Source organism: Hevea brasiliensis, chromosome 16 (assembly GCF_030052815.1).
Source record: "Hevea brasiliensis isolate MT/VB/25A 57/8 chromosome 16, ASM3005281v1, whole genome shotgun sequence".
NCBI classification, from domain to species: Eukaryota; Viridiplantae; Streptophyta; class Magnoliopsida; order Malpighiales; family Euphorbiaceae; genus Hevea; species Hevea brasiliensis.
The window spans coordinates 39,622,623-39,683,570 of NC_079508.1; the positions used below are offsets into that span (position 1 = coordinate 39,622,623).

At 32.6% G+C, this 60,948-nt stretch overlaps 4 protein-coding genes and 1 long non-coding RNA gene across 6 annotated transcripts in view; 3 read left to right on the forward strand and 2 right to left on the reverse strand.

The window, feature by feature from the left end:
* LOC110634243 (disease resistance protein RPV1-like) overlaps window positions 1-2,544 on the forward strand; it is an 8,228-nt gene extending 5,684 nt beyond the window's left edge. Inside the window, exons 4-6 of the mRNA XM_058137905.1 lie at window positions 1-113; window positions 214-1,629; window positions 1,745-2,544. The exon at window positions 1-113 is cut by the window's left edge and continues 163 nt beyond it. Of these exons, the coding sequence (XP_057993888.1) occupies window positions 1-113; window positions 214-1,629; window positions 1,745-2,260 (2,045 nt within the window). The 3' untranslated portion in view covers window positions 2,261-2,544. The remainder of the gene's footprint in view (window positions 114-213; window positions 1,630-1,744) is intronic.
* A 21,248-nt stretch (window positions 2,545-23,792) lies between these two features.
* LOC110657189 (SCY1-like protein 2 B) lies at window positions 23,793-39,813 on the forward strand. Its single transcript, XM_021814300.2, has 14 exons — window positions 23,793-24,556; window positions 26,074-26,178; window positions 27,199-27,309; window positions 28,410-28,592; window positions 31,445-31,571; window positions 31,674-31,735; window positions 31,883-31,969; window positions 32,827-32,913; window positions 33,492-33,605; window positions 35,503-35,631; window positions 37,586-37,648; window positions 37,854-38,015; window positions 38,109-38,227; window positions 38,432-39,813. Exons 1-14 carry the CDS (start codon window positions 24,062-24,064, stop codon window positions 39,372-39,374), a joined length of 2,787 nt encoding a protein of 928 aa, XP_021669992.2. The 5' UTR covers window positions 23,793-24,061; the 3' UTR covers window positions 39,375-39,813.
* Window positions 39,814-43,413: 3,600 nt separating this feature from the next.
* On the reverse strand, window positions 43,414-49,822 carry LOC131174734 (serine/threonine-protein phosphatase 7 long form homolog). Of its 2 annotated transcripts, none has more exons than XM_058138585.1 (4): window positions 45,133-49,822; window positions 44,955-45,042; window positions 44,443-44,840; window positions 43,414-44,329 (listed from the first exon to the last, which is right to left on the reverse strand). In XM_058138585.1, the coding sequence occupies exon 1, from the start codon at window positions 48,865-48,867 to the stop codon at window positions 47,914-47,916; it is 954 nt and encodes a 317-aa protein (XP_057994568.1). In that variant the 5' UTR covers window positions 48,868-49,822; the 3' UTR covers window positions 43,414-44,329; window positions 44,443-44,840; window positions 44,955-45,042; window positions 45,133-47,913. Both variants share the same exon structure in this region, with proteins under 2 accessions (XP_057994568.1, XP_057994570.1).
* Window positions 49,823-50,804: 982 nt separating this feature from the next.
* LOC131174735 (uncharacterized) lies at window positions 50,805-52,256 on the reverse strand. Its single transcript, XR_009144966.1, has 4 exons — window positions 52,025-52,256; window positions 51,757-51,938; window positions 51,620-51,679; window positions 50,805-51,525 (listed from the first exon to the last, which is right to left on the reverse strand). It is a non-coding gene; the product is annotated as an uncharacterized LOC131174735 (long non-coding RNA).
* A 28-nt stretch (window positions 52,257-52,284) lies between these two features.
* LOC131174612 (probable mannitol dehydrogenase) lies at window positions 52,285-54,570 on the forward strand. Its single transcript, XM_058138366.1, has 5 exons — window positions 52,285-52,290; window positions 52,832-53,049; window positions 53,189-53,302; window positions 53,415-53,928; window positions 54,018-54,570. The coding sequence occupies exons 1-5, from the start codon at window positions 52,285-52,287 to the stop codon at window positions 54,228-54,230; spliced, it is 1,065 nt and encodes a 354-aa protein (XP_057994349.1). The 3' UTR covers window positions 54,231-54,570.
* Window positions 54,571-60,948: the final 6,378 nt, after the last annotated feature.

Genomic DNA, 60,948 nt, shown 5'->3' on the forward strand with positions numbered 1-60,948 from the left:
TTGAATGGCATGGGTATCCTTTGGAATCTCTGCCATTATGCTTCAAACCAGAAAAACTTGTTGAGCTGCACATGCCTTATAGCTGCATCAAACAACTGTGGAATGGAACCATAGTAAGATAATCTCGTGATTAAAAATTACTGATAATTTTGTATTTTCATCTTGGAATATGGTGGAAATCTAACTTTTTTTTTTTTCTGTTGTTTTCAACAGGCTCTGTATGAGTTAAAATTTGTCAATCTCAGCCATTCACAAGCCGTGATAAGAACCCCTGATCTCACTGGGGCCCCAAACCTTGAGAAACTAGTTCTGAATGGTTGTACCAGCTTAGTAGAAGTTCACCCATCAATTGGGCTTCTCAAACGGCTCATCATCTTAAGTATGGTAAATTGCAGATGCCTTCAGACGCTTCCAATCAGCATTGAAATGCAATCTTTACAAGTTCTTAATCTCTCTGGCTGCTCTGAATTGAAGAAGTTCCCAGAAATTAAAGGAAATATGGAAAACTTATCAAGGCTGTATTTAGATGGGACTGCTATTGAAGAACTACCATTGTCGATTGAACATCTCACTGGCCTTGTCCTGTTGGATCTGAAATATTGCAAAAACCTTATCAGTCTTCCAAGCAGCATTTGTCATCTCATTTCTCTTAAAAAACTCACTCTCTGTTGCTGCTTTAAATTGAAGAAGTTCCCAGAAATTAAAGGAAATATGGAACACTTAAAAAGCCTGTATTTAGATGGGACTGCTATTGAAGAACTACCATTGTCAATTGACCATCTCACTGGCATTGTTTGGTTGAGTCTGGGACATTGCAGAAACCTTATCAGTCTTCCAAGCAGCATTTGTCATCTCAATTCTCTTGAAGCTCTCATTCTTTCTGGTTGCCTTAAATTGAAGAAGTTCCCAGAAATTAAAGGAAATATGGAACGCTTATTCCTCCTGTATTTAGATGGGACTGCTATTGAAGAACTACCATTGTCAATTGGCCATCTCACTGGCCTTGACCTATTGAATCTGGAAAACTGCAAAGAACTTATCATTCTTCCAAGCAGCATTTGTGACCTCAAATATCTTCGAACCCTCACTCTTTCTGGCTGCTCAAAACTTAAGTTGTCAGAGAAGTTTGGAAATGAGATGCTAGCCCTCCCACATCAACATGGGGGTGCACGGATGATTCGGAGTATTTTCGAACGAGACAAAATGAGGGAATTAAGCAGTTTTAGACTGAACATATTATCAAATTTCAAATCCTTGAGATCACTAAATCTAAGCAATTGCAATTTGACAGAAGGAACAGTTCCAAGTGGTCTTGGTTGCTTATCGTCGTTAAGGAGATTGGATTTAAGTGATAATGAATTTGTTATTCTACCTGTGAGCCTCAGCCAACTTTCAAGTCTTACACATCTTTACTTGGATGGTTGCAAAAGGCTTCGATCACTGCCAGGACTTCCAGCAAATGTAGAATTTGTGGGGGCAAATCATTGCATTGAACTGGAAACTTTCCCAAATCTTCTAGGGCCAGGCACTAAAAGGTTTTCAAGATTCGATCTTTTCAATTGCCATAGATTGGACGATTATCACAATTGCAATAGTTGGGCATGGACATCGCTGAAAAGATGTTTTAAGGTCTCTCTCTCCCCTAGCTCCTCTCCTCTCCTCTCTCTCTTTCTCTCTCTCTCACGCTCGCGTGCGCGCACCCAAAAAAACATTCATATTAAGTATCTTAGCCTTTGTGGTACAGGGAACCTACTATATCGATTTTTGTCTTCCTGGAAGTGAAATTCCAGAATGGTTCAGAAAGCAGAGCATGGAATCTTCAGCAAGTATAGATCTACTCCCACATTGCAATGATATTAATCCGATGGGATTTGCTGTCTGCGCTATTTTTAGACTTCGACGTCTGAATTATCCAGATAAATATAGAAGATATGACAATCATTGCCCAGAAAAGTCCATAAGAGCTGATTTCCGTTTTAATGATGTTGTCTTCTTCGGCATCGACCGCACTATCTGTAGTAAGCCAGTGAGAAATTCTGCTCAAATTGGGTCAGATCATCTTTGGCTAATGTATACACGCGAATGCCCAAATTGGGATTCAGGGAATGAGCTTGATCGCATTACAGTTTCATTTAGGGGCAACACAGAATCTGATTGGGACTTGGAAATTAGAAAGTGTGCAGTCGGCCTTATATGTGCACCAAAAAATAATCAAAGAAAAGGAAGGGATCATAACTGGGCAAAACTTTTTTTACTTTGATGGAGCAGACACTGGTGGAAGTAGCAGCCCTACTGAAGAACCACAACCTAAAAGCTTCAAAAAGATTTGAGTTTTGTTCTGGTGGAAGCAGAAACTTTCGTTCATTTCAAGCTCGTGTATTTGAGCAACCTTTTGAGAGGCGCTCGAACAATTATTGTGCAATATATTAAGCTTGAAAGCTTGTGGTATTATGATAAATTAAATAACGTCAATTGTCACCATTGAATTGTCATTACGAACGGAGATTGAACTCTTTAGAAGGCAAACTTTGTTTATTTTGTGCATGTCATGGCATTCTCGAAATCTTTTGTGCATGTTTATTTTGAAGAAAAAGTTTCAACCGAATGTTTTCTAAAAGTGTATTATGTAGTTACTTAATTCCATGAATCATTTTGTTAAAAAAATAAGGTTATTTAATAAAAATTTACATTTAATTTTATTTGACTTTTATAAAATAATTTTTCTTTCTGTAAAATAGTTAATTATGAAAAATTTTATCAATTTAATGAAAAAAATTAAATAAAAAAGTACATTTAATATTTTTTAAAAAAATCTAGTAGGTAATATTTAATAAACTCTAAAGGTATTTCTGTAATTTTTTAATAAAATTTATCACATATAATTTATTTAGGATTTTGAAAAAATATTATATGTTTTTTTTAATGAAGAAGCTTTACTTTTTTTGTTAAATTAATAAATTTTTTATAATTAATTATTTTACGAAAAACAATATCAATTTAAAATTTTGTTATCTTGTTTTCAGTAACAAAGTAATTTTATTTTCTAAGTTAATCTCCACAAGAGATTATTTTGAAGATTTTGCTCATTTTATTTAAATCTTACAAAACAAAAAAACAAGTAGATACAATTGTATTAGAACGATATCAAACTGAATGGGTTAAACAAAATAAACATTTTAACACATATTAGGTTGACATCAAACTAAATAGATTGAAATAATTTTCACACACTCATATATATACACCTTAAAAGTTTGGGAAAGAGAAGGTTCTCCTAGTGTAGAGAACACACAACTTAATAAAAGCGTTGAATAAGTCTTACTAAATAAACCAATCTTCATTGGCTTCTATATGATAAATTTTAATATTAATTAAATCAAAGAAGCAAAATAATATCTATACAATAAAATAAAGCGGAATTTCAATTATTTACCCAATTCTCAATTACAAAATAATTTTAAATTAAAATCAACATAATTAGAATAATTCTTTTTGCTGCTCAATTTTTTATGAAAAACTCAACAAACCTTAGTGGAGCTGTATTGAATTTTTGATAATGAAATGACAAGAACTAAATAGAAATTGGGGAGATTTAAAGAAAGGAATAAAAGAAAAAAGTGGTAGAGCAGTGGACAGAAGAGAGAGAGAGATGTAATAAGTTAGACTACTTATTTATTGGATATGGGTTTATTATTGAACATGTAATAAGTTAGGCTTGCTATAGGATTTAGGAATATTATCGATCTAACTCCTATATAGCATTAAGTGGTAAGTTGAAACATATGAAACTTGTCTCATTTATTAAATGAACCTAAAATTTAAGTTAAAACTCGATTTATTAAGCAAATGAGCCAAACTGAATTAAATTTTTATCAAGCTGAGTTTTGAACAGCTTAACACGTTTATACTCCTAAGATGCTACTAAATTTTCGGTAAAATTTTATAGACTTTTACATAACATATTAGGATTTGAAATTTAATCTTTAAATTAAGCTAAGTTAAAGTTTAAAACTAATTTGGCATATGTAAAAGTATTCTTATTTATTTTATTTTTGAAGTTATGCATATATCATCCTCATTAAAAAGGTGTCTAATAGTTATTTCAGGTATGCACAATACTCTAAATATGTTTATAGCAATTCATTGTCATAACAAAAAGAGGAGGCAGAGAGCAAAAGTTTGATAAATGGTCAATTGCATACACATTAATATATAAATTATATTTTACTTAGTGCAATGCTTCCATTTGCCACCCTTTACAATTTAGGCAGCTTAGCTGACAGTGAGGATTTTAACTTGGTCTATATTTCATTAATTTATGTTATTATTAAGAGTATGAGATTATTTTAGAAAGAATCCAAATTTCATGAATTGAATGTGTTCATTAGACGGTAATTAATATGGAATTTTCAGAAAGTTTTTTTTTTTTTCATAAGTTTTCATGTACCTATTCCACTAGAAGAGTGATGGATGTGACACTCTTAAAGCCATTTATGAAAAGACGGAGTTTATTTATCTATTGGGGTATGGTATCCATTTGTTTTGCAAAAAATATTGTCCTATGAAATTTTTTTTTGTATTTTTTAGCATTTAGAGTATTTTAAAAAAATTATATTTTTTAGCATTTAGAGCATTTAAAAAATAGGTCATTGGTAAATATTTTATTAGTCATTATAGGCATTAATTTTTTAATTTACTTTTAGTAAAATTTAATTTAATTAAGTAAAAAATAAAGTGTTAATTATTAATTAAATTGTCTATTTCTCTAAAATTTCTCTCTTTACAAAAATTCTTTCAACTCATAATCAGATCTGAAAGGGGGTGGCTTCTTATTAGTGACATCCCTCTCTCCCTCGTTCCTCATTTAGGATTGATTTAATTTTGAAAGTAAAGCGAGTTTCAGATGCAGATAGGTTTAACATTATATTAGAATCAATCTAATCAAATTTAATATCAAAATCAATTAATTATTTACGAGCTCTACTCAAACTAGAATTACCTAAGTAGGTTGCAATCTCTTTCTTGAACCTTGAATTAGATTTAATCGAAGTCAATAATTTGATTCAATTTGAATTGTGATTTTTTTTACGTAAAGAAAAAAAAATATATTTTTTGTTTGATTGCTTCAATTCAATGAAATCAAACTAAACCAAAACCAGAAATAGAATCAAAATCGCTCTTAAATTGAAGCTATAAGAAATCGACCTTCTTAATCTAATGCAAGTTCCTGTCAACTACAAATAAAATTGCCGGTTCAGATGGCCATGCCTATTTGGACAGGTTAACGTATTGATAAACAAAGTTAAATTTGCAAGGGTGCAAACATTAGATGGTAAATTACATAATTGATACCTCTAGCGATTAGCTTGCTTTGAACGAAAAATCCAAGCAATGAAAGGTTATGGCAGTGGAAGAAGAGAGCTTGGATAATCATGGGGTCGCATTGGCAGGGGAGGGTTTGCGTCTGTTTATCTCACCTATTTGAAGAAACCTAAATCAAGAAACTCGATTTGTAACATCCCTAATTTTCAAATAATTATTTCATATGTAAATATTTTATTCTAACCCTGGCATTGTGGGCTTCACGTAGGTACTTTCGTTTCGTGAAAATTCGATCGTCGTTCGGATCTGTAATTTTAGGCCAAGCAGATAAGCTGCTGGAATCATTTTGGAATCGAATCAAATTTATAGGCTACCCCACCATTTACAGATGCCCTAAATGCATTTCAAGCGTTAGAATTAGCATAGATAAACCTGAACCCAAAGTTTCTTCAGTTATTTAGTACCGGGTTTAGAATAAAAATCCATAAAATATTCGAGAGTTATTAGAAAATTATAATTCCTTTTGCAATAGCTTAGTAAAAATGATAAGGACCGTGGGACAAAATTCTAGAATTTTTACAGCTCATTTGGGTAGTTTTTGCAAAAAGGGTTAGTTATAGGGACTAAATTATAATTTTCCAAAATTATGGTTGTTGACTATTTGGATGGGCCCAGGAGGGTGCCATGTGATGTGATTGAGATATGGTTGTGTGACTCATTGATATAAAAGTGTATTTTTGAGCCTTTTTGCAGATTGGGTAGGTCGTAAGTATAGGGGAAACTCTACCGAATTGCGGCACAACTTAGGATGTCTTTGGTTTTTTTTAAGCTTGTATTGAGTCAATTATATTAAATAATTATAATATAATTATTAGATAAGCCGGGACAGCCTTCCTCCTTTGCCTAGCCACCACAGTGACTTCTATTTATGTCTGTGAGTAAAATATTGATTTTAATTATAATTTCAATTTTATATATATTTAAGGCATACTCATGCATCACTTATAAATATATATTTACGTAGTTAAATACTAGGCAAGCTTTATATTACATTTTTAATTGATGAAATGAATATGAATGTTGTTTTATAGTAATTTGGAGCTGTGTGCGTGTGTAGTGTGTGTGTGTGGTGATATTGGATATAGGCAGGACGGGTAGACGCGGCTAGAGCTTGACTCGCTGGGACCTGATCCCATTGTGGTTAAGATGGGATAGGCACGACTCAAGTTGATCTCGTTGGCCCTCGCATTTGGACTATTAAGAGAAAGTCCGGATTGAGATGTACTCGCTGGCAAAAGTTGGATTTAAGAGAGTTGTTTAGGGGATCAGTTCCTATATATATATATATTTTTCGAACATTATATGGGTGTGTAAGTGCTCCAAATTATCTTCTTATTGTCTGTGATGTGACTTGTATGAAATCTTTGAAGGTGTTGCATTCCATCCCTTAAGATGCACTAACCTTAGATAGCTATAAAAATTGTACTTAAAATCAATATTTTACTCTCTGAGACGAGCGCTCACTCCTATTCACCTTATTTTTTTAGGATACAGGAGATTTCTTGTTGAGTTTTAACCTGCCTCTTTCCTTCACTGGTCGTTGAGTAATATCTGTTATGCTTTGTGTAACTTTACTAAATTCTAGAACTTCGAATGTGTTAGAAGTATTTTATTTGATTTGGATTTGTAATATAATGCCATGTTAGACCTGTAAATCTATTAAATGCATGAATGATTGGATTGGATGAGGGAGTTGAGCTCCCATTTAATTTTATGACATGATGAGTATGTGAAGGGTGAGCTGAGCTCCCCAAATTGATATATATTGTGGTTACAGGTCAGGTGAGTCAAAAACTCCTCGTTGGGTGATCCATGTTATGGCCGGATTCTGTTCGGTTGATTTCTTAAAATTAGACTCAATATGGGCCTTAGAATTAGGTTAAGAAATAGTTAGGCTTATTATGGACCTCGGGGGCTTTAGACTGGCCCAGGTCCTAGTGTCGGTCTGGCCCATAAGTCGGGTCGTGACAAGAGTGATATCAGAGCTTAGGCTCTAGATTCATGGGAAGTACATGTCTAAGGCTTAAAAATAGTCTGGTTAGGGGTTCACAAGCGAAGTATAGGATCCTATTTTATCTTCTTCTGTGACTCCTTGTTTTTAGCTTCTGCGTTATACCTCAGGTAATATAAGAGTGCTTCAGTTAGTGTCTTGATTTTCGTGGAGTGCATAGAGATATGAAATAGAGTTAGCAGACATATTGAGGTCTGCCATGGGGATACGTACTCCAAGAAATGCTATGTTTCTGTCAATATGGGTTTAAGTGGCGTGCCTATTTGATGCAAGGCATGAGGACATAAAGTGATTTTTAGCAATATAGCTACCCTAAGTAGGAGTGAGGATACCACTGCTAGCAATCATCGATGGATAGCCTAGTCATAGTAAGTTCATGCTATAAGTGGATTTAAGAGAGATAAGAGATTAAGAGATCTAGTATGTCAGGACGTATCATAGTAATTATACAATATTCTCGATGTTTATACGGTAACCTGCAAATTACAGTACCAATATGGGATTATTGTGTAGAGCTACATGCTTCCCCGTGGTGCACCATGATCAGGGTGTTTGTAAAAAACCTCTATTTTGGTACAATTATGTCAAGACAGAGTTTTATTTCTGCAGAGGAGTTAGGAAAACTCCTAGTTAGGGTTTAAGACCTTAGAGATAGAATATCAAAGATCGTAGTTGGGTGATAACTAAAGTCAGTGACTCAGCTATCTTAACTTGAGCATAGAGTTATAGCATAAGTGGCACGAGACTAGAGGTTTTTACTATGGTTGTAGTGTAATGATAACACTTAGTGGGATCATCTGGCCTCCGATATGGGGTCTTGGACAGTCTTACCATGATAAGAGACATTTTGCCTAAATCTTAGTAAGAATAATATATCCCTCGTGTGTCAGTAAGATGCAAAGTACAACCTTACTACCTAAAGAATATCGGATGTTAGGAATAAAGTTTATAGCCTGTGAAATGATAATTTAAAAAGTTATGGTATGATAAGAGAGTAAATGATCTGACATGGTTTTGAGCAAAGTAGCAGATGCAGTGCCCCTGTTATAGTCAGTTATGATATAGGGTATGTTCTTATACTTTCAAGAAAGACAGGAGATTACTACTAGTGATGGTGACCTAAAGAAGTGCTCCAGATGGGACTGTAGAGTGTGGTAGAGAGTAATTGGCTCAAGTATCCTGAAGAGGGTATAAGTTTCACTATAAGGACCATACTTAATTAGATCATGATGGATGAAGAGCCAGTGAATTGAATGATGGGTTTGGATACCTAGTACTTTAAGTTTTGGCTAATTAAATGGATATGGGAAATTAGAACTATTATAGATCCCCTCCATGAGGTAGTAAGGGGTAGTATGTAGTCCAAAGGGGTAGGACCAAAGATCAAGTAGGGAATGTATGACTGCTATTCCCGGAGTTCGTTCTTAGCTTCTTATTGCTCAAGACTAAAGTATACTTCAAATAAAGGCAAAGAAAATGATAGAAGTTCGCATCGATAAATCATAAAATATGTATATATATATATATATAAGAGGTGTAGAAGGAAAAGATTAAATAGTTGGTTCAAATGCAACAGAAGAGATAACCTAAATGCCATTAGAAGTATTAGCTAAAATGATTAAAGGACCAAATCTGAGTAACATCAAAGTGTAGATGACGTGATAGGAACAGTGAAAAAGGTATAAATTTCTGGCAGGACAGTCAGGTCAAAAAAAAGAGTAGAGCTAAAGAATAAAATAGTCAAAGTTTAGATTCGAGTAAGATAAAAGGAGTTAGTTAAAGAACAAACTGAAAAGCCCAGATTAGGATAAGAATGGGAAGAATAGAGCCAAGATATTAAGGAGACAAATGTGGTTCTAGGGAAGATAAACAAGATAAACAAAAAGGTAAGGATAGAGGGTTTAGAAATGGATGACATTAGAGATAATGTTTATTAAGGTATAGAACCTAGAAGTGCCGAACTCAAAGCAGGTTGTAGTTGGTACAGTGTTAAGGGCCTGAACCTAGAGCTTAGAGTTATAGGATCTAGATTAGACCTTATCTATTTTCTGTCTCCAAGTTAGAATAAGGAAGCGATGACATAAGAACCCTTTTGGTTGTTAATAGAGAGAAGTTAGGCGAGATGTGCAACCAAAGTAAGTACTAGCTATAGAGTGTGTTGTGGTAACTTGAATTGTCTTATAAAACAAATAAGCAAAGTCAGTAGGAGTAAGCTAAATAAAAGTCAACATAAGGGATTTAAATATGCAAGATGAGGAAAAAGAATGAGGGATAATATTATAGAGGTTTGATGTTAAAATTCAGAATGGTGAGGCCTAGAGTTTATAATTGGAGTTGGACAGATATTTTCAGTGTAACCGATAGGATAATTATGTTAAAAAAATGATAGTATGATAATATGTAACAGAACACTAGTAAAAGTCAGAATAGGACAAGGTAGGTATAGATGTAATTATAAGTTATTAAGAAGCATATGGATTAGAAGAATGATTGTTAGTAAGATTGGAGTATATCTGAAAGAATTTATCTATTAGTGCTTTATCTTCCAGAACATAACCAGGTATAATGTGCATTAGACAAATAATAATAAGTATAGAGGACAAATGGAGAATAAAAGAGATTATAAATTCCAAGATGGTATGTTGGATGGGGTAACAGTATAACATGGATAGGTAAAGCTGATATCTTATGATAAAACACAACAACTGCAAAGAAATAATGAAACTAAAAAGGAAGACTAAGGGTTATGAGCTAAACCTTTTGGTGGAATGGCCTAGAGAGTTGAAAGAACTCTAGGGTTAAGCATGCTCGCTTGAGAGAAATCCTAGAATGGGTGACCTCCTGAGAAGTTCTCTATTCCACCTATGGGATAAAACCGTGGGGCTTACGGCCAAAGCGGACAGTTCCTCTAGTGGTTGGAGCCTGCCTATTACAATTGGTATCAAAGCCAAACACTCTCTCAGTACAGTGTGAGAGCGAGGACGCTCGAAGCTTAAGGGAGTAAGGAGCCCAGCTTAGGCTGGATGTGGCATAAAGCTCCTTTGAAAGACAAGGAAACATGTCCCACATGGCAATGAGAGGACAAGGTAATGATATATAAAATGGGGGAACTAATCACTAGAAGCGCCTTTTGGTGGAATGGCCTAGAGAGTTGAAAGAACTCCAGGGTTAAGCGTGCTCACTTGAGAGAAATCCTAGGATGGGTGACCTCCTAGGAAGTTCTCCATTCCACCTATGGGACAAAACCGTGAGGCTTACGACCAAAGCGGACAATTCCTCTAGTGGTTGGAGCCTGACCGTTACAAAATAAGATCCTATACACTGCATGTGATAACTCTAGGTACACACTTTCCCATGAATCTAAAACCTAAGCTCTGATACCAACTTTTGTCACGACCCAACCTATGGGCCAGACCGGCACTAGGACTTGGGCCAGCCTAAAGCCCCCAAGGCTAGTAGTAAACCTAACTATTCCTTAATCTAATCCTAAGGCCCATATTGAGCCCAATTTCAAGAAATCAACCGGACAGAATCTGGCCATAACATGGACCATCCAACGGGGAGTTTTTGACTCACCCGACCTGTAAGCACAATATATATAACAATTTGGAGGGCTCAGCTCACCCTCCACATACTCATAACAATACTAATTCAAATGGGAGCTCAACTCCCTCATTCAACCCAATGATCATCCATGCATACTCATATATCATGCTTACAATTCTAGCTAATACATACATAACATATCCAAATGAATACATCACTAATAATAATACATGCGGAGGTTCTAGAACTCAATTATATATAGTAGACCTGTGAAGAAGAGAGCGGGTTAAACTCAATAAAGGCCCTCCTGTATCCTGGAAAAATAGGTGAACAGGGGTGAGCATTCATCTCAGAGAGTAAAATACCAATTTTAAGTACAATTTCTATAGCTATCTAAAGCTAATGCATCCTAAATAGTAGAATGCAACACCTTCATAGTTTTCATACAAATCACATCATAAGCAACAAAAAGGTAATTTGGAGCACTCACACACCCATATAATATTCAAACAGTATATATATATATATATAAGAGTTGATCCGCTATACAGCTCTCTTAATCTAACCTCTGCCAGCGAGTACATCTCAAGCCGGACTTTCTCTTAATAGACCAAATGCGGGGGCCAGTGAGATCATCTCGAGCCGTGCCTATCCGGACTTATTCATAAAAGGATCGAGTCCCAACAAGCTCCAGCTGCGTCTATCCGTCCTATCCATATCCAATATCACACACCACACACACGCCAACACACGCACATTGCTCCAAATTATCATAAAATAACATCTATAATATTTCATCAAATAAAGATACAATATAAAATATGCCTAATATTTAACTACATAAATATATATTTATAAGTGATGTATGGACATGCTTGAACATATAATAATATTAAAATTATAATTAAAATTAATATTTTACTCACAGACGTAAATCGAGGTCACTGTGGTGGCTGGGCAAAGGAGGAAGGCTGTCCCGGCTCACCTGACAATTACATTATAATTATTTAATATAATTGACTCAATACAAACTTAAAAAGAATCAAAGATACCCTAAGTTGTGCCGAAAATCTAACAAAGTTTTCCCTATACCTAAGACCTACCAAACCTGCAAGAGGGCTCAAAAATATATTTCTATATCCACAAGTCACACAACCATATCTCAATCACATCACATGGCTCCTCCTGGGCCCATCCAAATAGTTAACAACCATAATTTTAAAAAATTACAATTTAGTCCCTATATTAACCCCTTTTTGCAAAAACTACACAAATGAGCTCTAAAAATTTCAAAATTTTGCCCTGCGGTCCTTAGTAATATTACTAAGCTAATAAAAAAGGAATTATAATTTTCTAACTACCCACGAATATTTTATAGATTTTCAATCTAAATCCGAAACTAAATAATTAAGGAAACTTAGGGTTCGGGCTTACCTGCGCCAATTCTGATACTGAAAATGTGTCTGGGACGTCTGAAAATGATGGGATAGCTTATAATCTTGACCCGGTTCCAAAATGGTTTTAGTAGTATATCTGCTCAGCCCGAAATTACAGATCCGGGCGATGGTCTAATTTTCACAAAACGAAAGTACCTGCGTAAAGCCCACAATACTAGGGTTAGAAATAAAATATTTACATATAAAATAATTATTTAAAAATTAGGGGTCTTAGAGAATACTACTACTGTCATGAGAAGGGTCACATTCAATATCATTGTATGAAGAAGAAAGAAGATCTTGTAGAGTTCAAATAATTCAAAAAGAGTTGTGGAAAAGAAAAAGAAGGAACTGTTATAATTGTAATGGATGATAATGTTGATGGTGAATGTTTGAATGTGGATAATGATAAGGAGAAGGCAAAAGATCCATTATAAGATGAGTGGTTAATGGATTCTGATTCCCTATTCCATATTTGCTCAGAAAAAGAGTGGTTTAATGTGATTGAAGAAAATGAAGGAGAAAAGTGAAGTTAGGCAATGGGAACAAGATAGAAGTTGAAGGTGTTGGAAGAGTGAAGATCAAGTTACATGATGATCGAGTAAAAGTGTTTCATGAAGTGAGGTATATTCCTAAATTTGAAAGGAACTTAATTTCCTTGGGTAAGTTTGATTCTTTGGGTTATAGGTGTTCGATTCATGGTGGAGTCATGAGAGTTAGTCGAGGTACTCTTGTAATCATGAATGGTGAGAAGATTGGTATAAAGAATCTCTACAAATTTGAAGGAAGCACATTGATTGGAAGAATGCAAGTGGAAGCAAGAGGCAACTTCAACAATCAAGAGTGCAAGGAAGTATCTAAGAAAAAATTAACTTTTGCATAAATTGTGAAGAGTAATTTCATTTGACTTGGAGGTGGAGATTGTTAGAGTCTAAGTCCAATTGGAATTAGAAAGTATAATTAGTTTAAAAAGTATAATTAATTTATGAAGTTTAGTAAAATTTAAATTACAAAGTTCAACAATTAGAGTCCTAAAAGGACTAGATTTTAGTGGCCTATATATATGAATAGTTGGTTGACCATTATATAAAATGCATTGTAGAGAGCTCATGAAGTGGAAAGGCATGTTGAATTCGGTGAGTTTTGTTTAAGCGATTTTGAGGATAAGAAAAATAATTAGTAGTTGTAATTATTTTTTCTTTGATAGTGGATTTGTTTGGTGAAGTAGGCCTACGCTGAACCATGTTAAATTTCGTATTCTTTATTTTGTGTGAGTGTGATTTTCATAACACTTTGTGATTTGAACAATTTGGTAGAGTGGAGTTCTATATCTTAAGAAGATTCTTCCATCTCTTGTTCATCAGATGATGTGGAAGAGAGAAATGGTGGAGTGTTTTGTTGTATCCATGAATCCACAAAATCAGCAGTCAATGGAAGTAGTACTCCAATATCTATCATCACTGACAAAGATGTTCTTCATTTGATTCACAAGCACAAGGCTGAGGACATATCTAGACGTGATCATAAACAAGGCTGAGGACTCAAAGCCAAGTCAGATTTGAAATGATAGGTCACAAGTGAAGTATGTTGCTGCATAAGTGATGAAGATGTTGATTCTGCTATGTATATCAGGCAAAGCTATTCTCAATTGAATAATTCAAATAATGTATATATAAAAAAAGAAAATAAATAAAGATAAAAGAATTTTGAAGGAAAACCATTAATAGATACACACACATAGAAGTATGTAAAAGTATGTAGTATAAGAATATATATTTTGTAGTGTAAATCTCTATAAGCATGCAAAATTTTTCAGTAGATCTTGTGAACCTCATTTTTAAGAGAGGGAAGAAACACTCAAATCAGTTAAATAAGAACTTGCACATATGTCGCTCTTGATGAACTAGACAAGAATGCTTGTGTAACAGTTAGTGTCACACCTTACCCCTCTGTAAGGCATAACATGATCCCGTAAAATACCTAATGAACTACCGCACTTCACCTACCGATAACTCATTAGGTACCCTAAAAGGGATTTTAAAACAATTTTCTTATTTTTTGATAAGTGGTGAACATTTTTAATAAGTATTTAAAACATGTAATTAAGTTGAAAGCTAGTTGGAAATTTTGGCCTATTTTATTTTTCCGCAAACTTTATAAAAATTTTGACAGAGTTTCCTCTGTATTTTAAGAAAACAGTTCTTCAAATGCCTGTAAAAAGCACTTCTAAAAATTTTTCTCAACAACTGCTTCAATTTCATACTCAATCTCAATCAATTTCTCAACACATTTATCAACTTTCAAATTTCAAATTCACTATCCAATGATCATCAAAATATTAGCAATCCATTTCATTCAAATTAAATAAAATAGTTCCATTCATATTTCATTAGAGACAAAACCATTTAGATATATCATTACAAAATTTACATTAAGAGAATTTCAAACTACAATATATATTACAACTTTATACAAATTTTATACAAACTGCTCAAGACCCATTTTTACATGTCCATACATTTATGTGCAATATATACATCAAAAGAAATATTTACAGTTAGGGTATAATTTATACCCGATGACTTCAAGCTGATAGCTCCTCACACCTCAGCAGCTCAGTCTGCTGCTCCTCTAGTCTCTGTATCTGCGACAGCAATAAAAGCTATCGCTAAGTACTAGGACTCAGTGGTGCACAACATACTAAAATAATCTTTATGCAAAACTTAAATCACATTTATTCAAAAAATTTGACTAAACATGAGCACTAAACACAAAACATGAATTATGAGATTTTAATGCAAACCAAGTTCATTTCAAAGTATCAAAACACATTTCATAAAACCCACAGTTAGATCATGCCATTCGAAACAAATAGAATCTCAATAGCCAGAGGCTAAAGAGAAATCACATCACAAGGCTAGCTAGCTCAAATATATGGATATCCATTCACATCCTCTTCTACTGGCACACCTCAACACTTCTCCAGAGAAGGAATCAAAATTCGAAACTAATTACCTCCACTAGTCGTGCTAGTGAGGTGTTCAAATATATGGTCATGACACTGTGGTTTCAAAACTTATCTTAACAATTTGCTAAACATTGTCATTTCAATATACATAATAACTTTCAACAATTTAAATCAAAACATCATAAGAATGCCATAATTCAATATTTCACATTATTCAAAACAGTATGCAAAAGATAATTATAAAAAGTATACGTTGTGCACAAACCTCAAACGAGTCGCCTGTTGGCCTTGACTCGACTCCTCGGGTTCTGTCCCGGTATTCTTTTCCACTGAAACACACAATTTCACAGTGTTTCAGTACCATAACTTAGCATAAATCCAATAATAAATTTAACTTCACTTTTACCTAGGTCTAACGTGCTAAATTCGACGTTCTTGAAATTTTGTGTTTCGGGTTACTATTCACTGCACTATTCAAGTCAAATTATTGACTTTTTAAGGCTTAATAGGTATGGGAATTCCAACTTTACCCACATACCACATTTTGGTCACCAAACTTGTTGGTTTTGGTCATTTTTTCAAAACTTAGGCCTTTTAGGCAAAATTGTCAAATTTTCAATTTTGGTGTCCCTAATTGTACTGTTTCATTGGTCAGTTTACTGTTGGAATTTGGCAAAACTTTCTTCATAGAAAATGTTTCTTATTGTCTTAAGTTTATTCTCCTTTTTGAATCACCCCAATTGGAGTTTTGTAGCTCAAGTTATAGCCAAAATACAGTTACTGTTCACGTGCACTGTTCATGCTATAGATTTTGGTTCTGGCAGATTTTTGATCCAACTTCGTTCAGTAATTTGATCAAGTTAAGTCCATAATTTGGTCTAATTTGCTTCATACGAAATGTTCTACTATGTCTTAGGTTTCTATCGGTTCAAGAATCACCTAAATCGGAGTTTTCTAGAGAGAGTTATAGCCATTGAAACTTTACTGTTCATATGGCAATCTGATTCTAGATTCAGTCACCAAATTTGCTCAGTATTTTGATTGGGTTAATGGCATAATTTGGGTTGGTGTTCTTCATAAAACTTTTAGATCTATATCTTATCTAATTACTGGTAAAATTTCAGGTCATTTTGACCTGCCTAGCTCGAGTTATGTCCAAATGAACAAACACTATTCATTTGGTCAGTTTGTGCAGAGGCAGCCTGCGATTTTCCAACTTCGGCCACTTTGTTCACTAGGTTTTAGTCACTTTTTGGGCAGGCTTCCTAGATAAAAATTGTGTCATTTAGTGCCTATTTTCATCCCCAATTGGTCCCATATCAATTGGACTTGTAAAATTCCATTTTTGGTCCCTCAAAGTTGACTTTTGGTCATGGTGCATACCCAATCCGAATTTGACTTTGATTCAAACACTTCTAACACACTTAATTAGGTCACAAATGACAATTTCTTCCTTAAACTATGTCAAAGACATCATTTAGCACTTCTTCACATTTTTGGTCTCTAAACCCTAAGTATCCAAACCCTAATTCACACTAATTTTTGCATTTACTTGAATTCTAATTGTATATGTGATACTCATCTATTCATTTACACTTAACAACTTCATTGTTTGCATCAAAACATCCATTTCAAACATAACCCTAGCTGTCCAATTTCATACATAGTTCCTCAACAATTGTTTTTCTTTTCATATTTTCCATGCAATTCACACTTATTCAACCTCATATCCATTCATAATACTTAATTTAAAAGAGAAAATGGACTTACCTAAATTTGTGAATTTCCACTTCTTCAATCCTTCAATTTTCCTTATCTTTTTTTTTTCAATCTTCAAATCAAAGCTCAAGGGAAATTTTTTTCTTAAGGGAGTTGTGAAATTAATGGAGGTTTTTAGGGTTGTGAGAGCTTAACACTAGCTTTCATGGTGGAGGAAGAAAATGAGAGAGATGAGAGAAAGAGATGAATCGGCAATAAGGAGAAAGAAAGAAGCAAAATGAATTTCTTTTTGTTTTTTTATGTTATTTATCTCTTAAATTAGCCATTTGACTTGGTCAATTATTGGGCAAAATTAATTTTTATTTTGACATCATTTGTGATGTCATCAAGATGATGAAATAAAGCTTTTTTTTTTTCTTTTTCATTAATTTTTCTATTAGTTCTTTAATTTAATTCTCGATTCCGAAATTTTCTTTTCTCCGATTTTATTTGACAGTTAGGTCAGGAGTCAGCTCTCGGGGTCAATTGACAAAATTGCCCCTCGCCGGTTCATCCCGGTTTGCAAATAATTCCATATTTCTTCTAGCTCCCTGACCTAATTATTTGACTGGCTTAACAGTTCTTTTTCGTGATTTTCTCTTTTTCACTGTGTTTATAAGGGTCCTAAGGACCGCAGCGTTACTTTTTACAGTTCGAAATTTGAGTTTAAAACAACTTCACAGTCATTCCCGAGAAGGTCACCCATCGCTGTGACTCTCGGCTCGTTTAACTTCTTATGTTTTGTTTTTCTTACTTATACTTAACTAATTGGCAATTACTAATTATTTGTATTTATGGCTTCTCTAGTTGTCTTAAGTGTGGCTCTAATCCCCTTAATTGTCCGGACCGACTCCGATCACCGGAACAGTGAAATATACCAGGCTATGCAAACGGGGGTGTTACAATTAGAGTACTAGTCCTATAGAAAATGACTACAGCCACATTCCTACATCTAAAAGTTCATGCCAGTTAAGAATTAAAAAAAAAAACAATGTTTCCAAGACACTGCAAAAATCTATTGAGACACGATTTGCGCTTGCTTCTCACCAAATTAGTGTTACTTCTAAATTTTCAATCATCATTAGTCTAAAAACAAGGTTGGTAAATAGCTTCTGGACACATTTTTAATGGTATGATTGTGTTTTTGAAACAACAAAACATCGTAAACTTTCCTACACTCGGTTCATAAATTTAAGCGGCAAAATTCAAAGCTAGATATATGATAATGTTCATTTTACATGTAGATGTTACATATTTTTATTTTATAGCAAGAAAAATATAAGTTACAAAATGTTATAATTAAAACATATTATAAATTAATTAATTATTAATTAAATCATGTAAAATAAATAAGACAACCTATTTACCATTGATTACTAGATTCTTGATTGAGTGTGTCCCAGGCCTCCGGCCCCAAGTTTTTATAAGTATTCAATTCCAAAATTAATGCTATCTATGCGCCTATCGAAAAGGGCATGGGCTGAGCTCATCTCGTCGCTAACTCCATGTCTGGTCCCCATGTGGGACATCATCAATTTACGTAACAAAAATATTTCTCTAATAAAGTAAAACACAAATTAATAAAAAAAACATAGTTATTAAATTTGGATTATATTGACCGGTTAAAATGGTAAATTAGTTCTTAAATTGATCTAAATTTATAATTAAATCAGATCAAAAAGTGATGCAATATGACCCGGTTGACTAGGCAATTAAACCAGTAAACTGATGTGATCTAGTTAATTCGACCAGTTCAATTAGTCAATAAAATCAAATTTTATTTTTTTTTTCTAATACTGGCATGAGAGTTGAATTAAAAATTTTATAAAAAGTTTTTAAAATCAAAACCAATTGAATTAGCTTAGTAATAATGTGTTTTTTATATCAATATATTTATTTTTTTACATATAATTAATATTTTATAAATATTAAAAAATAATTATACATTTATTGAAATTTATTAAGTATTATATTACTCGGATACTCTTATATAAAATTTAAATTTATATATCTATATAATATATAAATGTGTGAAGAGAAGGGAATATTAGTTTTGTCCAAATTATCTTTTATTATTTATGGTATTTATAATAATATTTTTTATTATTTAATTTAATTTTTGAGTTATTATAAATTTAAAATTCTTAGCTTACCTATACTTAGTTTCTACAAGTAATAAATATCCGCACAATGCTGCGGGTATAATTTTTTAATTATTATAATTTTTATAATATTATTATTAAGTAAAATTTATATGTACATATATATTAAAAAAAATTATTATTTATAATTTATTATAAAAAAATTATTTAATTATTTTTGTTTTTCACTTAAGTAAAATATATCCATAAATAGTATAGTCTAAAAAATTATAATCCTATGATTTTATAAATTAATAATTTAAAGTGATAATTATGATTAATTATTTTCAAAAAAAATGTCTCAAGTTATATATTCATTACAATTATAGCATGATTGTTATTTAATGCATTTTTCTTTAGAAATAATTTATAATGATAAAAATAAATGTAATTATTTAAAAGTTAAAAATAATTAAAATAAAATATAAATTTAAAATTAAATAGTGAAAAAATATAGAGGTAGAAATAGGTAGAATTTAATCAATTAAAATAAAAAGAAATAAAAAAGAAAAAAAATACTTAATAAAAATTTTACAATACTGTAACATAAAATTGGGTTTTTGATAGATATAAATAGCTACGGTTGATTGCCTAATACTTTATATATATGTATATATATAATTCGTATTATTTTTTAAATGACATTAATATAAATTATTTTTAATTTATTATAAGTGCTGTATTTCATAATTTCATTTTTTAAATTGTTTATTTATGAAAAAATAAATTTTTTTTACATTCAATTTATAATTAATTAAATTTTATTTAAATTATTTTTTTAAATATTAAATAAATTTAATTAGCTAAAAATTAGAAAAAAATTGTAAATATGCCTTTAATAACAAAACCCAGCCAACTGCAATAAATTCTTGCTCTAGATTTTGTCATGTAGCAATAAAAATATAAAAAATGAAGGATAAATATGTCTTTTTACTATTCCTTAGGAACAGTAAAAGAGTCACGAATTTTAGTATAATATAATAATTAAAATTTGATAAATAAATTAATATATTTTAAATGAATAAGGCAATCAAAATAGAAAATATATAATAAAAAATATATTAATAAATCTAAATTTAAATATAATTAAGCTAAAAATTACAATTTAAAAAAAAAAAAACACAAAGCCATGCGTGGAAACAAGAGGAAAAAAAAAAAAGAAATCCTTTCTTTAATATACTTCTATTTTAATTGGAGAAGTAATTTAATGCCACAATAGCATAGTTAAATTAAAAAAAAAAAAGATATAAAAAATTTCCATACGTGAAATAAGAAAAATTTCTTTTCTTATTATAATTCTATTTTAATTTATAAGTAAATTAATATATTTTAATGAAATAATGCTAATCAAAATAGAATCATAGTCCACATAATATACGAGCTTATTAAAAAAAAAAGAAGAATATTGTTATGATTAGTGTTTGCTAAGACATGGGAATTGGTTAATTAAATACGTTTAAGATTTCTATTAATTTTAATATAATAGAGTAAATACTTCTAGCTAATAGCAATAAGACTAATTATAGTATTTTCACATATTTCGATCTCTAAAGATGTACAAGTATGGAGGAGCTTGGACAAGGGTGAGAAGTGGCGCGAGCTAATTTTACTTTTCTATTTTCTTTATTTAATTATATCTTACTAAGATGACAAAATTATATTTAATGGTGAATATGTGTGTTGAACTGTAATTATAGAGTGGGTACTCCCAAACTTATAATATATTTTTTTTGGTGTTCTTTATTTTTAGTAGGAATTTTTATTTTCAATTTATTTGACAAGCTTTCCTTACTTAAATTATTAGACGTGCCTACTTAGCAAGGGATTGCTTAATTAAGTGCCTAAGCAAATTCAAATCAGCAGCCTTTCCTGTCAAGTAGGTAGGGGAGAGCAATTTTCAGTTTTAACCGAAAAATTGAATCGAACTGATTTAATTTAATTCAATCAGTTCGGTTTATAATTTTGATAATTTCGGTTAATTAGTTCGGTTTGATTATTTTCATAAAAAAAAATTGAACAAAACCGAAATTATTAATATATATAGGAAATCAAAGAAAATCGAATCAAATCGAATCGAACCGAATCAAAATAAAAAAAAACCAAACCGAACCTTAAGATTTTTGAGTTTGAATTTCTAATTTTTTTTTATTTTTATGTTTTATTATTTAGATTTAATGTTAAAAATATGAAATTTTATAAATTTCGGTTTGATCGGTTTAAAACCGAACCAAACTGATATTTATCAGTTCGATTCAATTCGATTTTTTCTTATTAATAGATTTGGTTCGATTTTTAAAATTTTTAATTTTCTATTTTTGATTTTATCGATTCGGTTCGGTTCGAAACCGAACCGATCATTTGCACACCCCTACAAGTAGGCATTCGCTATAACACCCATTAGTGGTCATTAACTTCTATTAATTTATTTTATATGAAAAATGCTTATGATTTTATATCTTTTTATGACCAATAGGTCATAGTTGAATTCTTAATTTTTTTGTTCATTCTTCTAGGTTTGAATGTTAGAGCAATCAAATTAAGGAACTTCCAAATTCACTTAGAAAATGTTTAAATTTATCAGAATTGAAGGTAATATTTACCATGACTAATGACAAAATTTGGCACGACTTTTAATTTTTATATAGTTAATATTAGATTCTTATAGATGATAAACCTTATAACATTTTGTGTTACCAAAAATTATAAAAGTCTTTATCTATCACAATTCTATCTTATTTTAATAAAATAATATAAACATATTATTTAAATGAAAATTATTAATGTAAAAACATTATATCAACAAACAAATAAAAATAAATTAATTTTAAAAATGTAAAGAACTGAATTATTATTGTTTTTTTATAACCGAATCATTAATTCTATTATAATTAAAAATTTATTAAAACATTTCTAAATTGATTCGTTGTATATAGGTAGAATATTTTTATATGGATGGAAAAAGGTATAGATATAATTTTTTCTTGATTATATATAATAGGCTTTAATAATAGTTGTTGAATTAGTATTATAATTTATAGTGTTATTGTTAGAATCTCGTATCAAAAGAATATGAAATAAAAGGATAATATATAGGTGATTGGGTTACAACATTGACTTGGTTAGTCACTAATTATTTATATAAAATTGAATTAAAATAAATTAAATTATAATTTGACCGATATTCTCTCTGAAATTTAATATGTTATCAGAGTCTAAATTAAATTGTGTGTTTCAACTGCCCAAAAAAATATATAATTGAGCTCGTATTGAATTAAAAATAAAAATATGAATTAATTATCAAATAGCAACCATGTGATTTTACTTGAGGAGAGAGTGTTGAAATCTCACATAAATAATATAAAATAAAAGGACAATGTATAAATGGTTGGATTGTAATATTGACTTGCCTAATCATTTTGATGTGTAAAGTAATCTAATTACTTATATAAATTTGAATTAAAATAAATTAAATTATAATTTAACCAATATTTTCTATGAATTTAATAGTTATATATTAAGTAAAACCCAATCAATTTTTCTTTAGTGGAAGACTTTTATCATAAAGATAGGAAAAGTGAGATTCTACCGTGAGTTTTTAATTTGTTTTTATAATTCCTTATATGATGTATATTATTATAAGTTATATTAAATTTCAAATATAATTATCAAATATCTTTTTTTTTTCTTTTTTTTTTATATTTAGTGTTCTTACGAAATTTAAATAATTTATTAATATGTTTTTTTAATTTATGAAATTACAAAATTATTTTTATTTAATATTTATTTTTAATTGTATTTATTATTATTATTTAATTTAGAGTAAACAAATCTTAAATATAAATATTCATGTATTTATAAATTATAAATTATATGTATTATATGGGAGAGAATATTTATATATGAAAAAAAAATTTAAATATAAGTAATAAATTATTATAACCTAAATAATTTCTATACTTTAATTTCTTGTTTATTTTTGTTAAACAGAATACACGTAATAAATAAAAATAAAATTAAAATTAGATTTGTAAATGATATATATTATTAGAATTTAGAGTAATTATATTTATATATATATTTTATAGTCTCAATTTTAAATTAATAGGATCTATATGCGTATATTTTATACCCTTAATTATTCTACAAGTATTTTACTTTTTTTTATATAATATATTATTTTTATAAAATAAAAAAATAAATTCTCATAATATTCTTTTTATCAAAAAAAATCTCATAATATTTTAAGATTTATAATTACTTAACATGATATTTTTTTTTAAATTCTATATAAAAATTAAATAATTAATATAAACAATGAATACAATGTAAAAAACACATTAAAAAATTATTATTATTAAATTTATGTAAATGTAATTTAATAAATGCTAAAATTTTATTTTAAATAATTAAAATTTAATTAATTATATTTATTTATTTTAATAAAGTTATATGCCAGATTTAATAACACTGAAAAAAAGTCCAACAGCCAAGGGGAGAAAAGTGGAAAATGGAAATTAACTGTTAATAAAAAGGAATTAAATTTAAAATTAAAATATCAATTTACAGGGAGAGAGAGAACTCCAGAGAGAGAAAGAGGGAAAAGAAGTGGACCGAAAGGAAAAGATGAGCCAGCTTATTGATTTCTGACTTCGATTCCTTTCTCCTCCACCACCACCACCACCACCACCGACACCACCGCCTCCTCCTCTTTCCGCTCAAAGAACCTACAAATATATCAATATAGAGAGTTAGACACCTATATATACATATTTATTGATTTGTAATTTGGTGGCTTCTATATAGTCTCAGATAGAAGAAAATGTCTCTGAACATGAAAACCCTAACGCAAGCGCTTGCCAAGACGGCAGCGGTGATCGAGAAGACCGTGCAGACGACCGTACAGGAAGTAACCGGTCCAAAGCCCTTGCAGGACTATGAGCTCCTCGACCAGATCGGCTCCGCTGGACCTGGCCTTGCTTGGAAATTATACTCTGCTAAGTCTGCACGTGATTCCACGCGCGCACACCAGTATCCCACTGTTTGTGTTTGGGTACTGGACAAGAGGACATTGTCGGAGGCTCGTGTCCGGGCGGGACTGTCGAAGGCGGCGGAGGACTCGTTTCTGGATGTGATTCGGGCTGATGCATCGCGTTTGGTGAGGCTGAGGCATCCAGGAGTGGTGCATGTGGTGCAGGCATTGGATGAGAATAAGAATGCGATGGCTATGGTGACGGAGCCGCTCTTTGCGTCAGTAGCCAATGCGCTTGGAAACCTGGAGAATGTGGAGAAGGTGCCTAAGGAGCTGAAGGGAATGGTAAGCACTAGTGATTGGCTTCGATTGCGGTGGTTAGTTGCTTGAATTTGGGTTTTTTAAATTTTACCAATACTGGTTTGGTTTTTGGAGGAGTGTATGTGATTTAGTGAAGGCCAAGTTCAGTTTGGGTGTTAAACTGTTAATGTGACATTGTGACCCCGTGAATAGGTGTTGCGAGTACCCAGTGAATGACTGTTCAATTTGTGAAGTTTCCTTTTTCATGATTTTCACATAGTAGTGACTATTTTTCAGTTTACTAAATATGCACGTATTTTATATTGCCTTGGCATGTAGGTATCTGTGTTTCCATTTTTCTCAGTGATTTAGGGTAGTAGTCTGATCTTTTGTTGCTGTTTTGGCTTTCAAGCTAATATTCATGTATCAATTTGCAAACTGCATAAGAAAAAGTTTCTGAGTTTGCAAACTTATATTCACGTATCAGTATATTCTTATCTAGGCTAGTAGGTGATCCATTGTTGCTTCACTAGCAAAATCTGGTAACTTGAGATGCTTCAGTAAGCTTGAAAGCACTTTAAGTTGGTCCTTTTCTGATTCTAAGTTCCATGGAATTAGACATCTAATCTTAAGCAAGAATACAATATTATAGCAACTTTGTTAAGAGACATTCATTTTGATGAGAGGTATTGAAATTACCAGATATTGCTGTAAGCCCCAAGTTAAAGTAGCATTTTATGTTGCATCAGTTTCCCTTTTCAAGTTGGAATTTGTTCATTTGGAACATAGGCTTATTCTTCATTTTTATTTATTATTCTTTTTCTTTTTCTTTTTTCCCCACTTCCATCATTCCATTGATTGGATACCTAGTTATTAAAGGCATGCCTTTGGTGCAAGGCACAAAATGTTGGCCTTATGCTGTCTCTGGGGATAAGGCAAGCAATGTATAGCGGACATACGTTATAGATTAGGTTTACACCTTCTTCTGGGTGCAAGGCCCAAGAAAGGCACGCCTTGTGAACATTCACCTCCATGGAGCTTTCTCATTGGTAAATGGCACCACCACCTAGGAACTTCCTTATCTAATGGAATCTAGTGTCAATGTGCTGGAAAGTTGTCATACCACCATCCATCATGGAGTTACAGGTTGCTAATCTTTCCATTTGATACATCAATGTGTCTCAAATCTCTTTCCTCCTACATTGTTTCTGCACCTCCTTGTTTCTCTGTCTCTGTCTCTGTCTCTGTCTCCCCTCTTCTTCCTTTGGCTGCTCTATTTGTTCATTTTTTTTCTTTAATAAATAACAATACTGTGCCTCTCTTTCTGCTTTGCTTTTTGGTTAAATTTATATTTGTTGTGTATTTTTCTTGGTAGTTGTTAGAACTTTTATCAATCTTAGCAATACTAATAGAACAAATTAGACAGACAAAGAAGAAGAAGGATGAAGAGGGGAAGAAAAAAGAATAGAACAAGGAAGAATTAGATAATTTTTGATATTGTTTCTATTATCATGATGGTATTTATAGATTTCTGAAAGCTCTCCCCCTTTCTCTCTCTGCAGGAAATGGGTTTGTTGGAGATGAAACATGGTTTACTCCAAATTGCTGAAACTTTGGATTTTCTCCACAACAATGCACGTCTCATTCATCGGGCTATATCACCTGAGGTGCGTGTTTCACTCTGTTCTTTCCCCAATTTCTAAGATATTCCGAAGCATTGTTATCAAAGACGTGTTGACGCAAAAGTGGCATATGGGTATGGGTGGTTTCCCCCAGTTTCAAGATATTCAGTAGCATATTTTATCATTAAGGTGAAATTGGCACCTGGAGCTGGAGAATTGGCAAAAGGTGCAAGAACGCGCATAAGGGAAGGATGCATTTATTAAAAGATGTACAGAAATAAGATAATATCTTTGATGTGTAATTGCTAAAAATTAAGTGCTAAAGACATAAAAGAAAACATGGTAGAGCAGTGCAAAGAAGAGAATTAAATATGCATGTTCAATATGATCTATAGGAGTGAAAGAGTGTAAAGAAAATGATAACCACCCACCAATAAATTTAGGTTGACAAAAAATTCAAGATCAAAATTAGCTAAATTTTGAGTTCACTTAAACTACATCAGCACTCCAAAAGGGATGGTGAGAACTATGTCATTATTGGTCTTGAGAAAACTGCTAACAATTTTATGGCAGTAATTGTTAGTACTTAGTACTATAGCATCTTTGGTGATATCAGAAATGGTAAACGATCTGATTCAAGGTGACAATCTACACAAAGTATGTCCAGATCACAAATTCATAATTGTATTATAAAAGCTAGTTTATGACCCAAAACTCAACCTAAACAGCATATATATTCCTTTAAAGTTTGCCAAGTGCTGACATAATGTTGAAAACTGCAATGAGCTAAAGGAAGCAACACTTGTTTTTGCATGCATGGGGAGCTGAAATATGGATGTTATATGTCAAAATGAGGGCCCTTCAATTGTCGTTTGTCTCGTACAGGGCAGCAACTCTTTTTTAGGACAAATTAAATCTCATTTCTTTATCTGTTTCCAATATATTTGTTTGTGCAATTCCTTTTAAATATGAATTTGAATATTATGAGTCTGTGGTTAAGAACCTATGGTTCTGATACATGTAGTTAGGCATTCACACATTTAAACCTGATTTTATTATTCGCAGAATATCCTAATCACTTCAAGCGGAGCTTGGAAGCTTGGTGGATTTGGATTTACAATCACAACAGATCAGGCTTCAGGCGACTTGCCTATTTCTCAGGCCTTTCATTATGCTGTGAGCTGAATTTTGCATTATTTATGGCAAAAACAATCTTAAGAAATGGGCATTTATAGTATACTTTCTTATGCTTTGTTTGTTTCAAGGGAAAAATTTTCTGCCTTTTTGCTGTTTGGGCTATATGAAGATTGGTAACAAAAAATATTCTCATGGTCAAGGGAAAAAAAAAAAAAGTCATTTCTAAGGAAAGAAAAACTCTTTTCCTCTTCAATATAGAGGCTAATTTCCTAAATTTTTCACTCATAAAAAGAAAGGGACACTATGAATAATCATTAAGGCATGTGACGTTATTCCATTACTACTGCTAAGGGCCAATGGTCACTAGTCAGTTCTGGCCACTACCATTTGCTAGATATAACCACAATTTACGTTTTCCTTTTTGTGTAATTGACTATTCTATTCAATGAAAAATAAGAAATATTTTGAGTCTTGTAGGTCCGAATATTCTCACGGTATTCTTTAGTGAAAAATAATAAACTTTTTAATGTACTGTATGTTCCATAAAATAATTCCAATTGTCTTTTAGTTTTAAAACCACACTGAATTATTGTTTTTTTTTTTAATCAGAAAATCTGTTGCGCAGAAAGTTATTTTTCACAAAGTATATTGAGCTGTACTACCTTCTACTTGAATATAATCACCCTTCTTCACCAATGCTTTTAAAGAAATGTGTTGCAAATGGTTAAGCTATGTTCAGATGGCCTATTCTCAGCTTTCCCATAATTAGCACTGTTGTCACTTTCTGTTTATAGGTCCAATCTTTATTCTAACATTTCCCACATGTGATCTCACATTTCATCTTAAAGTTTTTGCATGACTTGCTGTTCTATGTATTTTGAATTATTTGAGTCTTAAGTCATTTCTCCTTTTTCCCTTTGATTTACTACTTGGCATCTCTTTAGTAGCTGTTCAGGGTTTCCCTGAATGTTTTTGAAATGAGACCTACTTTTTTTGAATGAACTATAGGTGACTGTTGTGTTTGGATGTAGTCAATCTTATAGATGGAATTCTTACTTATTAATTCTAGTCCATTCAGCTGCATCACAGAGATGATTGAATTATGTTTTAAATTTCATTTTTCTTCGTGGATCATCCAGGAGTACGACGTTGAGGATTCTGTGCTGCCACTTGAGCCATCTCTGAATTATACTGCTCCTGAACTTGTTCGGAGCAAATCACCTTCAGCTGGATGCTCTTCTGATATTTTCAGTTTTGGATGTCTTGTCTACCACTTGATTGCTCGCAAGCCTTTGTTTAACTGCCACAACAATGTCAAGATGGTATCTGCTAATCTAAAACTTGGCTTTTTCTCAAACATTGACTTTGTTTATCAATCTAAATGTGCATCTTCATGTAGAACACAATAGAACATTCAGAATGGGATTATAAACAATTCTCGAAACCTGCATTAATTCTCAAAATCAACAATAATCATAACAAACTCTTAAATTTTATTAATTCTCAATTGTCAATAATAAACATGTACCAAAATACCTAGAGGACATGTATTTATAGTAGAATTGTTAATCCTACTACTACTAGGATTAGGAATCAAAACACTAATTAGGAATATAAAACCAACTGAAATTCAAATTTCCTAAATTAAGTAAAATTCTACTTAAATTAAATTACCTGAGTAAAAGAAAACTAAACTTCTTATTTTTACAATGAAAAATTAAATTGCTGAAGTTAGATCGAGTTATGTAGTGCTGAAGAATCAGGAATTGAATTGGGAACAATCAACTCAATCTTCTTGGATGGTAGCAGTAAGATTGAAACAAGGAAATTCATGCTTTCCTTTGCATCCTTGGAAACATCTGAACATATAAAATAGTTAACAACAGTAGTTGAAAGGCTCTTCGGTTCACTAGGAATAGGAGTATTAGCTAAAGCTTTAATTTCCATTGTTGTCTCCATGGCTTGAATTTCTTTCCGTAGGATAGATTCATCATTTCCATGGCTAGAATTTCTTCTTTCTTTTCTCGCTCATTCTTATCAGTTCCTTTCCCTAGAACAGGTTCTTCAAAATTTTCCTATTTAGTCTTATTATCTTGGATTTCAACATGTGAAGGCTCAACCTGCAAAGCTTCTTATTCTTCAAATTGATCTTCTTGTTCTTCGTTATGAATTTCCTGCCTTGCATCTCTTTGAATTGTTACTATATCTTCAAGAACTCTTGATGTTGTGTCCATCTTTGCTTTCAACCTAGCCAATGTTTCAAGGTGCTTATCTTTTTCTTGAGATTTTTCTTCAAATTGAACATTTGAGCAGGTATCATAAGCCAAATAGTCAGAGCTTATTTCTGACTGAAATAAAAAAAAAGTTCTCTAATGTGCTATATATTCCTTCTTCCTTATTTCAAGTTCTTTCTCTTTTCGTAAAAGTTGTTTAATGGTTTGATATTCATAAAATAAATTGAGAGGATAATATACAACGCCACCATGTGATTCACTCAAATAACATATCTCATCTAAATGTACTTTGTAGACTAATTGATTTTAGCTTATAGTTTTTCAATTTCAGTATACTACATCAGTCTCACTGAAAATACAATTTAAAGCTCTTATTAAATACTCGTTTCTGCTTGAAACGGATGTCAAAATTAGTAGAAAGGGTTCTGTCAAGCAGTTGTTGAAGTGGCACTGGCGAGTCAAATGATATGGCAGGTGTTGTGGTGCTTATGTGGCAAGCAATCAGGTGCAAATGGGCTCACAGTAAGTAGTGTGAGCATATCTGGTTTAGGGGGCAGATCTGACCCAACCTGATGATATTGCACTACTAGCTTGGGCATTGGATGAGAATTTCGACAGGGGGAAGGAGACAATTGGCAGGTGGCAAGGCACAAGCGAGCTTCAAACTTCAGAATCTGTTGGGTTCTGGTTGGGTTGCATTCTTACCTGATCAGAACTCTACTTCTGGGATACCTCTGGTGGCTGAATTTGCTTTGAAAGGATCGTTTGGTGCCAGTGAAAGAATGAGCGAAAGGTGGGTGTTTGGTGAAAACAGGGGTGAGGGTTATCACGAGAGGGGAAAGAAAGGTTCAACGAGGCTAAGGAAGGGAGTAACTAGCAATTGGGCTTGGGAACAAGAGGTTTTGAAAAGGCAAAGGTGAGATTTTTTTTTTTTTGGCAAACAACTAGAGATGGGTAGGCCAAAGGAAGGAAATTTTCGTAAGAAGCGAAAAAAAAAAAAATTCAGAATGGGTTCTGATTGCTCACAAACAACAGATCAAACCATGCTTCAATACCAAATTGATGTAGAACCAAGAACATTCAGAAGGGGTTGAGAAACAATTCTCAAAACTTGTTTTAATTCTCAAAATAAATAATAGTCATAATAAATTCTCAAATTTTATTAATTATCAATTGTCAGTAATAAAAGTCTACCAAAATACCTAGAGGACATTGGTATTTATAGTGGAATTGATAATCCCACTACTAGGATTAAGAATCACAAGCACTAATTAGGAATATATAACCAAGTCAAATTTAAACTTCCTAAATAAAATAAAATTCTACTTCCTAAATTAAATATCCTAAATAATAGAAAATTAAACTTCTTATTTTATAATGAAAAATTAAATTCCTAAAGTTAGATTTCCTTGACTGCGTCGCTTGTATTTTCTAGAAACAGGAAAAGATCTTCTATGTCGCATGTTTGTCTTATCTGAAGGAACATTTTCTTTAATGTAATGCTTGATTAGGGAAAATTACATGACCTTAAAAGTTTTAGTCCTTATTCTCTCAAGATAGTGTTAACCTTTTCTTAGTGTTTCTCAACCCGTGTTAAATGACATCTGATCGCAACATAATTAGAATATAAACAGGAATATTAATGAGTTAAGAAGAAGCTTAAAGGTGAACAAAAATACCTTGCCTGTTGACAGGAAAATATCTGTTGCATTATGTATGAATTTGATACTCAAAAGTTTTTCTGCTTGAAAATGATTAACAGCCTTCGGTTTAGTTGCTGTGGCAGCTAGTAGCTGATACTTGTTATTTGTTTGACAAAACATTTATATTCCACCTCAAATCTTAATTATTTATGATTTAATGACATATAAGTTTGCAACTCTTTTGATTCTGTCTTCAATTGAAATTGTTGATTATTTTTTCTGGTTTCCTCTTTGCAGTACATGAATACTTTGAATTACTTGTCTAGTGAAGCTTTCTCCTCTATTCCGCAAGAATTAGTTCCTGACCTGCAGAGGATGATCTCTGCAAATGAATCTTTCAGGCCAACAGCAATAGATTTTACAGGTAAAACATAAACCTCTGGACAATAGGCACTAGGCATCTTCACTTAATTCATTTCTTGTGAATTTTTGTATTGTTTTTAGGTTCTATGTTCTTCCTTTACAGGTTCTCCGTTTTTCCGGAATGACACTAGGTTGCGTGCTCTTCGCTTCCTGGACCACATGCTTGTATGTTATTGCATTTAATCTTGAATGGCTAATGCTTCTGGGATTAATTCACCTGAGATACTTTGCTTGAAGGAAATTTCTGGGGAAAAGAATTTAAGTAAATGGTGTTGTGAATGATAATTAATGACATGTTTTGTTTTCTTGCAGGAAAGAGATAATATGCAGAAGTCTGAGTTCTTGAAAGCATTATCAGATATGTGGAAAGATTTTGACTCCCGTGTACTGCGGTATAAGGTTTGTGTTTTTTCTTTGCTCACTGATGTGATGTTTTGTTCAATTTTTTCTTATTAATTTGTGTAGATTTACTTCTGATGCTCATTGGACAATAAACATTAATATGCCCTGCTTGAGTTTTACTTTTAGTGAAGCAAAAATTTTATAAAAGGATAGCTATGTTGTTGATATTCAATGGCCGCTGTTTGTATACTTGCGTGTTTTACATTATCCCCCTATGCTTATGGGGTGTGTTTGGAAAGTATAAAAATGAAAGAATTCAAATGAATTGAATTCTATTTGACTAATCCTCATGTTTGGAATGTTTAAAATGTAAAAAAATTCAATTCTTTTAGATATAAAAAAGGCATTTTGAAAGAAATAAATTCATGCAAAAAATGGCATAATTTTGGAAGAATTCAATTCATTTAATGAAGTTTTCTATTAAAAATCCCAAACACCCCTACTTATAAGTTATATTTATTTCTTTGAAAATGAGGGCTAAATAGGAAAACAATGACATTTGTTTCATTTGTCAACTATTCCAAACAATAGAATTCAAATGAATTTTATCATTTTAAAATTTATGTCAAATACAGGAATTTTCTTACAAAATCATTTGAATTGAAATCTTTTAATAGAATTGAATTGTAGCACAAGATTCATTACAAACAGGGAATTTTCTTTGGTTGTACAATGCTATATTCAGGCTATAAAATTGTTCCATTTCTAATACATTCATGATGGTCATTACGTATGCTTCCACTTGAAGCTGTTGTATCATTTAGCATAATGGGAAACATCCATTGATAGTTATTATTATTATTTTTTTTCTAATTGAAAGGAGAACAATTTTAATAAACAAGATTTTCTTGTAGGTACTTCCACCATTATGTGCAGAACTTAGGAATATGGTGATGCAGCCAATGATTCTTCCAATGGTTCTCACAATAGCAGAGTCTCAGGTACTGATTTTCTTAGCACTGTTATTTTATGTCTTGGGTTGGCTTATTTATGTAGTTTTTTCTCCCTATTTCTGATCTAATTTTGTTTCTCTTGGTGGTTAACTAGTTCTACTAACTAGTGAGGTTAATCTTTTCATGCTGGTGTTGAACAAGTACCATCTTTGTTTAATGGTCTTGTTGATGTCCTTCAAGCAGACATCTTGGTTCTTCCATTGTTTGTTCTTTTCCCTATATGTTTTCATAGCTTGCTTTAGCTACTTTCTTGACTCTATCTTCAATTGAGTTACTTCTGATGGTAATTATGAATGGCTTGACCATTGTTTTATCTATTTTGACATCATCTTATCTGTGCAATCTTTCTGATAGTAATCCTTATATGCTTAACAATAATAATGTGAACATATTTAGTAGACGCTAAAAGTTCTTTCCTACCAATCTCTTAATTTGTTCAATCCAGTGTTAATATTATTTTTTTTATTTATCTTTATATGTGAATGTGTGAACTTATTTGATTCTTCCTATCATGAAAAATGGATTAATGTCTAAGAAAAACAATTTGATTTTTAATTCTGTTGTAGGATAAAAATGATTTTGAGCTATCAACACTTCCAGCTCTCATTCCTGTCCTGAATACTGCTGCTGGCGAGACACTACTGCTGCTTGTAAAACGTGCTGAAATCATTATCAACAAGGTAATTAAAGTATTGTACTTGTGCTACTCTTATACATGGTAGATTGAAGGAGTTGTTGCATTGAGTGTTAAAGTTGCTTCCACTGTTAAAACCTTTTCTTGTTTGATTTATTAATTCAGAATGTGACAGAATTTGAAGTTGCTGATTGTATGTATTTTGATGCATGATAAAGATTAGCGGCTAAATTGGAAGGCTTAGTACATGTATGTGTTAGGGTGTCAATGAATAGCATTCAAATCATTATACCAAGTCTTATGATCACATAAATTTATTGTTGCACTTTATTTATTGGTTCTTTTAGTAACATATATATAAGTTAGGAAGGAAATCACATTGTGGAGTTTATTTGATGTTTCAAGCATTATTGTTTTTAAGGTTTATTTACTTCAAATTTCTACAAGTGATTTATGCTCAATTTGCTTTGCGGAAAATAACTTGTATATGGAAAATGTTTTCCATGGAAATTGTTTTCTAAGAGAATGTTTTCCATGAAAGCATTTTGTATTGTTTAGTTGCAATGTTAAACTAATGGCATGTGTTTCTGTCATGCATATATAAGTGTTTTCACATTTTAATAAGATTGTCAAAATCCAAAAAATAACTTCCTCTTCTGAAAAGAGGAAGTCATTTTCTTTAAAAATGGCTTAGTTTTCTCTTTGACCAAGAAAATATTTTCGTTGACCCATTTTTTGAGTGCCGCCAAAAGCTAGAAAAAAACAAAAAATGTTTTCCAAGAAAATATTTTTCGCAAAACAAATAGAGCCTCCTTAGTGGCCATTTCTTTGTGTATGGTAAAAGTTTTGGACTTGGAACTTGCTTCCTCAAGATGCAGTTCCAAAATTTTGAGAGTAGAAACTTCATGAAAAGATACTATGGGACCTTTTTTTTTTAAATTCTCTCTCAGGAATTCATTGGTCGGACAATGTCGTCCTTTGTTTTGTTTTAATTTCTTTTTCAATCTTTTTTTAATATTTTGATCACACTTTTTATTTTGTTTTTGCTGGCAACTTTTGTTGTTGCTTTTTTTTCCCCTCTCATGATCTGTGGCTGGGACTTATGTTTTGTTAGTAATGTTTAAAGTCTTAATAAGCTGTAGTGATCATAAAATCATGAAGTCAATCACTCATTGATCCAGTGCTCGTACATCCTGTAAAACACAAGGGACTTTGTTAGATGGATCCTGGGTTCAAGCCTGAGCAATTGGTAGTATGATGCTAAGTGTTATCCCAATGGCTGAAGTTAAAATTTTATACGATTGTAAAAAGCTTCTTATGCCAACAAATATGAAGAAATCAATTTTCTAATTCCTTGTTATATTTGCATTCTTTCCAAAAACTCTTACAGTCTTATTTTAGAATCTAATGAATCAATATTGCAATTTCTTGCTATTTTATTGTGTATGGTGAAAATTTTGGGCCTTGCAGCCATAATATTTTAGACATGAGTCTCGAGATCAGCTTATTGCAAAAATGTTGGTTATAATTTCTCTTCCCTAGAATCTTTATTTGCAGGACTTTGTCCTTGTAATTTTTGTTTTTCAAACTAAAGGGTTTTTAGGCTCCTAGGGCTTTGGTGCTAAAATTTTATAATCATGTCAGCTTATGAAAATGTATACTCTAAAATTCGCCTTATAAAGGAGCAAGCTTGATGTCAATATTATTTTGACATTTGTCAATGGACATGGCTGGCTTATGGATTTATTTTCTCTTACTCTATGTGGGAGTTTCTTAGCTGAACCACGGATTATAAAATTTAAATAGCTTATTTGTTTTTGTCGTCCCTTTTCCTTCACTGTCTGTGACTCTCTGCCTCTCCCCTCCTTTATAGCATTTATAAATATTTTTGCCTCCGTGAATCATACTCAATACTGATATTGTGTCATCTCTAATTGTTGTAGACGACTCAGGAGAACTTAATATCCCATGTCTTGCCATTGCTCGTTCGAGCTTATGATGATACTGATCCGCGCATTCAAGAGGAAGTCCTGAAAAAATCTTCATCTCTTGCTAAGCAACTTGATGTTCAGGTGATTGCCATTTGTATGGATTTGTGTGCCTGCATGTGTTTATGCAGACAATATATTCTATTCATGTATGTGAATGCGTATTTTCATTTTCATGTATTGGTTGTTTTCATCCTTGCCTTGGAAGCTGGTGAAAATTTGCAGCAGTGTCCTAATATCAAATTAACACATTTCTGAGGATTTAACCCAAAATCGTTCAGAGTGGAGAAAGCGAATCCATATAGCCGACCCCAAATTTTTGGAATAAAGGCTTAGTTGAGTTGAGTTGAGTTGAGTTGTCCTAATATCAAATTACATGGCGAGTGACAGTCATAATCCAGAATTTTTAAGTTCAAATTGATGCCACAGAGAAAAAATTAAAAATTCTTTTGATTTATATTCTAAAATGTAACAATTATTTTTATTGTGGATCTATTCAATCTGTTATTCATTTCAATTGTATTATTGGGTTTTCTATGACTGGTAGAGAGAGAGAGAGAGAGAGAATAAAAAAAAATGATGAAAGGAGTAAAGTTATATAATCCAATTTGAATGGCAACAAATAAAAAACCTAAAAGACATGATTCGAGATTTAAGGGAAAAAGGTGTCATAATCGATGATTTATAAGAATGAAATTTTGATAGTATTCCAAACTCTTATTTGGATTTTTCAGAGAAATCTCTGATCAAGACCCAAAGATAGTACAAGATCCATTTTGCATCATTTCTAAGGGACTTTTGGTCAGGCCCAAGAAGCATTGTCTATCCAATTGACAGCAATCATTTTTGGCATCTTAAAACAAAAGTTCATGTTTGCCTAACTTTTTCCTTCATATAGATTTCATATGCAAATAGTATGCAATTCTTCAAATTGATTCTTGTTCTTGGTGCTTGACATATTAATTCATGTGTGATCCTTCGACATATTAATTCGTATGTGATCCTTTGGCACATTAAAAAATGTCTGACCTGTCTAGACTTATGAAAGCTATTTGTGGAGGAAGGTTGTTACTGAGAAGCTTAATGGTTGGTTGTCCAAACTAGGTGCCGATTTTCCTTGAGATGGGGGCTCAGCTTTATATTTTGTTTTTGCAATAATATTCAACATATTGACTCCCCTTCTAAATTAAAATCCGATAATTTTTTTGCTAGCTATTGAGGGAACTTGAATAGTTTTTGTATGAATGTTATAAGAAGGAATATATCACTGGATGCCAGTCTTAACTGAATGCAATATTGGGAGCTTTATTTCTTCTCTAGTTTTTCCAGTTGTGGATAGTATGAAAAATTAGTGGATCAGGGAGGATACTGTTAGGTGGACAATCAAAAAAAGGAATGGTTTTATTTTAAGCCCTTCACTTATAAGGTAAGTGAGGCTTTCAATCCTGATGGAAAGCTTAATTTTTCATGGGGGTGCATTTGAAATACGAGGATTCATCTAAAGGAGCTTTTTTCTGTGAAGCATCTCAGAAAGGATTTTAATCACTGACAAGTCTCCTTAGAAGGGAGCAAGGTGTTTTTCTTTTTCTTTTTTGTTTCCCTGTCTTTGGAACAGAATTTTTTGGATGAACATATTGTTTTTGATTAAGCAGGTTCCTTTCCATGTGTGTAAGCCTGCCTTAATTTTGAGCTTGTACCCCTTTGCACCTTGGTGTGGATTAATAATTATTTTTTTCTTAAAAAAAAAAAAAACTGTGTAACTGGCATATTAATATATGCCGATGGCAGGTAGGCTTTGTGATTTCATTCTTGAATTTGCACAATTATGGGTTTCATTCTTGAATTTGCATAATTATGGATGTCATATTCCTTTGTTAGCTGTTATGCGTGTATATTGCGGCACTGTAAGAGAGAAGGAAAAAGAATGACAATGCTAAGCAATTGATATTTTCTTCTTCTTGGCATGCTTTACCAGGGATGGGATTCCAAAGTCCATATCATCTCTCTCTGTCTCATAATTTTATTTCATCCCTTGCAGCTAGTGAAACATTCAATTTTGCCTCGTGTCCATGGATTAGCACTAAAAACAACCGTTGCTGCGGTATGCTTGTTTCTGTATTTATTTATCATTCATATTCTATTATTTTGTTTTGATCTTTCTGCTAATGTAGCTGATTCTCATGAGTTGGTCTGTTCATGTGAACACCTAAAGAGAATGGTTGAACCTGAGAGATTTGCGATGCATCTATGTTTTTGTGTGAATTGCATATATTAATCAGAAGCTTAGAATTTGTTTCTATTGTCAGGTAAGAGTCAATGCTCTGTTATGCTTGGGGGATCTTGTTCACAAACTAGATAAACATGCTGTTCTGGAAATCTTGCAAACACTTCAACGTTGTACAGCTGTTGACCGTTCTGCTCCTACCCTTATGTGTACCCTTGGGGTTGCAAATTCAATTTTTAAGCAGGTAATAGTGTTTCCTGACACGAATATTAGTTTCCCTTCATTGGCTATATGTAGAAGAATCTGAGTCATTGTCCTTTTGCTTAATTCTTGTCAGTATGGAGTAGAATTTGTGGCAGAGCATGTCCTTCCTCTGCTTATCCCTCTTCTCACTTCCCAACAATTAAATGTTCAGCAGTTTGCCAAATATATGCTCTTTGTAAAAGATATCCTCAGGTACTACAATAATGTTTTTTAACTGTGAATTCTACAACTTCTTTCCTTTCTACTTATATCCACATGCAGGTTAAATCGCCATTTCAATCCTTTTTTTGATTTTCTTGTTAAATGTTAGTAATATCTTTATGTCTGTTTGCATATATTAATGACATTACCCCTTTTTATTTTATTAATTTTTGTAATGGTGTGAGCTTATTATAGGATAATAGAAGAAAAAAGAGGAGTTACAGTTACTGATTCTGGAATTCCAGAGGTAAAGACGGCACCTTTTCCCAATGGGCTTCAGTCTCAAGCCTTGAGCAAAACAAGTGGAACTGTTGCTCCAGCTTCAAAAAGTAGCTCTTCATGGGATGAGGATTGGGGTCCTGTCTCGAAAGGACCTACCACTAGAAACCAGCTTTCTACAAGCAAGCCATTGTCTACTACCTCTGTTTTGAGTAATCAACCAATTCAATTAACTTCTTTGAAATCAGAATCTTCCTTGATCTCTGCTGTACCTGGTCAGCAAACAACTTCATCATGCCCTCCAGTTGACATAGAATGGCCTCCTCGGGCATCTTCAGGTGTAACCCCTCAATTACGTGATGCTGATAAGCAATTGAACACGGGAGCATCATCTTCAAGTTTTGATGATCTAGATCCTTTTGCTAATTGGCCTCCGAGACCTAGTGGTACTTCCAGTGCATCTGGAACTTCTAATAATGGTTCATTGGGATCAATGGGAAATAATTATAGTACCAGCTTGAATGCGAGCACGCCCAACAGTATGAATTTCCAAGCTAATGGAAATAATAGCTGGGCCTTCAGCAATCAAAGTTCATCTGAGCTGTTGAAATCAAACCAAGGGATTTCTACAATGAGTGCTGGTAGTTTGAACAGTGGTCATAATCCTCAGAAATCAATTGGTTTCATGAAACAAAATCAAGGTATGTCTGCTTTGGGTCCATATAATGATAAGAAATCAACAGATCTTGGATCAATATTTGGTTCCAGCAAAAACGAGCAGCTTGCACCTAAACTTGCTCCGCCACCATCAACTGCTGTGGGCAGAGGAAGAGGAATAGGAAGAGGGGCCACTTCTACTTCAAGATCTACCCATGCCAAACCACAGTCGGAACAGCCATCCCTTTTGGACTTGCTGTAATGGACTGGATTGCCTCTATCACGTGAAAGGAGGGCTGAAAAAAGAGAGGTTCAAGTAGCCGTGAGCCATTCTATGCAGCGACGCAGTTGGATTTTATGTTAAAAACGGTGGATTCTAAGTTCATTTGGGGCGAGAGATTCTCAATGGCCATAGTGAATGGCATGGTTTGTCGAGTGATTTTCGTGAGTTTGTAGCTTATTCTGACGGACCCTTTTGTTTTCTCTTTTTTTTTGGGTCTTTAAAAAAAAAAAGAAGGTATGTTATGCTGTTTAGTTGGAACAGTTAGGCTTTTTGATGTTTGAAAATAGTTTTTGCTGGAAATGTATTTTTCAAAACAATTCCAGTTCCAGCAACTGGTTTAGAAATAATTAAAAGAAATACTTGTCTGTACTCAAATATTAATTTCTAGCTTATATAATAATAAAATTACTTTTCTCCATTTTAAGGTAAAATGTTTAATTTTTCTCTTTGTATTTATTGGGAAACTTTAATTTAATTTCTTTAAAACTTTTTGTTTATACTAATTGATATGTTTTAATTTAAATTTAATTTAACTTTTTATTTAGATTAACGTAAAAATTTTAATTTAAATTTAATTTAGTTAATAATTTAAAATTTACAGTAAATTTTTTAATTTTTTGATTTAAATTTAAAAAGTTTAATTTTATTTAAATTTAAAAATAAAAAACTTATTTTTTTTTATTTTTGAACTAAATTAAATTTTAAACTTTTAAATTAATTTAGATAAAAATTTTTTAAAAAAATAAATTAAATTAAATTTATTGTGAAATTGAATTTTAAGCATACTTTTAATATATACATATATATATCTCTGTGTGTGTTTTTAATTTTTTGATTTAAATTTAAAAAGTTTAATTTAATTTAAATTTAAAAATAAAAAACTTAATTTTTTTATTATTTTTTTTATTTTTGAACTAAATTAAATTTTAAACTTTTAAATTAATTTAGATAAAAAAATTTTAAAAAAATAAATTAAATTAAATTAAATTTATTATGAAATTGAATTTTAAGCGATACTTTTAATATATATATATATATATGGGCACGCGAAGGGAGTGTAGCATAGCAGAATTAGCTGGTTTTAAATGAAATCTTAATAAAATAAAATAAATTAGAAGATGAGTATGTTACAAGAGATAGATCTTTAAGGTGATTGGATTACTCGTTGAATCTTTTATACCTAAAGAATTGAATAGCTAATTTCACAGAGCATACACTACGTACCTGTCCACAAAACAATTCCTCCACAGACTACGTGCCCATACAAAAAACAAGATAAAAACAAAATAAATACTCCGTACAGTAACAGACCTATGCTAGGGAAGGGGAGCATTTTTGGGCCCCTGGAATTTCATATTTTTACAAGGGTATATTAGTAGTTTGCCAAACTCTTTAAGTTTCTTTAGTCCACCAGCAATATTGCAGAGTTAATTTCCTCAACAAAACCCAGCGACTTTGCCTTTCCAAAGTATAAAGAAATTCTACTTTTTTCATATGATTAATAAATAATGAGCACCAACGGGTTGGGTACAATTGCATACTTGTTTATAAGCTTTCTTACTTCAATTACACAGCTATATGTTTGTGTATATATATAAAAAAATTCTATTAAAGATTTAAGAAATTTATGGCTTATATTCAATTCTCTTTAAATTAAAATATAAAATATATAATAAAATCTATCTATTTTTTACTTTAAACGTTCATTTTTTAGCGTGAGAGATATGTTAAAATTTTATATTGATTTGAAATAAGAGTAGTGTGTTTTTTATAAGACTTTGAACACTTCTCCCCTCTTAATAGCTTTTGGGGATGAGCGTCAATCAATTTTCTTAAGAAATTTCAACATACTCTTTTTTCTTTTTTCTAATTGCCTAACAATATTATTAACTAATTTTTGTCATTGTAGTTCAGTCCCGTTAAAATTATGAGATATTTAGTAATAATTTTATGAAATATATTCATATTTAAGTGATATGTTATTAAAAGTTCACTTTATAATAGACGAGCAATGAACTGTTGAATGATTGTTTGATAATTTATATTAAAATAGATGTATTTACAAGTATTGACAATAAAATTATTATGAATAAATTTCATTTAACAAATAATAAACTACTAGCATTGTAATTCAATTAATTATAACAGCATATTAATTTTGTATTAGAAATTCTCTTGTCTAACTTATATTTATTTTATGTATGTTATTTTTATAAGTAACATATTTTAATTGGACCTCTCAATTGAATTTTTGCATTTGTCACTGACTCCATACGATATAGAGACAAACATTAAAAATTAAAAAACTAATAAAAGGCCTCTCAACTAAAGTTCTTCCAATCTTTTGATAGAACTCAAAGCATAAATTCAAGAATCAGATTATTGTGAGAGAACCAATTATTTATAGAAAATATGAAAAAAAAGGGCCTAATGGAGCCAACAATCCAAGCCTTTGCGAGCTACAGTGTTTTAATCAAATTTTTCTAATTTTGAATCAATTAATCAGATTTTAAAATTTTGATTAAATTTTATTCAGATTTGAAATTGAAATCGGAGGAGATTGCCCTGCTAAGGTGTCATCACAACTGACAATTTTTTATTATATTTTGGGTAGGTCTTACATGACACATAGCAAGTTAAAAAAAAAAAAAAGGGCTAAATTTGCAACTTCCATAATCCTATACCCTAAATTAAAAGTTCATTCTTTCTTCTTCCTTCTTCAAAGCAGCTATCATCATCAGGTTGATGATTTTTCCTTCTCCTTCACTAGTTTGATGCATAGCACATTCCATCATTATCTGCATTTTGCTCTGCCAAGTTTGCGTTCAATCAAGATAGGAGGATTGCCTCCTTCAAGAAGTGAAAAACCATAATGTGCAAGAAGGCCATTAGTGCAGCATATATCTCGGGAAATTGACCGTACAAGGGTAACGTAGAAACTAAAATTACTAAAATTGAGTGCGATGTGTAAAATTTACCTGACTGGGGTGAGAAAAAGTCAGAGTGTAAAAATGCTATTATCAGTAGCGTTTTAATGTCCAAAACGCTATTAAAAATAGCGTTCCAGAACATTATCGTCAAACGCTAATGGTAATAGCGTTTTAGTATAAAAACGCCACTAATAATAGCATTTTAGTATAAAAACGCCACTAATAATAGCATTTTGATTCAAAATGCTAGTGACAATAGCATTTCTATCAAAACGCCACTGATAATAGCGTTTTGACATCAACTTTCTACCAAAACGCTACTATGAGTAGCGATTTCCACAAAGCATTTTTGCCCAAAAAATAATAACTTATTTTTTATTTTTTTAAATATAATAGTTTTGTAAATTTAAAATATTAAAGTGTAGAATTGTAATTGTATTAAATTAACAAAAAATATGTAGTATAATTTTTATTAAAGTGTAAATAATTATTTTTTTATATTTAAGGAAATTAAATGTTAAATGTAAAAGGATATTGTGCATTTTCAAATTACTAGAAATTTTATGTGAAAAAAATAAAAAAATATATACTATAATTTTTTAAAAAAATATGTGAGTTTTATAAAATAAAAATATTATTTGAACTAAATTTTTTGAATAAAAATTTAAATTGTAATTATTAAAAGAATAATTAATTTTATAGATTTAAAGAAATTAAATATTGTACAATTGAATTGAAAGTATTTAGCATCCTGAGGCCATACTCATATAAAAATTTATAATAATTAATACAAGTTAAAAAAATTGAAATTGAAATTTATAAGAAATTAAGTAAAATTCGTTGCTTTAATATTAATTTTTATTCTTATTATAATTAGGAATAATTTATTTTGTTGATAGCAATTAATAAATTTAAATTTTAAAAGAAATGAAATTATTATTTATTATGTGTTAGCATGTATAACAATATAAAATTTAAATACTGTAATTGATTTTCAGTTAGTGCCAAATTAAGTTATTAAAAATTTGTAGGAAATTTAATTGTGCAAAAAATATAAAAATTGTCACTAACATATTGTAGCAATTGACTTAAAGCGAGAAATAACTTGAGAGAAGTTTTCATAATTAATATATAAATGATAACAAATATTTAAATCAGTCATGTGCCACAACCAGGTCTTCGTATATGTCGTCTCGGTCGAAGAACTCGATGTTCTCCCCCTTCTTGATGTTCTGCTGGATGACCTTGTGCATCTTTGGGTTGGCTAGCTTGCCCTTGATGTTGTCCCGATGATTCCCCCCCTGCAGTATAATGCACAGCACTTTGTTCATGGTATCCAAATAGACCCGCAGCAGATGGAATATGGCCTAAGGCACCAGAATGATATGGTGCAAAGTATTGTTCTGACCCATATCCACTAAATTGACCTGACGTATAGTGTGATGGCCCAATGCTTGATGGTCTGCCAAATGGAGCAAATACGCCACCGAATGGTGTTTGCGGCTGTTGACTCTCAGTAAAGTCGAATGTGCTTCTGTTTTGCATTTGAGTTTGATATGACATCCATGGTGTTGATGGGCCAGGCATTGATGGGGTAGCCATCCAACCAGTGTAATGAGCAGGGTCAGATAGTGAAGGAGCCGAGGGAATAGGATTAGAATGATCAGGCGCTGATGTGATGCAGTAAGGGTGGAATGCGACAGGTGGGGGCAAAGCATCATCGGGAGGAGAGGCTGGACGCACTGGATGTTGACGACGTCGAGCAGAACGTGATCAGCGTCGTGCTGCTCTATGTGAGGGCTCAGGCTGGTTAATGGGTTGGCCCTCTTCTAATTCATCATTAAAGGTTGTTGCTTGAGGTGCGGATTGAGGAGGTGGCATTTGGCAAAGCCGACTTTCTTCCTCTAGAGCAATCATCATTTTTCTTAATGTATGTTTAACTTCAGCCACATTTTCCGTTGATGGGTTCTATAATTTTAGCAAACAATCCTCAATTGCATCCTCCTGTAAAAATATGAAGTCCATGTATTATGTTACAGTTTATGTTAAACACTGTAATTAAAAATTATTATTACTAAGTATTTAATAATGAAAAAATATGTATTGTAAATGATTACCACACAACCAATGGCAGCTCCACTTATTGAGATCCAACGTCTTGCAACTCGACGATATCACTCCATATATTCAGAATGATGGTGGAGTGGTTGTGCCATTTCTTGCCCTTGAACAATGTAATGTTCTCGCCTATTCCAATGATTAATGTACGTCGCATGGTGGTGCGCCCAATTACTCTCACTAAATCGGAGAGTAATCTCATGTAACTCATCTGTTTGCATCGGTCGTCGTGGAATAGGTTGGGCCAAACCAAACTGCCTCATCACTCTATCAGGCTGGTGCCATTCAATAATATGGAAGCAAATTAATGGCACCACTGCCTTCCATATGGGACGGCCCTGTATGCACATGTCGGGCAGCTCATCCAACAATTCCTCATTATATGGTTCCCTGTAATCTGCAAGTGAAAATGAGCAAAACATGAAGTATTAAATTTGCAAAACATAAAGTGATTAATATAGGAAAAAAATATAACACTATTTTAAGTCAGATTTTGAGAATTTTGATTTACATCTTCAGGTCGCATTCGATCAAGATTGTATCGAATTTTTTGTAGTACATGGGTTGTAACTTCAATGATCTGTCGAGCTCTACTCCACCTGTTAGTTGATAAGAAAATTTAAAATATAATGCAATAAAAATCAATTTTTTGATTATTTAATGGAAAAAATATAAATTTAGTTACATACCTAGCACCTAGGGGTGCATCATGAAGTGCCGATGGATCTCTTATTGATGGAGAGATTATTTTAAATCTCTCCCAAGCCTGGATTTGCAATATGAACAGGGGTCCTGAAATCTCATTTGCTTCAGTAACGACAACACGATAAAGCTCACGATAAAGGAAGGCTAAGCAAGCTCCACCCCAACTGTATGTCGCAGCTTGCCTCAAGTTTTCTAATAGGGGTAGGAACATCAAGTTCACACGTGAGTTTGTCTTGTCGGGAAATATTGAACCGATGAGTCGTAATATGAATGCTCTTGCATGCCATAACACTGTTAAATCATCAACTTCATGTGGAATAGCTCCAAACTCATCAGTTAGCCATGATAATTTTAATGTATGTCCTTGAATCATTTCTGGAGGTGGTCCAGCTCCCAATAAGAGCTCACAAACTTTTGGCCATTTGGCTCGTGACATTCCAGTTACTGTAGAACCATGTATTGGCAATCCGGTGATAATGCCAACATCTTGAAGACTGATTGTGCACTCCCCAATTGGCATCATAAATGTATGAGTTTCCGGTCGCCATCGCTCTACAAAGGCACTAATAAGGTGCCAGTCAAGGGGAAAAAATCCTAATCTAGCAATTCCAATAAATCCAGAATCGTGGAGATGAGGAACAATTCGGTCATCAATGTCAGCATGCAATATGTCCCCCTGCCTTCTACACGTAAGCACCTCATGATCCATTGTACTAGTCCAAATCCCTTCAGAACGGTGTTGTGACTGGAGTCATAGAAGCTCTGGATCAATTGGACCTGGCACAATGTAATCTCTGCTTGTTTGTTGATTAGCCATACCTATTCATTATATTAAATATACATTTTCATTTTGTATTTGTGACAAGTAAAACAATGCACATATTTTCCTTATACAGTAAATAAAACATGAATGGTAAAAAAAATATTTAATACATGTATTAAATGGTATAAATAAAAATTTCTCATTCAATGCATTAATCAATAAGTCTACATTACATAGTCAATGCAAAGATACAAGTACATCATTGTTTACCACATCAACATTATTTACTACATCAACTAATTAGGTCAGTCTGACTATTTGATTTACAGGACATGATCTAATTAGCTCGTCATAAATATCTTTCTCCAATGTGTAGTCGATTTTAGGTAAACAGGGCTTTACCAGAGTATGTTTCTTCCTATCACGCATTTTTATACCACTCGCGCGACACATTGTCCTTGTAGTGACCCAATTAGCATATTCTTTGACAAATCCTTTAAGAAGTAGTAAATATGATGGGATACGGTTAGCTTCTAATTTTCACCATACACTGTCAAGTGTACCTTTATCCTGGACACAACTAAAGCTGACTTTAAAGCCAAATATCTAGGTTTATATGTTAATAGCTCTCCTTCCCATATGATTTGTTGAATTAGCCCATTCACCCTTATCATATGCTTAACAATGCAGAGTAGGTAATCTCCTGTAGTTGATGGTGTTACTTCCATAGGTAGATTAATCAAATTCCTAATTAAACCATGTACTCTTGCCCGCTGTTATTGACTGACAATTCTTTTCAGAGTGCGCAATATACGAGCCATTATTTTATCTAAGTCATAAACAAAAGAGAGCATAAATAAATATATACGAAATAAATCATAATGCAGTAATTATATTAAATAATGCAATAATTTAAGATAAAATTGAAAAGTACGTAACCTAACAACAGGGGGGTAATAATACACATAAAATGAAAACATAATAATGAAAACTGTGTCCAACAATTTATGATAATAATACAAAGTATTTGAAAATAGTGTCCTTCAATGGATTTTAGACGGATCCCCTCTTTTTTGAATCACCATCCAATCCATTTCATTCGTCTTCCTTAAAGAAGTTGGTTTTCCTTTAGACCTTTTCCGATTTGGGTCAGGTACAAGGATTGGATCATTGTCTGTTGGCCAATCATCATGATATCCAAGTGCATGAAACTGTCGCTCATAGCACTTAAGCGTTCGTTCCAATGTCTAATAATTTGAAACATATTGCTCATAATTGATTGACATTGATTGGCATGCTGCTATGACATGAGAACATGGAATACGTATCTCTTGAAACTTCTCACATGTGCATGTCCTCTCATCAAGTTTGACGATGTGGTTGCCTCAGTTCTATCCTTCCAAACTTCAAATTCACCACAATCGTGATTAAATAATCGAACATTAAGTGAGTTTGCTTCATTTAAATTTTCATTGAAAATTTGACGACATGCCGGGGTTAAGTTGAAGCCCAGCTGCAATTATTCGCAGAAGGTCGTGCGGCGTGTGTCAAAATATTGGACACATTGGAAAAATATTTTCTCTACCATTATAGTTATTGGTAGTGCATGAATCCCCTTAAGCATTCCATTAACTGACTCAACGGTATTGGTTTTCATGGAGCCATACCTTTTTCCTCCATCATAAGAACGTGTCCATTTCTCCAATGGTATATTTCTGGCCCATTCAAACGTATCTGGATGCTCGCTCTTGATTGTGTCCATGGCATCATAAAATTTCTTTTTCTGAATTTGGTGAGCTGTTAAAAAAAAATTGACATTTTTGTATTATATAACATTGAAAATGCAATTAATGCTTGCAAAAATAATATTCTTTGGCAAAAACTAACCTTCCTTTCGGAGAGCTTCTTTCATGTCAGGATTTTTAAACTTCGTGTTATAATTGCTCAGTACGTGTCTTAAGCAGTATCGATGATGTCCATTAGGAGGCTGCCACCAATCTTGCTACATTGCTTTTTTTATGGCAATATGTCTGTCTGATATAACACAAATATCAGAACGATCAGTCACAAACACCCGTAAACAAGACATGAACCAATCCCAGTTCCTTGTATTTTCACAATCAACTATTGCCCATGCAATAGGAAAAATATGGTTATTGCTGTCCAGTCCCGTAGCACAAAATAAACACTCTTTGTACTTTTCATATAAAAATGTGGAGTCTATAAAAATAACTGGCCGACAGTGCTTGAAACCTTCAATTGTTTGTTTGAATGCCCAAAACATCCTATCGAAAACCCGATTCTCAGGTTTTAATTTATTATTAACAAACAGAGGGTCATCTTCAATCAAGAACAAAGAATCGGGGTTGTGTTTGCACAACGCAAGCATGAATTGATGCAATCTTGTAAAAGATTCCTCCCAACCACTAAATATCTTAACAACTGCATCGTGTCTAGCCTCCCACATCTTCCGATAACTCGGCATATATCCAACCTTATCTTTGATTTCTGCTTGTAACGCAGATATATTCACATTTTGCTGTTCTCGTACAATTGCTAGGATGAAAGTATATATAAATTTGCTATCCAATTGCCTATGATCTTGTGAGATTGATGGATTAACACATGTATGGGGTCCGTTAGATCGAGTAATTTTCCATATATCAGATCCTTCCCGACAAGACGCACGCATTCTCCACTTACAATTGTTGTTTCTATATTTGTACCTTATAGCATACGTTTTGCTCTTTGTCTCATCATAAGAAAAGTCATGGTGCCTAAGTAAATGATATTCTTTGGCAGCTCTTTGGACAACCTCTCTAGACGGAAATGTCATTCCAACTTCAAACTCATTCGATGGATTCCACATTGAACTATATTGCAGTTTTGACCATGGATCAACTGTTAGCAATGAAAAATCTAATTCATAGTAAGGTGGAGGATGGACAATACACATTATTAGGTTTGCAACATGAATGTTATAGTATGAAGGCAAGTTGACTACTACCTCATTATCATGCTCAACATCCTGATTGAAGTTTGCCTCATCACTATCAATCCATTGTTCATCAGAATCCTCTTCATCGACACCATTATTGGGGCAATAATGACTATCAGAAAAGTATGATTCGTTTGAATCGTACACCCATCGACGTTCACAAATATCTTCAGATTCATTGATAACCCCCAAAACTTTATCCTCAAACGTACTACTATCAAGTTCAGACTATTGATAGCGAACAACTACCTCATCAGTAGTATTAACATTTGATGGTCCCGCTTCATCAACAATATTTCTAGATGCATCCGGTCGAAAAATATCAATATATAATTCTATCGATGACATACCTCCAATTTCATCAATAAAATTAAACATAATATTTACATCATCATCATTAGTCAAACCCATACAGTCCCATTTCACTGAACCATCTCCTTCAATGGGTTATCTGAAAAAGATATTCGATATAAATTCACACCCAGCTTCAAGATCAATTGCACGCACTATTTTCACACCTAAAGTACCAAAATCCATGCGTCTACCAATGGTAATGACTGTTGATGAACCCTCACAATAGTCGCAGCCTTCACCATCAATAATAATTTCTCCATCCTAATATAAGGTAGCAAACGATGGAATTGACATTTTTCTGATTAAATAAGAATCCTAGTTATTTGAATGACACATAAGAAAAATTATAATTAATAGTATTGCCTAACTTTGTAAAAAAAAAAAAAAGGAATTCAAATAAATATGCAGTTTGGTTCTTTATTTCGGCCAAACCTATTAAAATTTTAATTCAAATCTAAATTTTTTTAAAAAAATCAAACCTAATGCTGCTGCGGTTTGATTCGGTTCACCTAAGAAATTCTATAAGTACTCAGATAAACAGTCCGGTTCACCTCATATATTCAACTATAGTTGTTGAAAAAAAAAAAAAAATGAATCGAACCAATTTGGTTTTCTGGTTCGATTCATTTAATTATTTTTTGATTTTCTGAATTCTCATAATCGATTAGGTTAACCACAAATATTCAATTATTATAATTTCTTTTATTTTTTTTATTTTTGTTTGAGCTATCAACTTAATAATATTCATTTATATTATATATTCTCTACATTCTTTATTATAAAATATTATAAACACTATTTTGCTTGAAATTTTTTCTACTTTCTATAGTTTTTACATTAAATATTTCTAATCTACATATTCAACTACTATATTTTAAAAAAAATATATTTTTTATGTTTTAACTAATATAAACTTTATTTCGGCTATTTATGGTATTTATTAATTTTTTTTAATTATATTAAGAATATAATATTATATTATCTCTTTTATTTTATTCTTTAATATAATATATTATAAACTAAATTTCCTATTATTTTTCTCTTTTTTCACTAACTTTTACAATTTTTCAAAGTATATATATATATATATATATTCCTTTCGAACCTTAACCCAGTACTAAATTTTTTTTCAATTAAACTACTATTTAGATTAAATTAACTTTTCCTATTATCCTTAAATTTCTAGTTTACATTAAATTTATTTTCTTCCATAATTAAACTTTTTATTAAGAATATACTATTATCTTATCTATTTCATTTCATTCTTTTATATAATATATTATAAAAGAATTTTCCTATTCATTTATTCTTTTGTATAAAATTTTATATTTTTAATAAATTTCATCATTTATCAAAATATTATACTATTATTTATATATAAATATATATATTGTTAAAAATATTTCCTTTAATTTTTAAGATTATCTATAAACTAGTTAAAAATTATAAAAATTAAATATATATTATTCAAAAAAATTCATTTCAAAATATTAATAATAAATCACTCATTTTTCTTCTAATATATGACAATATCCCCTAACATTTGTAAAATATTACTCAACAACTACGTATAAATGCATGCATATTTAACAAATATTTCATCAATTTTCTACAAATATAAATATATGAAACACTCAAATATTTAAATATAATATATATCTATTTCCTTAAAAAACTAAAATACGTACCAGGGATGCAAGCACAACAAAATTTCTTGGTCCACCGAAAACCTCCACCACCTGCTTCAACAAGCAGTTCCGCGAGAAGGGAGAAGCAGCTTGAACATGGGAGAAGAAAGGGAGTAAAAGAGAGGGACGAATGAGAGAGACGAGAGAGGCAGTTGGTGGTGTTTAAATCGAGGTTGAGTGGGAGCTTGGGATGCTAGTTTGAGAAGCGTCATCTGTTCATTCTGCCTTGACGGGATGCGACGGGACGCCACGGGCACGCGACGCAGGCGACGAGACTGCATTACCGAGCCTCTGTAGAGAATCTCTGCTGCACGCTGTCATTGATAGCTTCCCACATTTGGACGCTTCTATTACTGGCGTCCCGCATTTGGACACTTCTGTCACTAGCGTCCTGCTGCACGCTTCTTTGACTGGTGTCCGGGCTTCGTGGCTCCCTGCACGCCATCGTTGATAGCGTCCAGCGTCTCTATTTTCTCCCCACTCCGTTTCGGTAAAATTTGGATTATCAACCCTTTTTCCGTATTTTCGTTCTCACGGCACACTCTTACGCTAATTAACCCATATATCTCCTACACTACAACAGAGCAAGCAAGGCAAATAGAAGTAAGCCCAATGATAGTAATGGTAACGCAAAAAACATATTCTATTGTTTTGGGGGAAAACAAAACCTTGTTCCAGGGACCAAGTATTTGAAATGCTTCATTGATTCTTCGAGCATCTCCCAAACCCTTTCAAATAGCGAATTAAGAAGAAGAAGAAGAAGGATTCATATTGATGTTTGGAAATTTAGAAGAAGCGGGAGTACCTTCAATAGTGTACCATATGTGATCCCATCAACGCCACAACTTTCCGGCTTCAACATTTCACAAAATATTCGAAGAACTGAATTAATATCGTAGCAGCAAACACAGGCCTCCATCACTGCATCATATCAGTTGGGTTCAGCTTGGCATATTGTCTCTTGGCAACGTCAATTTCCCAACAAATCTATCAATGAAGGCAAAATGGATAATCATTAATCAAGAATTAGGGTTGAGAATCGGAATGAGAATTTGAAGAGGAAGAGAAAATACTTGTTGGAGCTATCTTCAACGAATGAGTTGAACGATGCGGGAGGTAAGTCGCTTGAGATTAGAGTGTCTGTGAGGAGGAATCTTGAGCATATGATGCCTTATTGGACCGAAAAAAGAAGAAGAATAGAATGAAATATTGAGAGAGGGTTATGGTTTTGATTTCAGGGGCTAGAGAGCTTAGATTTGATACATCGTTGGTGATGGAGGAGGATGAAGAAAGTGCAGGAAGAAATTTGATATATTACAAGTTTACCCTTTCGATGATGGTACTCACTCAAATATAATAAAAAAATGTCAGGTGTGATGACATCTATGTCAAGGGGCACACTCCCAAATTTAATTCGAAAATTGAATAAAATTTAATTAAAATTTCAAAATCTATCAATTGGTTCACAATTAAAAGAACTAGATTAAAAGGTAATACTTGTAAATATTTAAATTTTTGATGTCATTAGACAAAAATAATTATAATAATAACTTAAAAAAATATGAGATCTTTTTTAATGAGCCTGTTATTCTCTTATTAAATTTAATTGATTTCATAATATAATTATTATTTTATTATATTTAATATTTTTAAAATAATATAATAAAAAAATGAAATAAATAGTGTAATTATTACATATTTGATTACGTAAGCAGCCTTATTTTAAAATTTTCTGTGTTCTTTTGACTTCTTCCTAGTCTTGCGGCTGGCTCTTCGGTCAGCCGATACGTAAGGCCCAAAGAGGAAAGCTCACCTAATACGTCATCACTCCATCGCCCAACCAAGATTCTTCCAACTTCCAACTACTATATATATTGAAGGGCACGTACCCCCTAACCCATCACCAGAAGCTAGCATTCAAGCTATCTGCTTTCGACTCATCTGCAAACCTCTTTGCTATATTGTATTTTCCATCTAAATTTCTTGCGAAGAAAAATGGTAGGCAAATTGCCAGAGGAAGAGCACATCCCAAACAGGCATTTGGATGGGCTGCAAGAGACGAATCTGGTGTCCTTTCTCCCTTCAACTTCTCTAGGAGGTTCTTTTTCTTCTTATAATTCCATAAATCTTTCTTGTATCTCTTTTTAAATCAACAAATCTTCTTTTTCTTAAATGTCTGAGAACAAATTCGATAATCCAGTTCTTCCTAATTATCCATAAATGACATGTTTGTGCAGGGCAACAGGAGAGAAAGACGTTTGTTTCAAGGTTCTTTACTGTGGAATGTGCCACTCGGACCTTCACATGGTCAAGAATGAATGGGGCATTTCCACTTACCCTCTTGTCCCTGGGTACGTATTCTGATCACATTAGCAATTAAAATGTTTAACGGTGTAAAGTTAAGCGTTGGAACCCCATCAACCAATATTAAAAATGATCTTTTCTGGTAATTTTATGATGCAGACATGAGATTGTGGGGGTGGTGACAGAGGTTGGCAGCAAAGTGGAAAAATTCAAGGTGGGAGATAAAGTTGGTGTGGGCTGCATTGTGGGATCATGCCACTCCTGCCATAACTGCACGAACAATCTTGAAAATTACTGCGCAGAAATGATACTCACCTATGGTGCGAAGTACTATGACGGAACCATCACTTACGGCGGGTACTCTGACATCATGGTTGCCGATGAGCACTTCATCGTTCGTATTCCAGATAGCTTGCCTCTTGATTCTACTGCTCCTCTCCTTTGTGCTGGAATCACGGTGTACAGCCCCTTAAAATATTATGGACTTGACAAGCCCGGCATGCATGTGGGCGTAGTTGGCCTCGGTGGGCTAGGTCATATGGCAGTGAAATTTGCCAAGCGTATGGGGGTTAAGGTGACTGTGATTAGCACCTCACCTAGCAAGAAACAGGAGGCTGTTGAACATCTTGGTGCTGATTCATTTTTGGTTAGCCGTGACCAAGATCAAATGAAGGTACGTATAATTTATAATTTACACTCAAGAGAAGTTGCCTATGTGCATGTATACTTAAATTCTGATCCTGATAAATCTTGCTGGTACAGGCTACAATGGGCACAATGGATGGTATAATTGATACGGTGTCTGCAACGCACCCTCTATTACCTTTGATTGGGCTATTGAAGACTAATGGAAAGCTGATTTTGGTTGGTGCTCCAGAGAAGCCACTTGAGCTAGCAGCCTTTCCTTTGTTAATGGGTAATTGTCCATTCCTATATGTCTCCTTCTTACTCATAATTCAAATAAAAATTAATTAACAATGTCAAATATATATTTACTATTGACAGGAAGGAAGATGGTGTGAGGTAGTGGCTTTGGGGGAATGGAGGAAACACAAGAAATGATTAATTTTGCAGCCAAACACAACATAACAGCAGACATTGAAGTTATCCCAATTGAGTATGTGAACACTGCCATGGAACGCATGTTGAAAGCTGATGTTAGATATCGATTTGTTATTGATATTAGCAACACAATCAAGTCTACCCACTGAATTTAATTTATATATGTATTTCAATTTTTATGTAATTGTTATGTTTGAGGATTTTGTGGTCTACTCCCTCATAATAAAATATCATTAGGAGCAATTTTAATAAATTGGATATGAGTGAACGCATTTTTTTTTTTAATTTTAATTCTAAAAATTAAACAAAGCACAAACATTGCAAAAGTCCATGGGATCAACTCTTCTATCAACATGAAAAATGTTGATTCAACATTTAGTAAACTTGTAATGCCCTTATTTAGGTAGTATTTTGGATTAAATTGAAATAAATATTTTGGATTAAATTGAAGGAATTATGAAGTCTAAATGATAATAAAAATAACAAAGAAAAATCTAAGAAAATTTAGCTAATCGGTAAGGACAGTTATAATTCGATAAGTCCAACAAGGTGCATTTTGGTCATTTCACCCCAGTAATGAATTTTGACCTAAATCTCAATTAAATGAGAGAGATTAAAACACAAAAAAATAAATTAAAATTATGAAATTATTTATGGAAATGAGAAAAGAAAGAAGAAAGGAAAAGAAAGAAAAGAAAAAGGAAATTAATTATGATGTAAGCATGACATAAGATGACATAATTAAAATATTAGGCCAATTAAACTTAGACATATATGTATATATATAAGACAACTTCAATTAATTATTTCTTATCCTATTTAGTCTTCTTCTTCCTTTTTGTTCTTCCATGGCTGAACCAACACCCCCTCCAAGCTTCCGCCATTGTTTTCTCTTCTAACTTGATTTCCCATGCCATTTAACCCTAAAATCCATACCTCCCTTCACTAAAACTTACTTTTAGACATTGAGGAAGATAGTGACAGCCAAGAAGTGAAGAAAAATTTAAAGTTTAGCAAGTCCAAGTTGGACACAAACAAGGTTAGTGTACTATGCACCCCATTTTCTTCTTTAACTAGTATAAGTATGTCAAACTAAGACAAAATTGCATGAAATTAAAAAGAAATACCATGTGTATATAGAACCCTAGAATTCAGCAGCCATGACAAGAGTTGGGGTTTGATGGTTTTGATGAAATTAATTAAGTTTATTAGTGTTATTGATGAGTATATGTAATAATTAAGTTGATTGGCATGTGTTTGCAAGAGATTGTGATTTTGAGTTAGGGTTTTGACCTAACTTTGGGAACTTTGTGTATGACTTGAAAATTAATGATGTTGAGACCAATTGTTGACTATTAGAAGTACTATGAATGTCAATTGAAGTTTGGGAGTTGGGATGAATTGAAATTGAGAGTATTACATTTTCACACAGGTTTTGGGACTTATGAGTCTAGTGTGACTATTGAGCCATAAGTAGAGTTGTGTTACTCCAATTGGTGTGAGGCCAATTGGAGATGAAACTAGGTCATAATGCCCCATTTTGTATGAAGAAACCATACCCAAAAACTGTCCCTAACCTGGCCTAAAAACTGCTTGAATCTGGACAATCCTAATCTGGCCCTGGAAAAATGACCAAATAAACAGTAAATGTTCAAATGGCCATAACTTACTATAGGAAGGTCAGAATGACCTGGTTCTTGAACCATTGGAAAGGTTAGACATAGGGTCACATTTTTCATGAAGAATATAGAACCTAATTCTACCTCTAACCCAACCAAATTCCTAGCACAATTTAGGTCACCAATTCTGTCCAGAACCAAACTGACCAGAAATTCTGGACTTGAACCTATCCGACCAGTTTTAGAAAAAATACCATAACTTGATCCACAAAATTGAAAATACAGTGAAACAAAAGTCAAAGTCTCTATAAGACCTAAAACTACAATTTTGGTGTTTTGACCAAAACCTAGAACCCAATGGAACTAAGTCAATTAACTAGGACAAGTCAGTATGCCAAAATCTGAAATAGAACCAAAAAACCACTTGACTATAGAATAGTTTTTATACTATAACTTTTAGTAAAAAACTCCAATTGGGATGAGCCAAACTGTTCTGAAAACCTAAGAGATAGGGCTCCAACTTTGATTTATAAACTTTCCTAAAATTTTGAGTGTAAGAACCCTAAAATGGGAGACAAAACCACTGACCTGAACTTGGAATCCTGAAGGCACAGGGTACTTGAGTCCAGGCCAATTAATTTGCTATAATTAATTCTATAAAACTTGAAAAATTGCAAATCTTAAATCTGAGTGATCTTAAGACATAGAGTAATAACTCCTATGAAGAATATTAGGCCTAAAAGTGGCTGTAACATATCTAAATAATTAGGAAAAAATTAATTCTAGAATCTACCTGGTTCTGGAATTAGAGTGAGTTAATGAACCAATTTTGGTTTTTTGACCATAACTTGAGTTCTAAAACTCCAAATGACATGAATAAAAAAGGAAAACAAAGACAAGACATAGAGGAACAACTTCCATGAAGGAAGTGTGGCCAAAGAGTGGCCATATCTTGAACAATTTGCTAGGTGAAGTAAAGACACCAAATCTGGACCTTGAGAAAGGTTCATAAAATAACTTAGCATATGATATAAAATTGATCAAAATGACTTGTTAAACATAAAAATAATATGAATATATATGTGGGACTTATGTTTCCCATTACAAGTGACATGAAAATGTTATGAAACACAATTAGTACATATCATGAAATAATGAAATTACAAGTACTTAATAATACTAATTTGTCCAAAGTATACTTATATATATAGCATAGATCGATTGGTATACCAATTAGGGATTACTGGTTGCAGTACTACCCACAAGAATGATCATTGATAGACAACATATGTCTGATATGGTTGTTCTTCAAGCTTCATGCCTGCCCATTAGCCATTGTGCCTGATTTTATTTCTAACTTTATGCCTGCCCGCTAGCCTTGTGCCTAACATGACAGATGTATACATGTAAGACATACGGATATTTAACTAGTATATTCCTTTTATCCAGTCTTTATAGTTTGTTATGAATTATTTGGGCACAGATAAGAGTAATAAGCCTTAAATTTAAATAAGTACACGAAGAGATCACAGGTATGAGTAATAAGACTGAACATGGAATAAACGAAAAGAAAAGATTCTGATTAATTTAATTGCTTCCAAAGTTCTATAAACATGTAAAAGATTTTAAATTCATGAAATTCTATATTTCTTTATAAGGTTATACGTGAAAATAATTATTTCAATTACTTAGTTATTTTTATTTCAATTTATACACCACTAAGCAATATGCTTAGCGCGTTGGTTCTTACTACACGTAGGTACGAGAGACCAAAGAAGCGGCAGCAGATGTGATAGTGCACGGACAGAATTTTGACCAGATCTGCTACAGTGTAGGTTGTCACCTCAGCAGTCCATTTTGGTAGGGCTCATGTATATTTAGATGTTGCATTTTGATTATTGTATATAAGTAAATGATGCAAATTAGTTTAAGACATATAATTAAATTTTTGGGATTGTATATAATCTGTACATTACTGTATATAAATTTTATATGAATGAAATGAAATTTACTTTCTTGAAAATTTTATGAATAATAAAATGATATGACATGGCATATGAAAAGAATGAGATTGATAGTATAACATATGATATGAAATTGTTTTTAACAGGTAAATAAATGGAACCTGCCATACGCTAATAAAAATAGAGTAGACTCCATCCGAGTCTCCACAAAAATGTAATAGCCCAGCCCACTAGTGATATTGTCCGCTATAGGCTGAAGCCCTCACGGTTTTTAAAACGCGTCACTAGGGGTTACGGACCTCCAACTTATAAACCCAGCATCTCTCCCGTGTTTTGCCGATGTGGGATTTGCCTAGGGTGTTACAATCCACCCCCCTTATGGGACTCAGCGTCCTCGCTGAGGTTTGCCCCACCATCGCCCAAGGTTGCACGCGGAGCAGCTCTGATACCACAAATGTAACGCCCCTTACCCGTCTATTATATAGCCGAGCAAGAAGTGCCACATTCGGTGCCGGAGCGCCCTATCTTATCTTGTCATGTTATGTCTATTGTAAATTTTAATGTCCTTTAAATCAGGTAATTTACGGGTAGAATTTTTTTTTTTATATCTTATTTCTGTGGAGACTCGGACCGATCCTCCTCTGTTTTATTAGCATCTGGCGGGTTCCACTATCACGTGTTAACATATTCATATTCATTTCACACATTTCCATATCATATTCTCTTGTATCATATCATTTACAATTATTTATGAGATCTAAAAATGAAGTATCATCTATTTCATTCATATAGAAATTCATAGATAATAAATTACAAGTTTTCATTTCAATCTCAAAGTTTAATTACAGGTCCAAAATGAAATACATCATGACTAAACATAATGAACCAAAATACTAGTCTATACATGGGCCCTACCAAAATACAAAAGACTGGTGAGGTGATTCTGATCGGTGGCAGATCTGGTCGAAACTCTGTCCAAATACTACTGTGGCGTTCTTGATCTTGATACCTCGCGATGGAAAACCAACGCGCTAAGCATAACGCTTAGTGGTGCATAATTTATAATAACAATAATTAAACAATTGAATTAATATTTACAAATCATAAATTCTGGGTCTTTTATATTTTTTTTTATTACACTTTGGAAACAATTAAAATTATTGGGATCTTTCTTGTTTACTTATTGTATATTCAGTATTAATTAATTATTATCAATGCCCAAGAAAACCTATAACAAATTATAAAAGCTGGATACACGGGAGTATACGGGTTAGACTGCCATATGTCTGCCCTGTATACATCTGTCAGGCACGAGGCCAGCTGTCGGGCACGAGACCCGCTGTCAGGCTTGTAAAGCTAGAAATAAAGTAGGCACAATGGCCAGTAAGTAGGCATATAGCCTGTAGAACAATCATACCAGACATATATTGTCAGTTCATGATTTTCACGATAGGCAGTACTGCTATCTATAGTCCCTAATTGGTATACCAATTTATCCAAACTAAATAAATAAGTCTAGGTATACTATGGGCAATTAAACATTTTTAATTAATTTAGCACTATTCACTGTTACTATTTTCTAGTACTGTTCGTTAGTACCATTAATTTCATATTAATAGGACATTAGTCCCAATTTACATATTCATATCATTTTTAATATTTAATTTTCCTTATGAGTATTTTAATTATCATATATAGCACTTTTCCCATGAACCTTTCTTTAGGTTCATGTTGATGTGTTATCTTTATCTAGGAATTTGACTAGGTTAGGATGTCTATTTAGTCACACTTCCTTCATAACAAGTGCTCCTCTATGTTTAAACTTGAATTTCAGTTTTTGAATCACTGAATTTGGAGTTATAGAACTCAAGTTATGGTCATAATACCATAACTGGTCCCTTTGCCTCTAAGCTGTCCAGAATTTACAATTCCTGGTCAATAAATTTTGACCAGTCATTTGATCATTTTATGGTCATTTTTAGACTTAGGTTCCTTCACAAGATATGTTCCTCTATGTCTTAGGGACTCCCAGGTATAATTTCATAATTTTTCAAGCTTGGTATAGTGAGTTATAGTCAGTGTATTAACCTAGACTCTCAGTCCTATAAGGGCAATAACCAACTTCAAGACAGTATGTTTGACCCTCCTTTTAGGGTCTTTACACTTAGAATTTGGCAAAGGTGTCTAAATCAATGTTATAGCCCTAAGTGTCATGTTTCCAGATCATATTGGACATCTCAAATGGAATTTCCTAGTGGGAGTTATGGCCAAATGAACACACAGGTATCAAATGGCATTCTGGATTCAACTTAACATTTTCTAGATTTCAATTCCTAACTTTGGCTAATATTTTCCCTAGGATGCAATGGTTTCTAGAGCTTGGTCAAAACATAAAAATTGTTGTGCTATGTCTTATAAAACTTTTGGCACTAGTTTCACTCAATTTTCAGCTTTGGAGACCAAGTTATGGCATTTTTGCCAAAACTGGTCAAGCATACCAAAGGAACAGTAATTTGGACAATTTCCGAGTTGGCAGTTTTAGTGACTCAACTTGTGCTAACAATTTGAATTGGTTAAAGGAAAAACTGGGTTAAGTGGTCTTCATGAAAAGTGTAGCCCTATGTCTAAACTTTCCATGGGTAAAATTTTAGGTCATTTGGACCAGTATAGAGAGAGTTATGACCAAATGAACACGTACTGTTCATTTGGTCATTTTCTGTGTTGGCAGTTTCAGTGACCCAACTTGTGCTAACAATTTGAATTTGTTAAAGGCAAAACTGGGTTAAGTGGTCTTCATAAAAAGTGTAGCCCTATGTCTAAACTTTCCATGGGTAAAATTGTAGGTCATTTGGACCAGTATAGAGAGAGTTATGACCAAATGAACACGTACTATTCATTTGGTCATTTTCTAGGTTGGGTGTAGGGAAATCCGAATTTGGGCAGTATTTAGGTCAAGTTTTGGACAGAATTTGGGCATAGTTTCTTCATGGAAAATGGGCTATTTTGGGTCTAGTTTCACCTCCAATTGGCCTCATACCAATTGGGGTC

Bases quoted from the DNA above. Each gene is read 5' to 3' on its own strand.
- LOC131174734 (XM_058138585.1), bottom strand. From the start codon at position 48,867: ATGTGTATTGTCCATCCTCCACCTTACTATGAATTAGATTTTTCATTG.
- LOC131174612 (XM_058138366.1), top strand. The intron at 53,050-53,188 runs GTTCTTTTTCTT...ATGTTTGTGCAG, and splicing joins CCCTTCAACTTCTCTAGGAG to GGCAACAGGAGAGAAAGACG. The intron at 53,303-53,414 runs GTACGTATTCTG...TTTATGATGCAG, and splicing joins ACTTACCCTCTTGTCCCTGG to ACATGAGATTGTGGGGGTGG.
- LOC110657189 (XM_021814300.2), top strand. From the start codon at position 24,062: ATGTCTCTGAACATGAAAACCCTAACGCAAGCGCTTGCCAAGACGGCA. The intron at 24,557-26,073 runs GTAAGCACTAGT...CTCTCTCTGCAG, and splicing joins CTAAGGAGCTGAAGGGAATG to GAAATGGGTTTGTTGGAGAT. The intron at 28,593-31,444 runs GTATCTGCTAAT...TCCTCTTTGCAG, and splicing joins GCCACAACAATGTCAAGATG to TACATGAATACTTTGAATTA.